The 72,089-nt window shown below is 38.2% G+C and overlaps 3 protein-coding genes across 4 annotated transcripts; 1 reads left to right on the top strand and 2 right to left on the bottom strand.

The window, feature by feature from the left end:
- Positions 1 to 6,990: 6,990 nt before the first annotated feature.
- On the bottom strand, positions 6,991 to 12,223 carry LOC107817713 (nucleobase-ascorbate transporter 4-like). Of its 2 annotated transcripts, none has more exons than XR_012706854.1 (14): positions 11,778 to 12,223; positions 10,614 to 10,711; positions 10,298 to 10,474; positions 10,089 to 10,189; positions 9,918 to 9,993; positions 9,539 to 9,598; positions 9,148 to 9,332; positions 8,964 to 9,060; positions 8,704 to 8,800; positions 8,552 to 8,610; positions 8,177 to 8,268; positions 7,854 to 7,931; positions 7,576 to 7,736; positions 6,991 to 7,455 (listed from the first exon to the last, which is right to left on the bottom strand). XR_012706854.1 is itself a non-coding variant. In XM_016643583.2 (14 exons), exons 1-14 carry the CDS (start codon positions 11,872 to 11,874, stop codon positions 7,237 to 7,239), a joined length of 1,587 nt encoding a protein of 528 aa, XP_016499069.1. In that variant the 5' UTR covers positions 11,875 to 12,219; the 3' UTR covers positions 6,991 to 7,236. The 2 variants fall into 2 exon arrangements, 1 of the variants encoding a protein (XP_016499069.1); XM_016643583.2 differs by having other exon boundaries at positions 8,714 to 8,800; positions 11,778 to 12,219.
- An 11,459-nt stretch (positions 12,224 to 23,682) lies between these two features.
- Positions 23,683 to 25,356, top strand: LOC142178214 (uncharacterized). The gene is made up of 2 exons (XM_075247539.1): positions 23,683 to 23,850; positions 23,905 to 25,356. The coding sequence occupies exons 1-2, from the start codon at positions 23,683 to 23,685 to the stop codon at positions 25,354 to 25,356; spliced, it is 1,620 nt and encodes a 539-aa protein (XP_075103640.1).
- Positions 25,357 to 38,574: 13,218 nt separating this feature from the next.
- LOC107817714 (gallate 1-beta-glucosyltransferase 84A24-like) lies at positions 38,575 to 40,306 on the bottom strand. The gene has a single exon (XM_016643584.2). The coding sequence runs from the start codon at positions 40,190 to 40,192 to the stop codon at positions 38,714 to 38,716; it is 1,479 nt and encodes a 492-aa protein (XP_016499070.1). The 5' UTR covers positions 40,193 to 40,306; the 3' UTR covers positions 38,575 to 38,713.
- Positions 40,307 to 72,089: the final 31,783 nt, after the last annotated feature.

Consider the following 72,089-nt stretch of genomic DNA (forward strand, 5'->3'; position numbering starts at 1 on the left):
ATTGAACCGTACCGAATAAATTTACATGTGAAACATATATTTATGTATTAAGTTTAAAAATAATAATGTATTAAAATTTGTACATTATTTATATTAATACATTATTATTTATAAATATAAATATTAGACTCATTCTTTAACGGCATGGTCATTAGTGGACTCAAATTTTAAACCTATTCGACCCATTCTTTATAAATATTAGACCCATTATCATTTTTAAACTTAATATATAAATATCGAACCGTACCGAATAAATTTACATGTGAAACATGTATTTATACTAGGTCTAATAATATGTCTGATATATTTACATGTGAAACATATATTCACATGTAAATTTATTCGGTACGGTTCGAATATATTTATATGTGAAACATATATTCACATGTAAATTTATTCGGTACGGTTCAATTTATTCGGTACGGTTCAATATTTTTTCGATTTATTTTTATAAAATAAAAAACCTACCATTATTATCGGTACAGTTATAGATTTATATAAAAACATACGGTTTTATTTAAAAAAAAAACCTAAAAATCGGTTCGGCACGGTACGATTATGTCGGTTTAGTCGGTTTTTAAATATCCATTTACACCCCTAATCATTACTAACTGAGGGAAATAGCAATATTAGACCCATTCTTTAACGGCAGGGTCATTAGTGGGCTCAAATTTAAATGAGGGTTATAATTGATCCATTTCGAATAACACAAGGGTATTATTAGACCCATTCTATAACGATAGGATCATTTTTGGACTCAAATTTAAACGAGGTTATAATTGATCCATTTTAAATATTAAAGGTCATTTTTGGGCCTTTTCTCTTATTTTTATTTATTCAGTTGTGTGGTGTCTTGTGCTAGCTTGAGGCTTTGGTTTCTGTTTCTTATTTCCTTTTCTGATCGGCCATGACTTTGTTCTGGAAAAGTTGGTTTACGTTTGGTAATGGATACGTTAAATATCGAATTACCGTACTGAAATTGAAATTTTGGTATTTGATATTCGATATTTTGATAACGTGGTAAGTATTTATTCTATGCTTGTTAAAGATTTGGTGTTAGATATGGTATTTGATATAATACCGAAATACAGTATCGTGCTGAAATATATACTAAATTACACAATACACATATTATTAATTAATAACATACTACTAAGTTACACATATTATTGGAAGAAATAGTTCAGGAAATTATTGTGTTTTAAAGATGTCACTAAAATTCTAAAAATATTGTGAATGCTCTTATGTGATTAATAATTAAAAAGAAAAATTTACGAAATACATTTTTTTTTGGCTACTGTACATATTTCTGGGCAATAGAGAATTTTTCTGTTTGATTTCCACTAGTAGAAGAAACAGTTGCAAGCAAGCATGTGAAGGGGCAGAAGCAAGAATAGGTGCAGGGCTACATTCATTAATTGTTGTTAATGGGCTACGTCAAATCCAGCTCATACCTGGGCTCCATCTTTTCTTTTCATAGATGGGCCAAATATAAAATTGACTGATCGGATGAAACTAATTGCATTCGCTAGCCGAAAAATATATAAAATATGTATGGATTATTATTTCTGAAAGCAACTAAAAATATATATGATTTCTCTTCATAGATAGTATTTTTTTTTAAGCAACTATATCACTCGGCAGCACTTGCCTAGTGGCTAGTATATAAATAAAATCCCAAAATGGGTCCAAAGCTTACAAGATGTCCAAACCAAAATAAAAGTTGCATGAAGCTACTAGCTATTAAAAAGATAGAAAAACTAAAATCTAATGAACTAGCTATTACAACATGATAAGTTGAATGTTTCCTTCTCCTATTAGTGTATGTGAATCCAATTGTCATTGGCAAATACCAAGCAGCACCTATCAAGCTCTCACCAGGTGCTAGGGTATATTGTCCATAGGCTAAAATGAATTCCAAACATCTCCACCACAGAGTTGAAGCCAGCATAGTCTTCTAAGTGTAGCTACTATATGATCTCCATACGCATTGGACTGATTTTGTTCAAGTATTAATCATGTGCTCACTCATCAAAATTAATGTGTAGAAGAGGAGCCTGGCTTTAGGCAGGCTTTGCAAGGCAAAGGCCAGGCTTGAGCTGGCTTTAGGCAGGCTTTGCAGGGCAAAAGCCAAGCTAGAGCTAGCTTTACAAGGCAAAAGCCAGGCATGAGCTGGCTTTAGCCAGGCTTTACAAGGCAAAAGCCAGCATGAGCTGGCTTTAGGCTGGCTTTGCAAGGCAAAGGCCAGCCTTTGAAATTGTACCTTTTTGTGATCTTGTAAGCTCAGATCCTTCCCTACTATAACCTTTAATGTAGACATCATTCTAAACATTGCTAAACCATCCTCAGATTGAGAATTAAAGCGTGTTAATACCACTGAGAAATGATTCAACAATCTCCAAAAATACCATATGATGGGTTCAACATTTTTCTTAGCATTTCGACATATCAGTTTGTGCAGAGTCCAATCCTGTGAAGCCATCAGTCTGGGGTTCTTCTCTTTGCTATCCTAACCCTAAGGTTAGGTGATTGAGATTTGTCTAGATTGATCAACCTCCTCCCTGCACTAGGCAGTTCAGAGAATGAATGAAACTCAGATGTACCTGCAAAAGAGAACACAATGTTAGCTATAAAATCCGCCACTGAGTTGCCTTCTCTGAACACATGTTGAAAAATCACATTGAAGTTGTCCTTCATCTCTATAATTTCCTTCACATCCTGTGCAATTACCCAAGGAGGATCCCATTCCCCTTCTATCGCCTTTTTCATCACTAATGAATCAGTCTCCAGTATGAGAGGGTGAAGATCATGCTCCACACAATATTCCAACCCTTGAAGAATAGCCTTAGCTTCAGCCACCACATTAGTTGTCACTCCCAGGTATACTGCCCTAGCATATACCACATCACCTTCATCATCCCTCATACAAAAGCCTAGGGAGCTAGGTCCAGGATTGCCCTTTGAAGCTCCATCAGTATTACATTTGTACCAACCATAAAAAGAAAGCTGCCATGTTACTCTTGTAGTGATCAATATAGGTTTATATCCTTCAAAGTATTGAATCATGTCTGGCCATAACAATGGAATATTAGGGATCCAAGCATACCTCACCCTTGCCAGTTAATGCAATGTCCTATTTATCTCATGAATCACCCTATTTGTGGACACTGAACCACCATGTTTACCTGTATTTCTTCTCTTCCAAAGCTCCCAAGTGATGATAGCTGGTAGTGCTTGAAATATTAGCTTTAATTTTGGACAACACTGAGCATACCACCAATGCCTTATAATCTGCTTCAATTGAATCAATTGCACAAAAATTCCAGCAGCCCCCATGAACAAGTTCCATACCTTAGAGGCAGTAGGACTTGTGACAAATATATGCTCAATGGATTCCTCTTGGGGATGCTGACAACACCAACACCTAGACATCACCATTTGCCCTTGCCTCCTCCACATGTCATCGGTGGCTATTTTCTGCCTCCACAATCTCCACAAGAAGAAGGATATCTTGAATGGCAAACCTTTAATCCACATTAACTTGAATTCCTGATTAGGATCAGCCTTATGCCTTAATATTTGTCAAGCACTGCTAACACTGAACTTGCCTGAAGGAGTTGGCATCCAGTATGGCCTATCCCAATATCTCCCACTGCCTTCATAGTGCACATTTAGCCTTATATGTTCTGCAATTTCCTCATTTAAAGTTTGATCTAGCAGCTGATCATCCCATGTTTCCCCTTGCCGCAGTTCTGTCACCTCTTGAAGGCCTTCATTGATTGGAAAGTCTTCAGGCAATACGTGATAAAGTGCTCCCAATCCAGTCCAATTTTCATGCCAAATATTAGTTGTTCCACTCTTCAATTCCCATACTATCACATGTTCTACTTCTTCCCTAGCATTCAGCATTTGTCTCCAAACATGAGACCCTCCCCTAAAATGCACCACTGTTGGTAGCTCCTTCTTGCAATACTTATTCCACATGAAATTAGACCACAAAGATTTTGTGGTCCTAAACCTCCACCATAGTTTAGCAAACAGTGCCCTTGAGACATCATTTAAGGACCTAAAACCTAGGCCCTCTTCCTCTTTAGGAAGGCAAAGATTTTGCCATGAAGCCCAGTGTCTGTTTCTCCCTTCTTCCTTTGTGCTCCAAAAGAACCTAGCAAAAGTCTTATGTAGATGCCCCAGGATACTGTTTGGTGGATCAAGGACTGATAACATGTGAACTGGCATACTTTGCAACACACTAGAGATGAGTGTTGCCTTTCCTCCAAATGACAACAGCTTTCCTTTCCATGAATGCAATTTAGCCTTCACCTTCTTGATAAGATCCCTATAATAGTCCTTCCTCATTCTAGTGTAAAAAATAGGACACCCTAGATATGTGAAGGAAAATTTACCTCTTGCAAATCCTGTAATAGCTCCAACTGCCTGAAACAATCCACTAGCAACATTTGAATGCATGTAGTATGAGCTCTTATCTTTGTTGATCATCTGACCTGATATCTTCTCATAGTTCCCCAACACTGCCATAATCTTGCTCAAAGAGGGAGGATGAGCAGATGCAAAGATTATCGTATCATCAGCATATGCCAAGTGGTTTAAAGGATCAGACCACTTAGGCATTCCGAATCCCACAAATGAAAATAAACGGGAACCCACATGCGGTCAAAAATACTTATTTAAAAATACTCATTTTAAAAAGTATCTAATTTATACATATTTAGAGAAAAATATTTATAAAATATTCAAAAAGTATGCACGTTGTATATCTCGGGGATATACAAGACACATGTTATATACTGTAATAGTATATAACGAGAGGCGGTGTTAACAAGAGGATGGAGGTTTAGAGATAGGCCCTTGAGTCTAAGGGTTTCAAGCTGAGCAGGACCAAGACGGAATACCTAGAGTGCAAGTTCAGTGCTGAGCCGAGGGAAGCGGGCATGGACGTGAGGCTTGAATCACATGTCATCCCTAATAGAGGCAGTTTCAAGTACCTTGGGTCGGTTATCCAGGGGGATGGGGAGATCGACGAGAATGTCACACACCGTATTGGGTTGGGGTGGATGAAGTGGAGGTTAGCATCTGGAGTCCTGTGTGACAAGAAAGTGCCATCTTTACTCAAAGGTAAGTTTTATAGAGCGACGGTTAGACCGGTCATGGTATATGGGGATGAGTGTTGGCTAGTCAAGGACTCACATATCCAAAAAATAAAAGTAGCAGAAATGAGGATGTTAAGGTGGATATGCGGGCATACGAGGATGGATAAGATTAGGAATGATGATATTCGGGGGAAGGTGGGCGTGGCTCCCATTGATGACAAGTTGTGGGAATCGAGGCTTAAATGGTTCGTGCATGTACATAAGAGAAGCCCAGATGCACCGGTGAGGAGGTAGGAGCAGCTGGCTTTGGAAGGCACGATAAGAGGTAGGGGCGGCCTAAGAAGTATTGGGGAGAGGTGATCAGGTAGGACATGACGCGGCTTCAGATTTTCAAGGACATGGCCCTTGATAGGAAGTTGTGGAGGTCGAGTATTAGGGTTGTAGGGTAGGGTCATAACTATGTGAGGCTAGTCTGATAGGATTTTTGTCTTAGACTGCTAGTGGTTAATGTTGTGTTCTCATTACTCTTTCGTTTTATAGTGTCGGGTTTATTTACTAGTTATTGCTATTGTTTTCATTTATTTTCTGGCTTTTATAATGCTGTTATTATTCCTTTGGTGTCTGGTGATGGTACTGATATATTGTCTCTGTTCGTCTTCTTGAGCCGAGGGTCGATAGGGAATCCTATAACAAATTCTGGCTCTTATCTTTCAATGGTAGAAGCAATTATTATAAGTAGAAAATATCATTCTTGTCTTATTTTTGCTCCTTTTTTTAAAAAAAAATGTCTTTAAAGAAGCTACCATGTTGATTAGAGGTTTTGTTTGTTAAAGCTATGCCAATCTTTATTTTTATTCTTTGTTGGAGGAGGGGGTCCTATCAAAGATTAAATATTGCCCTTATCTTTCAATCATAGTTGCAATTATAGAGAGAAAATTTCATTCTTGTCTTGTTTTCACTCTTTCTTTTCTTCTAATGGCTTTAAGGAGACTCATGTTGATTAGATGTTTGATTTGTTAAAGACTACTACAATCTTTATTTTTATTCTTTGTTGGAGGAGGGGGTCCTAGCAAAGATTCTCGACCTTATCTTTCAACCATATAGCAATTATAAACAGAAAATTTCATTTTTGTCTTGTTTTCCTCCTTTTTCTTTATGTCCTTTTAAGGGCTTAGTTTTATGTTATGTTTATATATAACCCAGCAACTTGTTCTCTACATTTGCCTCTAGCGGCCAAGTGAATGAATCTCTATTTGCATTTTGCAAATGTTATTAACTTGTTATGTAACAACTCCTTATTTTTTCCAACTGATAGATTAGATTCCTACAGCCTTTTTGATACGGTCCTGTCCTCTTGATCTAACACAATCTTCTTTACATTTAGTTCTTGCCCACAACAAAATCTAGTCATTTGACAATGTTGATATATATTTTCAGATATGGTAGGTACATTCAAATGAAAACTGGAACCAGAAATAAGAAAATGAACAATGTCCCATGCTCACAAATCATAATCATGGTGTGGTTAAAGCTATAGGAAATTATGTTGCATGGACCTTTTAGATCTACCATTTATATTTTGATCTCATTAAGAAAAGTTTGGTAAAATATTTCCGCGCCAGAATTTTAAAGCATGCTGTCAGAATTTCAGTTCTGATAGCGTGTTTTAAAATTCTGGCAGTGAGCTTCAAAATCCTGGAGCATGCTTTAAAATAATGGCAGCAAGGCTATTTTTCAGAACTTTTCTTAACGGGTCAAAATATAAATAGTAGCACTAACTGATCCTATTTGTGAAGATCTCTCTTAAAACTATTGAAAGCACGAAATTCGCCACTCGAACGGTGGGTTGAACGTGCAAATTCTGTATAATCATACCTAAATATACCATAACGATCTTTATTTTGAGCAATTATTGGCTATCAAATAACAGCAGTACAAACTTTACATCAATGTAAAATAATAACATTTCAAGTCCAGTACTTAACCAGAAAGTTGATCCTAACAAACATACATGTATCATTTTCTTTCTTTTTCTTCCTTTTCCCAACTGTCTTTACAAAATGCTTAGCCTTTTACTTCCACTTGGAGTTGTTGCACATATTTAAATTTGTTGTAAACAATAATGGTACTATACTGAGGGAAAATACTTGGAAAGGCCATAAGGGAGAGAATAGAACTCTTCACTCCTAGGATCTCTGTCAAAGTAGTTGAACTTTGCCCACCAATGGCTGCCATTGTCTCTCTTCATCGTGGCATGTTTGCGAGCAAGAGTTATGTCCAAGAACAATGCCACAATCCCCGCCACTGTGGCAGGGGACGTGAAGATCACTTGCATTATTTTGTTAAACTGCAAGTGGTTTTTTAAGTCCAAAAACAGTCGTCATTCAATTCAGTAACATCTAAACATTGTTGTATTGAATGAGAAATGTCGATAAAGGGGAGTCTTGAATTTGACATATGTACTTACCCAGGCAGAGCCAGAGTGAACTGGACCATCACCAGTTGTGATCACATAACCATTGAAATATTGTGGAACAGAAAGTCCCAAGTAGATTGAGAAACCTAATATAAATTTAGTTCTGAAGCTGTTGAGGTTGCAAAATTGAAGTAAACCAAGACCAGCAGAAGCTGCAATAATCAATCAAATGTCAGAATAACAAAATATATACTCTTAGTATATAGGTAAAATCAGCGCTCGTTCTTCTTGCAAAATTGCATGTTTGCAGTGAGAGAGAAAGCACATACACATGAGGGCAAACAAGACACAGTACAAAGCTCCAATGATTGGAAGTGGTATGGAAGCAACAACAGCTCCAAATTTTCCTGTTCATGGACAAGTGGATGCAACATTAGTTACAATGAGTTGAGAAGAGAAAGCATCATCTTACATCAGAAAGAAAGGAGACATGGCACTAGAAATGGCTTATAACCATTATCTAAATCAAATAAAACAGAGAATTGAGTTTCCCAAATCTGTACAAATCATTTTGGATACCTTGACTTAAATAATGTATCACTTTATATCTTACAAACACTATCAACTTGGACAATATACTTGAATATCTTACCTAACACAGAAAAGAAAAGCATAAATATTGCAGATATTTGAATCACTCTTCTGCTTCCAACTCGCGTCAATGCCAAAAGACCTACATTTTCTCTACATAGATCACAAGATTAAAGCATTAAATAGGGGCATAAAATTCCCAGCGATAATGTCTATATATGCTTCTTTTTTTTTCCTTTCTTGAGACGGTTAGCATAATGGTGTATAGAGACTACAACATGATATGGATAATAAATTTGACAAACTTGCAATATTCTTTCCTGACATAGCTTTTGCGCTTGATTAGGATAATAGTATGGGATTCAGAACAAAAGGAAATGTTCAGCTTCTAGCATTTCCTAAGAAAAAATGGAATGCAGCAGAGTTGGTGTATTACACTGATACAGTAGAACCACTTGCAGTTCCCCATAGACCATTTAGCAAAATGGCTAATCCCTGCATTGTATGCCACAGAAAAACAAACTTGACTTCTGCAGACAAATTTTACAATGGAAAAAAAGCTAAAATATGGAGTAATAATCCCGGTACATCTACCAACCAGCCAACCAGCTCCACGGCTAAGTACTGAATTCGGTGTATGTGTTACACTACCATATCTTGCAGCTGCAATAAATGCTCCAGTAGACTGCCAAAAATAACAAAAATAACCAAAAAAAAAAAAAGGACAACTTAGTAAAAAAATTTCAGTTAGCTTCAGGTATCTTATAAATAGATAAAACTATGCTTGATCTATGTTTCTACTAGCAAGAGAGAAACATGAACCAAGTTAGGACTATATATATATAGACCTCGACAAGAGAAACCAAAGCTGCAGCCATCATAACAAAGGTTTCTCCGGCATCAACTTTAGGAGCGCCCCATTGCCATGGGTAAGGAAACCTTATCCTGCATTTCCCAAAAGTCAGTGTGAGAGCAGAAAATAAAACAATTTAGTAGAAGCTAATCCCCAAAAACCGACGTTATACATCATACCATGAAGCTCCACTAATGAGGCCAGAGCGATCAACACGACAACTGAACTGAGTTTGTGGGGATCTATTGTTGTATGCACCTGTCACTGTGAGAAGAGCTGCATATGCCCACACTATTCCAACTGATAATAGGACAGCAAATCGCTCAAATATGGGAAACTTTAATTTCCACATATGAGGAATGTACTGCAAACATATTTATTGTTTAGTTTGGGAAAATCAAAAAAAAAAAAAAGACAATATGATGCAATAGAACAAGATGTTGCCATCATCTTATTTACCATTCAAAGAGTAAAAACATTTATATCATGCATTATTTTAGACAGTAATAAGTGCAGTGAATGCATGATCTTAAGAACTGAACCGGACAAATTAGTGAAGAAAAGGCTTACTTGTGACAACAAAATCAAAATGATCAACTGTGGAAGGCCAATTTCAACACATTCTGCCAGCTGCCAATATCAATCAACAGAAGTGAAAAACAACACCACCAACAACAACAACAACAACAAACCCAATATAGTCCCACAAGTGGGGTCTGAGGAGGATATATAGTACGGAGACCTTACCCCTACAGTGAATGTAGAGAGGTTGTTTCCAGTAGACCCTCAGCACGAGAAAAAATGAGAAAAGTGCAGTAACGACAAGCAATAACGAGAACAAAATAAAAGAAAACAAGGCGAAAGGAACAACAGAAGTGAAAAAGATGTTAATTATGAAGATATTTTCGTATCTAAAAGATAGAAGTGACCAATTAATCAGAGCTCTTACAAGCGGAAAACCTTGCACATATAGGCCAAGGCCAACAAGCAACACCAGTGGAGCTGCAGACAGTGGGGATAGGAACCTACATATATACAGTCGAACAAATGGAATCAAACATTCTATTTACAATAACAAATGCTTAAAAAGTATGGCGACGAAAGGATGTAAAATGACCACCTTACAACAATTCTCCAGATTCCTAGAAAGCCAATTAGTATGGGAAGTATAGATGCAATCATCAGAGCTCCTTGCATTCCTCTCATCGATTGTTTAAACCTCTGAAGAAAATGATTCAAACAGAAGTGTTAGAACCACTGTTGTTCTGTTGGAATCAAACTCAAGCATAAAAACAGAAATTGGATGCAATAAGGAATATGCTTGCCTACCTCATGAGGGTCAAGATATGTATTATATCGACTGGATAATGCAACAAAAACGGTTGGAACTATGAATGTGAATGATCCACCTATTACCACAGGAAGCCGGGTTCCAAACCAAGACTGCAAAAGAGTGTTCAGCCCAGAGACGAAAAGCAAAGTTTGAATTACATGAGCTTTCTCCTCCTGGAAGACATAAGTTTGAAACCATATATACTGTTAGTATAATACTACTACTCATTGTGCTCGAACTGTAAATCCAAAATTGCTTTCAAAAGTCAAACAGAATAGGAAGGGATTATTCAAAATTTAGTAGATAACTCACATTGCCACCACCCATTTGAGGAACAATGACGGTTGGGATGATTACAGTAGTCCCGAGCATAACTAAGTAGTGCTGAAAACCCAGAATAATGGCCTCGGCTGCATTATTTAGACAAGTAGGGAATCAAATAACTTTGTATTGTTTGTCCACTTAGGTTTGCGAGATATGTTTGGACATTTAATTAAACAAAGAAAGAAACCATGCTTAACGAGGTAACATGAGTATGCAGGAGATCCAACTCTGAGTCTCTGATCCCTTTGATGATCAAATCAGGAATCATGGATTCTCAGACATCCGGGGCGAGTATGGTTCCTCAGGATAGTGACATGCGCTATGATATCTTGAAGGACACGCATAGCTCACCTTTTTTCCTGCACCTAGGGAGCACTAGGATGTACAAGATGATCCGCGCACCCTATTGGTGGAAAAGTATGAAGAGGGATGTCGCAGAGTATGTGGCTAAATGCTTACTGTGCCATCTGGTTAAGGTTGTGCACCAGAGACCAGCAGGACCCTTACAACCAGTTCAGATACCACAGTGGAAGTGAGACGAGATAGCCATGGACTTTGTCAAACAATCAATTAGTCGATCAACAAAACACCTTAATCCTAAATCACTTGGAGTCATCCTCTATATCCATTCAGCTCAATTCGGATCGATTACATTTCAATACTAAATAGTATTATGACTTTTAAAGCCTGCCACCACTTTACAGAAATTTGATTGGGGAACACGAACTCATGGAACGCCTAGACACCTGAAGGACCGAAAAGTTTCTCCTGCCCCTCCACCTCCACCTAGTTTTCCGTATGTTTTCAAGGCGATCAAACAAAGTCACATTTTCACAAGATCACTAAAATGATTGAAAGGAAGCAAAACTAATTGAATTCAGGACTCTAGCTGGGAAGCTTTACTAGCCCAATTGAGGGAAAGCTGCAGACTGATCACTTACCACAAACAAGCCACACATGCAAATTATGAAGTCGGCTATTTAAAAGACAGAATAAGAAAAACTAATCAACAAAAATGTGATCAGTAAGCTAAAAGGTTATCTAGTATGTAATCAATCAATCAATCAACTATTCTTCAATCTTAAACTAGTTGAGATCAGTAACTATATATAAATGTGATCAAGAATGTAATGTGTAATGCAAATTACATACCCCAAGAAGGATTACTGTTAACACAGTAATCGACTCCTGGTAATTGGTCTTTCACTGGATGTGGCACCAATTCATCTGCTTTTGGCGGTGGTGTCATCACTCTGTCTGTCTCTCTCTCTCTCTCTATGTAACCTGAGTTAAACAACAAAGAGAAAGTACAAACTCCCCACTTCTTCTTTCTACATATATTGTTAAAATACCTGAAATGCAAGAATAAATTATCATGGAGTACGTATACAGTAGGGGCTGAACTATGCTTTTGTTAGCGACTTCACGCATACTCATTGTCTTTAGCTCAATTTGTATTTTTATATAGAGAGAGATGGAGCAAATGGAGATTTTTTTAAGTATGTATATATATTTATACTAAACTGTTCCAATGGTATTTATATTAAACTGTTCCAATGTTCAAACTGACGAAATGTTGTTAGACTAGCCGAAGATAGAAGAGTGAATGTTGTCGAGCCTAAAGCCCATGAACACAGTACTCTTTCTGTCCCATTTGTGACTGCATTTTCCTTTTATATCTGTTTCAAAAAGAATAATACTTTTATATATTTGGAAATAATTATTTATTCAACTTTTCAACTACAACAGTCAGAAATTTTGATTGCTTTCTGGTCGTTTCGTTCATTAAAGTTTCCGACTACAGTAGTCGGAATTTGTTTTCTAACGTACTTTTCTCCAACTACACCAAGATAGTTGGAAAGTAGTCGGAAATTTGGATTTTCCGACTACTTTACGACTATTTTGGTAGTCGGAAAATAGCGATTTTCTAGTAGTATTCTCATTTTACCCTAAATGAGATTATTTATAACTACACAATATTTATAACTTATTTTAGATCATACGTCACATAAAATGGGACGGGGACGAGGGAGTAGCAATTTAAATTCCTGAATTCGTACTGTGGAGTTTTTTATCCTTAAAAATGGATAACAATTAAATTTATACGCGGTTTTAAGAACATGCGGATTAGTTTAATACAAGCGATCAATAACGTTAGATAAGCGAATTAAAGATAAAATAAATAATCAAACCAGTCGTGATGTTAAGTCCGAGCTCGGATTTGAGCTTAGTGATTTTCTGCCCTCAATTCGGAGCCAAATATTTATGAAAAACTATGAGCGAAAATAAGAACTTTGAATAACTTAGAGCAGAGAAAACAAATCTATATTGCCTTGATATACGTGTTACAGTGTCCCTCTTGAATAAAAATTACTCTCTTTATATAGTATGAGAGTTTCATCCCTAGTACAATTCTAAGAAAGATAAAAATCTTTTTTTTCGTTAATCACTGATATGCTGTCGATATGGGCCGAGATCTACGTCGTGATATCCGGTTGGGCACGAATATCACGGCCCTTTGTTAGTCGTGTGCAGACGTTTGGTAATGCTTTCCTAGGTCTTGGTGCTCAAACCGGATCCGGGGCGGGGTCTCAATGGCTCCGGTGATAGGCGCTTTGTTCGGGCCTTAGTACGAGAGGTTCCTAGCTTCGATTCCGATTTCTTGTTGTTATGTCCTTGCTTCGTTTGACCCCACCGGAAAATCGGGGTACTCATTAGCCCCAATTTTACCTGTATATGGGAGTAACAAATAAGGAAGAAGAAAGTGGACAAGTTGAGTTATTAAAAAAATAGAATACGGTTAGGTACTGACGTGGTGATAAAAGCTAGCCAACGAACTTTTGGAAATTGATATGGACTGCCATAGATCCTTACTCTTAGAAAAGTGACCTACCGTATACAATTTGGGGGTTGAGTACTCTAACAAGCAAACTGTACTACAAGAAATGGTCATCTCAGTCTCTTTAATTTTTCTTTCTTTAGAAACCATTCCCATTTCTAGGTTGCCTTGTTTATAGGGAAGTGGATTCAAATTCTATAATTAGAAATTAAGGGCCGTTTGGCCATTAAAAAGATTGCTTTGAATTTTTTAATTTTCACTTAAAGATGAATTTCGAAATTAATCGAAAATTTGAAAAACTCCAAAAAGCTATTTTTTAAAATTTTCACTTCAGATCACTTATAAAATTTCAAAAACAACCCAAAATTACATTCATATCCAAACACAACTCTAATTTTCAAATACTATTTTCACTTGAAAAACAATTTCACTTTTTTCTGAAATTTTACAATTCTTATATCCAAACGCCCATTAAATTACCTATTTCCGAAACAAGTTTGTACAATATTTTTTACTTTTTCAAAACTTGTTTGATTATATGTTGGACTGAATTTTTGAATTTCTTTTTGAAGATGTATTTTCAAGTTTGAAAAGTGGATTTTATCACTTTTTCATGTAAAATTTCTTTTTTTCCCTCGTAATACTGCAATATTTTCTTAAGTGAAATGTATGTCCAAATACAATTTTAAATTTCAAATACCTTATTTTTTTAAAATCATATTTTTATGTCCAAACGCCTACTTAAAGTATGTTAAAAACACGTTTCACCAAAAATTTCACCCAATTTATGTGAGAGTCTTTGACTGGGCACTTAATTTAAGAGAAAAAATATTTAAAACTTCTTATCTAAAAACAAGCTATAGAAAATTATATGTGCCTTAAATTATTCTGTTAAAGATAAAATAAAAAATTTAATGCTAAATTTATTAAATATAAAACAATATTATTCTTTTTGAAACGTGCTAAAAAGAAAAGAGTATCATATAAATTGAGAAGTATAAGAATATTTATTGGAGAAGGCCATGCTCAAAGAAGACTAAAGATAGCTCTCAAAGGAGTTCTTGAACAATTTAGAAGAGAATTTACCAATATGCACATAAATTTTAAGTGTACGTTTGTAGAACGCAACAAATTAATAATTTGCTTCCTTACTTGGTGATGTACATTAGCAGCAAAGAAGGGGTTCAATCAAATTAATTGCATTTGGCGCAGCTTCTATAGTTGGAAATTGGGGTTAATTAGAAGAACAAAAAGTTACAGAATGAAAGAAAGAAGGTAAAAGTGAAGGTGTCTAATAAAAACAAATTTTCTCAATGTTCCAAACCAAATAATTAATTTAAGAGCCATAAATTAAAATGAGCCGAGATATCACTTAACCATGATTTAAATGATTATTATAGTATATGTAAGTGAAATGTCTTGTGTATTCACTATTGATGTAAAACCGGGTGCAAATAAGTACTTTCTTGCCAAATACCATTGCCCTTTTCAAATATCTCAAAAATTGGATGCAAATAGGTAAATATTTCTTACTTCTTAATCCAGCCGTAATAAATACAATAAAAAAACAAGGTCATCTCTTGCTTTCTAATGTTATATTTTACAATTAAATTAAAGTTGGAAATTAGTTAAAGCATTTAATAGTAACTCACTTGATAGAAGTTATGCACTACGAAGTAAGGCATATGTAATTCTGAATTATGAGAAAGTAGAAAAAATATGATATTAGGCGAGGCTCTAATGCAAGCAAGTGGTTACATTGAGGTACAAAATAAGGGATCTTTACACTGCCTTAATTTGGAAGAATAAATTTTATATATATATATACATACACATATATATATGCCGGTTATTTTAGTTTAAGTAATGGGTGTGCGACTTTTAAATTAATTCTTCCAAAATAGTATTTATGTAGCTATCATCAACGTCATATATGGGCTGCTACAAATTTCTCATTTCATGTATAGAAGGATATTTTTGTACTGCCTTCGTTGTTATTTTTAGAACTGCATAATTTTAATTTTATTGGTAATAGAACTGCATAAGTTAATTTAACTTCTTTAGAAAAATGATCAAAATACTTGTAGAATTTCAGAATTAAGAAGATAGTTGTTGTTAGACTATCGCCCAAATGAATGCAGGTGATATATAGGAGATGGTGCACCTACCAAGTAGCATACAAAAGTAATAAATGGAGAAAAGGATAAAATTAAAATAAGAGGTAGTTCACCTATAGCCTATTTTAGCATTGTTATGAAGATAGAAAATGGGAAAAATTCAAAGTTACAAAAAGGAAAAAAATAAAATGGACCAAGAACTTTAAAATTCAGTAGGTCTCTTTAAATGGATAGGTTTTCAAATCTTTGGGAGTAGTTCAGACTTACAAGCTGATTTGGATTGATTGATTAACGAGTATAACGACTAAATGTTAAAAGTTAACACCTTTTGAGACTATCAATTATCAAAACAACTAAGCTTAAACTAATTTTGTGTAATTTGAAATGTTGACTTCTATTTAGGCATTCGTGTTTAGAAAATGGAGTTTAGATGGGTAAAAGGCACTACAATTCCTTATAAATAGGTAGCTACTAAGAAACTTACCATTAAAATTATTTTTATGTGTGTGTTTTCTCCTTCAACAATTCTCTGAAATTAATTTGTTCTAAAACCCATCTCATTAGGTTAACATTAAATCCAACAGAAATATAAGTTGCATCCTACCTCTGTCACAATTTATGTGATTCATTTCTCTTTTTAGTCTGTCTCCAAAATAATAATACCTTTCTGTATATAGAAAAAGTTTAACTTTGAACTTCTCATTCTATCCTTAATACGTTAGTTGGAAGATTGACAGAAATGAAACACTTTTGTGCCACTATTGATTTTTTGACCCTAGTAATAGAAATTTTAAGAAGCCTTGTATCAGAATTTTAAAAAACTTTGGGCATGATTTTCTCCGATCGCCACAATTTTAAAATATGCCGGGTAAAACTTCAGCAATTATAGTGATCGTCAATTTTTTCCTATAAATCTAAATGGATTACCAGAACTTTTTGCAGAAAAATTTGGTGAACGTTAGAATTTCTGATACTTCAAAATTCTGGCGAGCATTCTTTAAAATTTTGACCCGTGGCTATTTTTCCTAAAAATTTCTTAATAGGTCATATATAAACAATTGTTTTAAAAAAGTACATCCAACGTTATTTCTAGAAGATGGTATATAGCCGCATTAATATTGAGCTAAATTCACTTTTAGCCGGTCGGAGAAAACAAATAGCATCCAGTAGCCATAAATATTAGTCAGACAATTCATAACCCCAAACAATTTATACCGGCTAGCCCAAACTTACCGTATGGAAAATAAGGTAAAATTAATGGCTCTTCTTTATAGAGCCATTAATTGAGATAACAAAAGTCTCTTAGGCAAAATAACTATGTTTAGTTGGTCTCCAAAAGGATTTAAACTTGTGAAGAAGATTTCCAATTCCATTGCAAATTCGTTGTCAAACGTAATGGGATATAAATCCTTATAAGAAACAATTTTGAGTAGTTAAATGGTATCCAAATTCTTTAAAGTCAAATTTTTGGTTGATTTAAAGTTTTAAATAAAAATCTTAAATATTAGGTAGGTTTAATTTGACAATCTTATACCAAATTCTAATATTCTCATACTTTGATCAATAACGCAAAATAATTTTTTCAGGTAACTAATATGCATGCTACAATGTATAACATGAATATTGATCCTAAAATATATTCTTCAGAACACATACATAATGCATGCTAAAATATATGCATGCTACATAGCAAATGCAAGTGAAGAGCTAGGAAAAACGTAGTGTCTTTTTGACAAATTAAGAAGCAGATGGTACGATAATTGTCTCTTGGAAAAAAAGAGAAATTATATGGATTGGTTTAGTGCACGAAGAATCTTTCTAACGAGGATTGTAAGAAGTGTTTAGAGATTATGTATTAGTAGTACTGAATTTTTTTAGGTGGAAGAGTTTTTAGTGGTAGTTGTATCTTTAGATATGAAATCTACCATTCTATCGGTGTAAGCATTTAAACTTTATTGGATTTAAATCCATAAAATAATTTGGATCATATTAAATTCAAGACCTTAGTCCAAACAAATATTGTAGCTAGTAAATTGGGCTAATTATTTAAATTCAATATATGTATTGGGCAAGTCCATTTAATTGGACTATAAATTAAATGATAAGCCTACTTCAGTAGCCCAAGGTCAAAATGGCTATTAGCCCATCTTAAAGATCAGGCTCAGGCTCATGCCACATGTCAAGTGACGTGGCAATCCACGCCAAATAAATGAGCCAATTAAATCATGCCAAGTGTCTAGATGGTATTGGTCAGTTCAAACGGACCAATCAAATCGCAGAGCCACACAACTCCCTACAACTATAAATAGAGGTATTCATAAAGCTCGAAGACACCAGAAGTGATAACAAGAAGCAAACAGAGAACTCGTGGATCAAACAACGCATATTTCTCTACAAGCTACAAGTTTAAGCACATAAGCTACAAGTTCAAGTTCAATATCAAGAACGAAGGCAAATCAAATACCAAGGCATTCATGATCAAATTACTTGTTCGTGATCAAATCCAAATTCAAGTTCAAGAAAGAGATTCAAGACCAAGCTTTATAAGCTCTTGAATCGAATCAAAGTCAAGCTCATTAAGATACTTTACATTCTTGAAGAATCAGAGGAATACCATAGAGATTGTAACACTCATTATTTATTGAAATCAAATACTAAATTTGTTATGCAATTTTTTAGTCTTGATTATTTATTTTTCTCGACGCAAAAATTTGTTGTTATAAATTTCTGGCACGCCCAGTGGGACCATCTCTACCTCTCATCTCTTCAATTACCAAATTTCAAGAACACAGAAATGGCTCCTAAGAAGATCAACTTCAAACTCACTACTGCTACGGATTCCAAGCTTTCCTCTGATGTTGAAAACTTATTGGATGCTACTATGGAAAGCGTAGGACCCGTCACGAGGAACAAAGAAAACTTGCTGGGACGACAAGAATTTCAAATGCCGTCCGCATCAGTTCCTATCTTTGATTTTCGATCTTCAAAGAGGGCAAGATCCTTTTCAACTGAATTGGAAGAAGGAGCGAACATTGCTGAAATTGTTGAAAAGACACTGGCTCTACTTAGCCCGTCTAGATCTAAGAATCTCATCATACAGGATGATGATGATGATTTATTGATCACTGGATTTGCTCCAATCACTACATGTGAGTTGTTCCACTCAAAGTATGGTGTAAGAGAAAATCCATGCTTTGCTCCACCATCCACGGCGGTTATCCAAGTGATGGTGACTAACACTTCAACTGTTGAAGAATAACTCGCAAATTTAACAAAGGCAATTGAGGGGTGAACGAAGCATATGCAAGATCAAGATAATCAAATTGTCAAGCTGACAGATAGAGTTGAAAGCATGATGGAGGGAGATTCAAGTCATGCCCCTGGAAAGCTCCCTATGATGCAAGATAAAGGAGACTCATCTGCAAGGCAGACAACGACTCCTAAAGAACTTCAGATTTCATCTGACAGGGTTATTCCCATTGACCAATTGAAAGACTTCATCATGGAAACCATCAAAGATAAGTACGATGTTGCTGCCAAGTCTTCTCTCGCATATGCGAAGCCATACACTACGAGAATTGATAGTTTGAAGATGCTTGCAGGTTATAAACCCCCAAAATTTCAACAATTTGATGGTAAAGGAAATCCAAAGCAACACATTTCACACTTCGTTGAAACTTGTAATAATGTTGGAACCTATGGAGATTATCTTGTCAAGCAGTTTGTCTGTTCCTTAAAAATAAATGCTTTTGATTGGTACACTGATCTCAAGGATGGTTTTATCGATAGATGGGAGCAACTTGAACATGAATTTCTCAATCGCTTCTATAGCACAAGGCGCACTGTAAGTATGGTTGAACTCACAAACATGCGTCAATGGAAGGATGAACCAATTGTTGATTTCATCAATCGATGGAAGAATGCAAGCCTCAACTGCAAAGACAGATTTAGTGAAGCTTCTGGAATAGAAATGTGTATCCAAGGAATGTATTGGGGACTTCGCTACATCCTACAGAGTATCAAGCCTAAGTCTTTTGAAGAATTAGCTACACATGCTCATGATATGGAGTTAAGCATGCCTTCAAGTGAAAATCAAGGGTCACCTATTTATGAACCTCGCAAAGTGAAGGATAAACAAGAAATAAAGAAAGGAGACAAGTTTGTGTCGAAGTCTGAGAGCAAGGAATCAATTAATGTTAATGCCTCGCCATTAAAGGTCACTACAAAAGTGAGTAAGAAGCAAAGTGTGAAGACAACGTCCTTACAGGATAAAGCTGGCCGAAAGTTAACTCTAAAGGAAATGCAAGCGAAAGCATATCCATTCTTGGACTCTGATGTTCCGGGAATTTTTTAAGAACTCCTTGAGTTGAAACTCATTGAGTTACCAGAAATGAAGTAGAAGCTGGAAGGACTAATGATCCAAATTATTGCAAGTACCATCGGTTGATTGGCCACCCTATTGAAAAGTGTTTTATCTTCAAGGAGAGAGTAATAGACTTGGCTGTTGAAGGAACAATCTTGTTCGAGGATGAGAAGGAAAGTTCGAATCAAGTCTCTATTTTTTTTGGTTCACTTGAGTCCATTGTCCTTTGCAATTTTGTCGAAGTACATGAATGTTATGGCATCCAAATTGCATCATCACCAAATATGATTAAATTTGGTGACTTTGAACCTATCGATGTGAGCAAACCATTGCTTCTCCCTATAGTGGATAAACTAACAGTAGAGGAAAGATCTCAAGAGAAAAGTGAATCATGTGATGGTCAAACTGATGATAAAGGTTGGATTCTTGTGATTCGGTGGAGACGCTGCAAGACAAGTTCACAAAGGGAGTCAAGTAAGCAATTGACTAGGGAGAAAATGGTGAAAAGACCCAATAAGAAAATGATAAAGAATAATTAGAAGAAAACAAAAATGGAGGAGAATCACTATAAAAGGCTACGTAGTCCAGTGACATTGGATAAATTCCTGCCAATCTGGTTACGCTCACAAGCTTCCTGTGAATATATCAAGGCCCCATGTTGTAAGGTAGATGAGAAGAGATAAAAAAGGAAGATCCATCATTGTTGTCACCTCCCCTGTCTGAAAAACTCACTGAGAATTCTGAAGAAGTGGACATTTGTGATGCAAAAATCACATTTACTAATGATGATATTTTGCTTGGTTAAACACAACATAATCGTCCCCTATTTATTGTTGGCTTTGTGCGGGAATAGAGAATAAGTAGAATTTTGATCGATGATGGATCTGGCGTCAATATTCTCCCAATTCATACTGTCAAAGAGCTTGGCATACCGATGGATGAACTATGTGAAAGTCATTTGATGATTCAAGGGTTCAATCAAGGGAGGCAAAGAGCTATAAGGACTATCAAATTGGAAATAAATATGGGGGATATGCGTTCGAGTGCATGGATGCACATGATTGATGCAAATACCTCATATAATATCTTGTTAGGAAGGCCATGAATACACGAGAACAAAGTGGTTTCATCCACCTACCATTAGTTCTTGAAGTACTGTGAAAATGGGGTCGAAAAGAAGATAGTTTCTTATGATAAACCTTTTACCGAGGTTGAATCATACTTTGCCGATGCAAAATTCTACTTAAAGAATTTTACCTCAAAGGAGGTTAAGGTTGATGATGTGACGTCGACCAAAAGTATTGCAAATAAGGTTGATGTTACAACTGGTAAGGAAAAGATTACTATTGAAAATGATGAAGTGCTTTATGATAGGAACAAGATAAATGAGGCATCCTCGAGTAAGAGAGTGACTCCTAATCTTCGCTATGTCCCAAAGGCACCGAAGACTGAAGATCCATCTTCTGAACTACAAGGTAATGTGTTAGGAGGTTAAACAACTCCTATCAAGTAAATTTATGAAATTAAGTCATCCACAAAATTGCTTATAGGGTTTGACAAATCATCAAACCACAATTTGCTTCTAAATCTAGCACTTCCTGCCAAGTGCATAAATGAGGGTTTTGACCCAAATCCCTACAAGTTGTTAGCAAAAGCTGGATATGATCCCAATGAACCATCCAAGTTGGGAAAGCTCTCACCTGAAGCTTCAAACCCTACTGAAAAGATGATGATGATGGAGAAAGGGTACCCACTGAAGCAATCACGTGAAGGTTTGAGTTACAAACAACCCCCGCCAATTCGTATCTCCATTAAAAGGGCAAGTTGTAACTACATTATTGCTAAAGAAGTGTCTACGATGCTTAATGAGAAGCCTTCTGTGTTTGATCGACTTACGAAACCAATGAGAAGCCTTCTGTGTTTGATCAACTTACGAAACCAAGGACCCCAGTCTTTGATAGTGGGACCACTGAAGAAGGAAAACAAGCATCATGGAAGTAATAGAAGGATTGGAGCACCTATCTTCGCTAAAAGGAGATTTTGACCACAAACTATCCAAGTCTTATTCCTTCTAGAATGTGGCGGGAGACAAAACTTGTAGTTTTGTGCGGAGAGGTCCTCAAAGCAAAGGCTCATACTATAGACCACACTAAAGAACGGGAGGAAGATGAAGAAAGTGTGGGGTCATCATATCATATCACAATTCATTACGAACAAAATCCTTCATCTCGTATGGATTATCAGAATACGGAGCTATTGGAATTATCAGAATTCGAATCCGAGGTCGTTTACACATAAGTCCACATCCGGTCACCATTTTAACTTAAACTTTAAACCTTGGAACTAAGTGTTCCAATTCATTCTAAAACCTCACCGGACCCGAACCAATTACTTCGGCAAGTCACACAACAACTGTAAAGTACAATTTGAGTAGTAAATAGGGAAATAGGATTGTAATACTCAAAACGGCCGGCCGGGTCATTACAAAGACGCTAACGATGCACCACCTAAGCTTGAAGAAGGGGTAAAGACAACGGTTGATGCACTAAAAGAAGTCAATCTCGGAGTTGTTGAAGATCCAAGGCCTACATACGTAAGTGCCTCTCTAACTAATGATGAAGAGAGCAAATATATTGAGCTACTTAAGGAGTTCAAAGACATATTTGCTTGGAGTTACAAAGAGATGCAAGGTTTAGACCCCAAGGTGGTTGTTCATCATCTTGCTATTAAACGAGGTGCTCGTCCCGTGAAGTAAGCACAATGTCACTTCAGAGACCTGAACTGATTTCCTTGATTAAAACTGAAGTTAACAAGCTTATTGAGGCTGGTTTCGTTCGTGAAGTTAAGTATCCTACATGGATTTCAAGCATCATATCCTGTAAGAAAGTAGAATGGTCAAATTTGAGTTTGTGTTGACTTTAGGGACCTTAATAATGCTTGTCCAAAGGATGAATTTCCTCTTCCCGTCCCGGAACTCATGATTGATGCCACGTCTGGATATGAGGCAATGTCTTTCATGGATGGTTCATCTGGATATAATCAAATTCGCATGGCACCGAAGGATGAAGAACTTACCGCATTTCGAACCCCTAAAGGTATATACTGCTACAAGGTAATGCCTTTTGGTTTAAAAAATACTGGTGCTACATATCAACGTGCCATACAAAATATTTTTGACAACATGCTTCACAAAATGTGGAGTGTTATGTTGACGACTTGGTGGTAAAGTCAAGGAAGAGAGATGATCACTTACAATATTTGAGGATGGTATTTGAACGGCTTCAGATATACCAACTCAGAATGAATCCGTTGACGTGCGCCTTTGGAGTTACTTATGGTAAGTTCCTCGGTTTTATTGTTCGACACCGAAGTATCGAAATTGATCAAGCTAAGGTGGATGCTATCTTGAAAATGCCTGAGCCTAAGGATATTCATGAATTAAAAAGCTTACAAGGTAAGTTGGCATATCTTAGAAGATTTATTTCGAATCTGGCTGGAAGATGCCAACCATTTAGTCGCCTCATGAAGAAAGGGGTTCCTTTTGAATGGGACCAAGCTTGCAGAAATACTTTTGAAAGCATTAAGTCTTATCTGATGAAACCTCCAGTACTGGCAGCCCCCATACCTGGAAAGCCATTGATATTATACATTTCAGCATAGGAAAGGTCAGTAGGAGCGCTTCTGGCTCAAGGAAACAATGAAGGCAAAGAAAATGCACTTTATTACTTGAGTAGGATGATGACGCCAAATGAGCTCAAGTATTCACCTATTGAGAAGTTATGTTTGGCACGTGTCTTCTCTATTCAGAAGTTGAAGCATTACTTCCAAGCTCACGTTGTGCGACCCGTCTTAAGAGTGAATCCCATCAAGTTTGTCATGTCTAAACCTGTCCTAAGTGATCTATTGGCAAGGTGGTACCTCCAATTTCAACAACGTGAAATTGTGTATGTTCCTTAAAAGGCAGTAAAAGGACAAGCATTAGCAGACTTCCTAGCTGACCATCCGATTCTAGATGATTGGGAGTTGTATGATGAATTGCTTGATGAAGATGAAATAGTCATAGAAATTCAACCTCCTTGGAATATGTATTTTGATGGTGCTGCACATCGTGAAGGAGATGGCGTTGGAATAGTGTTTATCACTTCTCAAGGAGAAGTTTTGCCATATTCTTTCACTCTGACACAACGGTGTTCCAATAATATTGTTGAATATCAAGCGCTCATACTTGGGCATGAAATGGCTATGGATATCAAACAATTGCAACTACAAGTTTTTGGAGACTCCAAGTTAGTGATCAATCAGATTTTGGGTATCTATGAGGTCAAGAAGCCAGACATGGTCCCATATCACAAATATGCTCAAAGATTGATAAGTTGGCTTGGAGAGGTAACTATCCAACACGTGCCGAGAAAGAAAAATAAGAGAGCTAATGCATTAGCAACCTTACCTTTTACATTATCTTTGCCTGACCAAACGCAAGTTGCCGTTTGCCAAAGATGGGTAGTTTCTCTACCAAATGACTACGAAGAAGAAGAAAGCAAAGTTGAGCATCTTGCTGCCGTTCTTGAGGTTGAAATTGAGGATTGGCGAAAACCATTAATCGATTATCTTTGTTATGGGATATTGCTAGAAAATCCCCCAAGGAAGACAAAAATTCGAAGGAGAGCCCCTCGCTTTCTTTATTACAAAAATACACTCTACGGACGATCATTTGATGGAGTGCTCTTACATTATTTGGGGGCTGATGAATCCTTTCAAGCCCTGCAAGAAGAACATTCTGGAGTATGTGTAGCACATCAATCTGGGCCAAAACTTCATTTTCACATAAAAAGAATAGGGTATTATTGGCCAACCATGGTTAAAGATTGCTTATATTACACTCGAAGGTGTAAAGCTTGCCAATTCCATGCTAACTTCATACATCGACCACCTGAAGTATTACACCCAACTGTTGCTTCTTGGCCATTTGATTCTTGGGGTTTGGATATTGTTAGTCCATTGCCAAAGTCATATGGTGGACATCTATACATTTTGGCCACAACTAATTACTTCTCTAAGTGGGCTGAAGTTGTTTCTCTTAAGGAAGTAAAGAAGGAAAATGTGGCTAACTTCATCCGAGTCAATATTATCTATCATTTCGGCATTCCTCAATATATATTGATGGACAATGGTAAGCCATTTGATAACAAGATGATGAATAAAATATGTGATCTTTTTGGCTTCAAGCAACACAATTCCTCCATATATTATGCTGCTGCCAATGGACTTGCTGAAGCGTTTAAAAAGACGCTCTGCAACTTGTTGAAAAAGGTTATCTCTAAGTCTAAGAGAGATTGGCATGAGAGAACGGAAGAATCTCTTTGGGCATACATGACCACATATCACACACCAATGCAAGCGACTCCTTATTAACTTGTTTATGGAGTTGAAGCAGTCCTTCCACTTGAGCATCCAATCCCATCGTTGTGGCTTGCCATTCAAGAAGAACTCATTGATGAAGAAAATTCTTGCTTACTCCTTAAAGAATTGGAAGAAGAGGCTAGAAGCTCAACAAAGCCTTGAATGTTATCAAGCTCGCTTGTCTGAACTTTTAGCAAAAGGGTGCGCCTTAGATCTTTCCAAGTGGGTGACCAAGTTCTTGTGGTAAAAAGGCTTATTATCACCTCTCGTCGATCTGGAGGTAAATTCTCTGCTAAGTGGGATGGGCCATATGTTGTACACGAGGTATACTCAGGTGGCGCTTACAAGATAGTTGACTCGGAAGGTTTACGGATTGGCCCCATCAATGAAAAATTCATGAAGAGATACTATCCCTGAAGAAAAAACAAATACGCTCCTTAACGCACGAGTATAAACTGCATGTTACTCCTGGCCCGCAAGAATATAAACTGTGCACGGCCCAAAAAAATAGTCCGCTAGGTTAAAAACCTCGAAAGAGATGGCCTGGAAAAAAGTTAGGACATTAAAAAAAACTCACCATTTCGAACTACGGAATGACTTGATTCTGTTCACCGAGGTACGTAGGCAGCTTAGAGTTTCATTTTAAGTTCAGTCATATGAGTTCAAAAATACATATTACCCAAGGTATTATTCGAATGAAGTATGATGGAATATAATTTACTTGATTGACACTCGAAGATTAGGTGTACATGTATTCTTTCGTTGAACTCTCTGTCTTATCAGACATTAAAAGCTCAATGGAGGCAAGCCCTGTATGTCAAATTGAGGTCTCCAGTGGATTGATTGTAGTCTATTAGTAAGAAGCTAAATCTTCAAGTTGAAGTCTTCAATACTAAGTCAAGTTGATTTCGTCAAGTCCACTAGATCATCGACTTGAAATATTCAAACCTGCTAGGCCTTGAAGTTGATGTCTTCAAGTTCATCAAGTCATCGAATTCGCCAAATCTTCAAGAAGTTTTCAATTCTAGGAAGTCTTCAAATTAAATCATAAAGTTAAAGTCTTCAGATCGCCAAGTCAAGTTAAGGCCTTCGAATTCACCAAAAGTTGAAGTTTTCAATTCTGAAAAAATTTCAAGTTGAATCATCAAGTTAAACTTTTTAAATTCACTAAGTGTTCAAGTCGAAGTCTTCAAATCCGTCAAGTCTTCAAGCAGAAGCCTTCAAGTCTGTCATGTCTTCAAGTTGAAATCTGCAAGTTAAATTCTTTTAAGCACCAAGTCTTCAATTTAAAGCTACTCAGAAGCCGCCATAATAGTTTTGAAGTCTTCAAATTGATATAGCCTTCAATTCTTTAGTTGGAAGTTTAAGCATATCTCCAAGTGTATCGTAGAAACCTTTGATATAGTCTACACCATCTTTAAAAATATTTATATCTTGAATTCTTTGAAGGAAGGTTTTAATATATCTTCAAATCTTCAAGTAAAAGTATTTAAAATGTTGGCTTGCATGACTTGATTTATGTCGGAGAAAATTGATTCTTTGATTGTGAGGTTTTCTTTGCTAAAACGGTGTAGTTTGAATTGATTTCTTGTTCTACCTGCAAAAGAAAAGGGAGAAAGAATATCTATATAAAGGAGATCATAAAATACCTGTGAAGATTGTAATTTAAGAGATATTCTTGGTGGTTAGATTTTGACAAAAATCATGCTTCATACAATCTCTAGTTCGTGTATCTCAAAATGAGGACGGGTTTTCATTCCTTTGCGTCAAAAGGTCAAATCTTTTGACAGTAAAGTAAAGTCTGCAAGTTAGACTATATAATGGTCTTCGCTAGTCTTTGTATTTGACAAAATATAGTCTTCAGCTTAGACGATGTAATGTTCTTAGCCTCGGACAAAGTAAAGTCTTCAGCTTAGATGGTTGTCTTCGCCGGGACAAAAAAAATATAGTCTTCAGCTTAGATGCTGTAATGGTCTTAGCCTCAGACAAAGTAAATTCTTCAGCTTAGATGGTTGTCTTCGCCCGGGACAAAAAATATAGTTTTCAGCTTAGACGGTGTAATGGTCTTAGCCTTGGACAAAGTAAAGTCTTCAGCGTAGATGGTTGTCTTCGTCTTGGACAAAATATGGTCTTCAACTTAGACCGTATAATGGTATTCGACTAGGACAAAGTAAAATTTTTGACTTAAACGGTGTAATGATCTTAGCCTCGGATAAAGTAAAGTCTTCAACTTAGATGGTGTAATTATCTTCGAATCAGACAATATAAAGTCTCCTCCTTAGACAGTGTAATGGTCTTCAAGTTAAGTCTTTGTGTTGAGACTGTGTAAAATCTTTGGCTTGTACGAAGTAATGCCTTCAACTCATACGGAGTAATGTCCTCCCCGCAATGAGTAAATTCTCGGACGGAGTAAATCTTAGCACCACTTTACCATTGACTTCTTCTCCGAAAGATTTCCCCCATCATATTTGTTGTTTTCTTGAATTCTGGTCCGAAAAGGTGGGAGGAGCAAATAAGAAAGATAGTGAAAGGAGGTAAGTTACCTGTCCAATTGCAAAGGAACGAAGACCAACACTCTAAAGTTACTACTTTCTGTTCTGGTTGCCTGCCAAATACAAAAAGCAGAGAAATTTGATGTAACTATTTGGTTTTACTTAGTGGGTGGTTACTGTAATGATTGCAGATTACAATACTCCTTATGTGTACATCAAAACAAGCTAAATTTCATAGCAATGGTTGCTGACGCATCCCTGTACTCTGTAGGATGTAATATCCAATGAGCAGTTCCATGTTTTTAGATAATGCAGATGGGAGAACTCAAAATAATTCATGACATGTCAAGCTGCCTCATGAAAATATTATGAAAAGATCGAAGCCTAAGTATGATCAGTAAGAAAAAAAAATGGAAAAGAAAGAGCTTCTGGTCAGTATCCTATGCTTAGTATTTGTAGGTTGGAAGTGCAGAAAGCTAAAAATATTCCATAACAGCTATTGCACGAATTCATCTCATTCTCTCAGATTTGATATGTGACGATCTCCATATGTTCCTATGAGATTCAAAAGGTTGCGTTGAAGTGGATGTCATCAACCAAAACATGTGAATCAAGATATAAGGCTAAGATTTCTGGAGAAAAGGAGATTAAATATGCTGGCCATGATACTAGCTAATTGCAAGCAAGAACATTCTAGTGTCTCCGTATTCTTATGAGACTTTTAAATTTGTTTTACTGAGACCATCTAGCAAATATTTTCGTTTTCATACAAATAAAGTGTAAACTTTATTTTTATATCAGAAAGGATTTTTTTTAAGAAGATTATTCTCGGCATGGAGATTCTTCGCAGAAGAAAAATAATTCCAATAAAAGAGATAACCAGGCAAAAAAATAGAATTGACAGGCTTTGGATTATCTTCATAACTAGAGTATACATCACGCTGAAGCAAATGAACTCTATGTTCTTTCAACTTTTGATGTCATGGTTATAATTAAACTGAACATAGCTGCGAAGGGAGGTTTCATTTCAAAGGCTATATACCATGTTTAAAATATCAATGCCACCAGAACTTGAAGGGAATCATTTTAAATCAAAAGCAATTTATGAAGAATCAACCATGCATCGAGAGAATAAGAAGGAAATTTTTAAAAAAATCACGTGGAAAGTGATTGCGTGGTTACATATATGTAAAGCAGGAGAACCAACAGATTCTTTCTGGGAAAGTGAATGCTATATAAAGCAAAAGAAAGAAGAATCGGTCGAGTTTACGTGAGAGAAGCTGACTGCCGAGTCAAACTTTTGTTGTAAAAGATATTGTTGGAAACTGGTATTTAAAGTAGGCGTGTGCAGCTATATATGAATTTCCGTCAATGGAATGAACTCTAGACCAAAACAAGATCTTTCCTTAAAATAAGGATTTGAGTTCACGTAGGAATGTACTTGGGTGTTGTGCTTGATTCCTTAAAAAGAGGAGACCAGATCCTTTTATCCAATTAGAAGATAAGCACATCAAGGTATTGGAAAAAGGATTGAATTCCTTTTCAAAACTCAAAGATAAATACAACATGCAAAAGCGGCAAATAAATGAATCTTTGTACTACGTGGCCTAATATCCACTCAAATGTTCACGGCCTTTTAAAGTTATTGCCAAATTTTCACGTGAAGTGACGTACCAAAAATAAATGAAAGCGTGGTACTAATGCGTAATTCAAGCCTAGTCTTGAAAATTAATATCCGAGTAACTATTTAAATTTTATGTGATTTAAATTCATAAAATAATTTGGATCATATTAAATTCAAGACCTTAGTCCAAACAAATATTGTAGCTAGTAAATTGAGCTAATTATTTAAATCCAATATATGTGTTGTGCTATTCCATTTAATTGGACTATAAATTAAATGATAAGCCCACTTCAGTAGCCCAAGGTCCAAATGGCTATTAGCTCATCTTAAAACCCAGGCTCATGCCACGTGTCAAGTGATGTGGCAATCCAAATCAAATGAACAAGCCAATAAAATCATGCGACGTGTCAAGCGACGTGGCAATCCAAGCCAAATAAATGAGCCAATTAAATCATGCCAAGTGTCTAGATGGTATTGGTCAGTTCAAACGGACCAATTAAATTGCAGAGCCACACAACTCCCTACAATTATAAATAGAGGTTTTCATAAAGTTAGAAGACACCAGAAGTGATAACAAGAAACAAGCAGAAAGCTCATGGATCAAACACCACAGATTTCTCTACAAGCTACAAGTTCAAGCACATAAGCTACAAGTTCAAGTTCAAGATCAAGAACGAAGGCAAATCAAATACCAAGTCGTTCAAGATCAAATTACTTGTTCGTGATCAAATCCAAATTCAAATTCAAGAAGGAGATTCAAGACCAAGCATTACAAGATCTTGAATCGAATCAAAGTCAAGCTCATTAAAATACTTTACATTCTTGAAGAATCAGAGGAATACCATATAGATCGTAACACTCATTATTTATTGAAATCAAATACTACATTTGTTACGTAATTTTTCAGTCTTGATTATTTATTTTTCTCGACACGAAAATTTGTCGTTACAACTAGTACTATGTATATAATTTTTCTATCGAGGGCTTGAACTAAAGTCCAATATTATAATAATGCATATATAATTTTTATACATAGTAGAATAATATATACACTTTTATACATCATACAACAGTCTATACATGTTGGTAAGGCAAAAGTGCTCAAAATATAAAATATATACAAAATAGACTGTCACTATACAAAATAGACTGCCACTATCACTACTAAAAATTCGGCAAAAACCGACCAAGGTCGACCGACCAACTTTGGTCGGTCAAAAAACTGACCAAAGTTGGTAGGTTTTTCAAAAAAAAAAAAAAATTTTACGAAACCAATTAACTTTGGTCGGTTTTCTTTGGCGCAAAAATGCGGGAAACTATTTTGTGTCCCGCGAAATTTATGTTCCAAGAAACCGACCAACTTTGGTTGGTTTTTCAATTAAAATAAATAAAAATTAATATTAAAAAAATCGACCAAAATTGATCGGTTAATTCGGCCGGTCATTTAAAAAAACCGACCAACTTTGGTCAGTAATTTTACTTTTTAATAAAACCGACCAACTTTGGTCGGTTATTTTCGTGTGAAAATACAATTAAAGAGTATAAATCAAATAAAAGACAGTCTTAAAACAAAATGTATCAATGGTCTAGTGGTAGAATAGTATCCTGCCACAGTACAGACCCCGATTCGATTCCCAGATGTTGAATCTTTTGATTACATAATTAAAATACCGACCAACTTTGGTCGAAAAAACCGACCAACTTTGGTCGGTATTTTTTGCAATATTTGTTTTTGAATTTAATTGACCGACCAAAGTTGGTCGGTAATTTCCGACTAACTTTGGTCGGTATGCCTTTCCGACCACAAAAATACTGTCCACACGTAAATGGTCGCGTTTTGGTCGGTTTTTGATCATTACCGACCAACGTTGGCCGGTTTTTACCGGATTTCTATTAGTGTATATATAAAACAATATTCAAAATAGAATGTGACTGTACAATTTATATACAATAAACTGTCACTATACAAAATATATACAATAGACTGTCATTATACAAAATATATATAAAATAGACTATCATTATAAAAGAAATACTAAATAGATTGACACTATACAAATTATATACAAAATATGTTGTCATTATACAAAATATATACTAAATAGACTGTTACTAAAAAATTTATATACAATAGACTGTCACTATACAAAATATATACAAAATAGAATGTCACTATATAAAAACAATATACTAAATAGACTGTCATTATACAAAATAGACTGTCACTATGCAAAAAATATACAAAATAGACTGTCACATACAAAATATAAACAAAATAGATTGTCTCAATATATAAAATATACAAAATAGACTGTCACTATACAAAAAATATATAAAATAGACTGTCACCGTACAATTTATATACAATAGACTGTCACTATATAAAATATAGATTGTCACCATACAAAATATATACAAAATAGACTGCCATTATATAAATAATACACTAAATAGATTGTCAATATACAAAATATATATAAATTAGGCTGTCACTATACAAAAAAAATACAAAATAGATTGTCCCTATTAAATTTATATACAATTGACTGTCACTATACAAAATATATACAAAATGGACTGTCACTATATAAAATAATATACTAAATAGACTATCATTATACAAAATATATACCCAATATACTATCACTATATAAAAAATATATAAAATAGAATGTCACTATACAAAGAATATACAAAATAGTATGTCACTATACAAAATAGAATGTCACTGTACAATTTATATACAATAGACTATCACTATACAAAATATATACAATAGACTGTCACTATACAAAATATATACAAAATAGACTGTCATTATACAAAATAGACTGTCACTATACGAAAAATATATAAAATAGTCTGTCACTATACAAAATATATACAAAAGAGACTCTCACTATATAAAAAATATACAAAATAGACTGTCATTATACAAAAAATATACAAAATAGACTGTCACTATATAAAACATATACAAAATAGACTGTCACTATACAAAACATATACAAAATAAAATGTCACTGTACAATTTATATACAATAGGCTGGCATTATACAAAATATATACAAATTGATTTTCACTATATAAAAATATACTAAATAGACTATCATTGTATAAAATATATACAAAATATACTGTCACTATTTAAAATATATATCAAATAGACTGTCACTATACAAAATATATACAATAGACTGTCACTATACAAAATATACTGTCACTATATAAAAATAATATACAAAATAGATTGTCACTATACAAAAAATATACAAAATAGACTGCCACTATACAAAAAATATACAAAATAGTTTGTCACCGTACAATTTATATACAATAGACTGTCACTATAAAAAATATATAAAATAGACTTTCACTATTCAAAATATATACAAAATAGACTGTTATTATACAAAAAATATACTAAATAGACTGTCACTATACAAAATAGACTTTCACTATACAAAAAATATACTTAATAGACTATCGCTATACTAAATATATACAAAATAGATTGTCACTATATAAAAAATATACTAAATAGACTGTCACTATACAAAATAGATACAAAATAGACTATCACTATATAAAAAATATACAAAATAGACTGTCACTATACAAAATATATACAAAATATATAGTAAATAGATATTTCGGGCTATTAGATGTAATATGTTTGGGTCGGAGGGACATTTGGTGTCAATGGGGGAAAACATGAGTTATTAAAATTTTGAGGGGCTATAGAGGATCATTTTCTCATTAATTACGGGATCTTTACATAAATAGCCGGCAACATTCATTATTTAATTTTTTTAGCCATATACATAGATTATACACTGATTATACATAATTATACATGTATAATATAAAAATTATGCACATATTATACCTTCATTGGCTATTTTTAGTTTAGTTGATTGGGTGGACGGCTATTTGGTTTAATTCTTCATTAATATTTATGGCTTAGATTTGAATTTAGGCTCTCATGATTGGGCCTGCCTTACTGGTTGAGTTTTGGGCTATCGGCCTCAGTTGATTCGGCATGCATACACTGCCACTAGATTAAAAGGATTTGTTTGAAACTAGTACGATTATTTTGCTTATAAGATGGAACCTAAGGGTGTCAAATTAAATGAGCGGATTGAGGTACATTTATGCAGATTAAAACGAGTTAAAATTATAACTTGTTGGGTCATCATCCGTACAAAGTTTGATTGGGTGAAAGATGTGCCTGGAAATTTAGGCTAAACAATTCATAGTCATAACCCCAATTGTACTAGTACTAGTATTGGTCTCCTTTTGGTTAGAATAATTGGACAAGTTTAAACTTGTATCGTGCATTATTTAGGGCTAATACACTTGTGGGCGTGCTAACAGCTTTAAGTCAAAGGACCTTGATTTTAAAGGACGAAGATAACAATTTTAAATAATACGCTTACGGACATAATCCTTAACAATTTTATTTGTCCACTGTGGACTTTGCACACCCCTTAAGAAATAATAAATGATGTGCATAATTTACCATGATACCCATATTAATTGATGCATATTTTTAATGGATTTGAAAAAATAATTTTTGAAATGAGTAATTAATATTATGAGTATAACAAGAAAAAAGAAATTGTTTTTTCTTGATATGCTAAAAATGACAAGTAAATGTAATTTTTTTTTTTAGAATACTGGACAAGTAAAAGTGGACGGAGGGAGTACAATTCTTTTAAACCAAAGAAACAATTGATTTGCTTTAATTTCTATAAATGATATCGTTTTCAAAATGTCAAATTAAATATTTAAGCAAACCGTTCAAATAAATACTCTCTCCGTTCACTTTAATTATCCACTATATTAAAATTATATTTTCATTTTTACTTGTCCATATTTCATGTTTTACCCTTATCATTAACTACTCATTCTCTATATCATTTCCCAAGATTTTTTGAAATGTTATCATTATTATGATAAAATATATACTTCATTTATTATTTTTTAAGGAAAATTTTACTGATGCATCATTTATATAATAGATATATATATTTTGCCGTGTCCATCTAGAATTGCACTAAACAACTTCAATTATTATACGTTACTGTAATTTTCAATACCAACCAAAAAACACCAAAAATTCCACCACGTAATTTCCGCCAACATTTCCTTCTCGAAAAAGACCCCTTTTTAGAAGCAGCCAAGAAGAAAATACAAATTAGTAGTAAGAGTTTAATTCTAATCGTACTAATTCTCTAAAATTTTATTACACCTGCCCCGTCCAAGAGACTGAGCCAAGTACAAGTAGCCCTGCCAAATAGTAATTATGATATATAGTGAGAGAATTAATTTGTACCTTTTTTCTCTTTTTGGTTGAAAGAATATTTATATAGCTAGCAAAAATTACACAGTTAAGTCATTGTTGGGGTACTGTAGGACCCCTACTGCAACAATGTTTTGGAGAATTGTTTCCATATCACAACTTACAAAAAACCTAACCAAATCAGTTCCTAGGATGTCTGCCCATAATACATCATTGGCAAACATCAGATGAACTACTAATATGCTATATCTATTCAAAAAGACTGCTTTTGTTGCTTCCTTGGCCAAAGCATCTGCCACCCTATTCTGCTCCCGGTATGTGTGTTTCACCACGACCCTGTCCATCCTGCGTATTAAGGACATGCATTCACCAATTATAAGATCGTAAGTGAGGTTACATGTTATTAGCATTTGTATGATTTCAGCTGAGTCAGTATTAATTTCAAGAGGAACCAAATTATTTTGTTCCGCAAGTTGAATTCCTTTTAGTAAGGCTTTCAGCTCTGCCATAGTTTTGGTTGTATGGGGGATATTCTCCATAAACCCAATTATTCAATCTCCATTGTGGTTTCTGAAAAACTCCACCTATACCTCCTATTCCTGGATTTTCTTTAGCTGTTGTATCCATATTAAGTATGTAGAATCCTCTCCTTGGTGGCTCCCATTTGATTATGATTTGGTGGAAGCATTTTTAGTCAACATAAGATATTCTGTGGCTTTGGAGATGGTGTTGAAAGAGTTGACAAACTCTTTTTTGTCATTAAAGAGGTTGTTGTTTCTGGTTAACCAGATATGCTAGAAACAGAAGGGGACAATGTTTTCCTAGAGAATGAGACTATTGAAAGGTTTTTCTTCTAATTGAGCTCCAAGTTGATGGCCATTGTTGGGCTGAAAAGATTAGGTTCTGTTGTCTAAAATCCCTAGATGCTTTGGAGAGTAGGCCGTTCCAAAAACGTACTGCATTGGTGCACTCAAAGAAGATGTGATCGATTGTTTCTTAACCATTATTGCAGTAAGAGCACCAGGGGTCGCAATTGACACTTATTTTGTGGAGATAGCTCCTTGTGGAAAGCCCTCTGTGGGTAAGAAGCCAGATGAAGTTCTTTATTTTGTTGGGTGCTTGGAGCTTCCATACCCATTTGAAGGATCCTTCCTCATCAGTCTCAAAACTGCTATTAGCCTTGCTAAGAAAAGAGTACGCAGAACTATTTGAGTAGTAGCCATTGATAGTTAATCCCCAGATGAGGGTGTCCTTTTTTGTTGGATTTGGTGGAATGAAAATAGAGTTTAACAAGTTGAGGATGCTAGGGGGGAGATCTATGGATAAAGTGGATAGGTACCAACCCCCTGAATTGTAGACTGAGTTCACCTTGAAATTTAGGTCATTCAGGGAAAGCGGGCCCTCAATCAATTCCCTAATTGACGACTGATTAGGTATCCAAGTATCATTCATAAAGCTGACCCTATTTCCTTTGTGAACTACATATCTGCTTGCTTTACTGCAAGTGTTCCATCCCTTCAGAATGCACTGTCATTTAGAGGATTTGGGGTATCTAGGATATCTAGTGGTTCTCATTATTCTATGTGTTTGGCTCAGGTTGCAGTGCTTGTGAATGAGGATTTTTGCCTATAAGCTATTAGTATTTTGGTAAGTCCTCCAGGCAAGATTTGTGAGGGCTGCTTTGTTCTTTAGGTTAGCTTTTTGAAGCCCTAATCCTCCATCAGCCTTCTTTTTAGTGACCTTATCCCATTTAATTAGGTGCATTTTTTCTTATCTGGAGTGGTTCCCCATATGAAGTTCCTTTGAATTTTATCAACTTGTTTGGTAAATTGGGTGGGCAGTTGGATATATTGCATGACATGGCTTGGGATGTTATTTAAGGAGGACTTGACCAGGACAGTTCTGCCAGCCATACTCAAGTAACTGATTTTCCATCCAGCCAGTTTGGATTGCATGTTATTAATTATGAATTGAAAATCTGCACCGGTGAACTTTTTATGAAAGATGGAAAAACCAAGGTATTTGCCAAAGGATGTGTTGGTTTGAATGGACAGCGAGTTGGTGAGGCTCTCTAGAGAATCCTGGGATGTATTAGAGGAGAAGAGCACTTTAGACTTAGCAAGGTTGACTTTTTGGCCTGACTTCTCATTGAAGGTTTGCAAAGTAGAGTGGATAATATTGTAGTTTCTGATGTTTGCTTTGGCAAACAAAGTAAGGTCATCTGCAAAGAATATGTGAGATATCCTTGGGCCAGCTCTACTAATACTTATGGGTTGCCAATTATGGTCCAAGACAGCCTTATCAATAGACTTGGATAATATTTCCATACACATTATGAAAAGGTAGGGAGACATTGGATCTCCTTGCCTTATGCCTCTTGATGGCTTGAAAGATTCAGTTTTCCCACCATTAACAAGAATAGAGATGGTGGAAGAGCTAATGCATGACATAATGAGTTTGGTTAAGCCAGGAGGGAAATTGAAGGCATGAAGAGTGTCCCTGATAAAAGACCATTCTAGCATGTCAAAAGTTTTTTCAAGATCAATTTTGAGGATCATGTTGCCATGTTTCCCTTTCATTTTCCTAAAGTGAGTGATGTATTCTTGCACGATGATGGAATTATCACAGGCTCTTCTGTTGGAGAGGAAACTGGCTTGGCTAGGCCCAATGATATGGGGCAACAAAGGTTTTATTCTGTTGACAATGATCTTGGTGATGGACTTGTATACTGTGTTACACAATCCAATTGGCCTGAAGTTTTTCAGCATTGATGCTTGGGGGCATTTTGGGATGAGGCATAGCAGGGTTTGGTTCATGATTTTATCCATGGAGTTGGAAGAGAAGTATTTCTTGCAGAAGTCTGTGACATAACTACCCACAAGGCTCCAGTATTTCTGGTAAAAGAAAGGGTGGAGTCCATCAGGGCCAGGAGATTTGAAGGGTTTATGGGAGAAGATTGCACTTTTTATTTCTCCCAACTCAAGTGGTCTGTCCAGAATATCCCTTTGGGAATCAGAAAGTGTGTGTGACATAGAAAGATGACTGGTGGTGGCCATTGGGGCTTGGGAGTGGGAGGAGGTATAGAAGTTTGTGAAGAAGCCAAGAATGGCTAATTGGATATGTTGTTGGTCATAGAGCCAGTTTCCATTCTCTTCTTTTAGAGAGAGGATTATGTTCTTTCTTCTTCTGTTGAGAGTGGAAGTGTGGAAGAATCTAGTGCTAGTATCATCCTCATTGAGCCAGTTAATCCTAGATTTGAGCTTCCAGAAATCCTCTTCATTTTTTAGGATTGAGTTAAGCTCACCGGCTAGATTGGTTTCTAGGTTTAATTTAACAAAAAGCTACTGAATTGGTAATTAGAAGATTTTTGGATTCCTGCAATTCTAGCTAGAATTCATCTTTTTTGATGGAAGATGTTACCAAAGGTACCTCTGTTCCACTTAGTAACAATTCTTTTGAAAGAGTCGGTGGATTGGAAGAGGGTGGAATGTTCAATGAAAGCCTCATTGATGATGTCAGGGAAAGATGGGTGGCTAGCCCACATGATTTCAAATCTAAAGGGTCTAGTCAGATTGTTGGATGGTGTCCCTATTCCTGCACGATCGTGTACATCATAAATATAATTATATCAAATTAATACCTCATACTTTAAGGTTCACTCACTTAAAATATAAAAGATAATTATATACGATCTTTATAATAATGTAATTAAATGTATCCGTATAGTTTTGAGGTGTAATGTTGTGGTAGTTCCTTTTCCTTTCAGTCGAGTGAATCTCTATACTACGTCATACACAAATTCCTTGGTCTCTAGTTATTAATTTATGGAATATAAGACACGAATATGTTATTACAAATTCCTTGGTCTCTAATTATTTATGGAATATGAGACAACGACACGTGGTTATCATTATATTATAAAATAAAAATAAAAAAGAAGCTACTACATTACACCTCGTTTATCGATTGACTATCGTTACCATTATGTTGCTCATGCCCACTTCTAACATAGTCAACAAAATCTTGCAAGTTCCTCTCGGAGGAGCCACCCTCTGCCACTGCTTCCTCTGCCGCCTTCTTCCATTTCAACGCGTTTTCTTTCATCTCGGCCGCCTTTGGCCCACTAATAACCTCCCTCATGCACCTCTCCACTTCTTCCCTCGGAATAATCCTATTTTCAGCCTCGCCTCTATATAGTCGAAGCCCAACTTTATACACATCGACTAAATACTTAGCATCCGTGACTTGGTCACCCCATTGAGGAAAAGCCAAAACAGGCATACCACTAGAGAGCGCTTCCATTGTCGAATTCCATCCACAATGCGTGACGAAACAGGCTACCGATGGGTGCACCAACACTTGTTCTTGTGGACACCACTGCACTATTTTTCCCCTATCTCCAACTTTCTCTAGAAATCCATCAGGTAACACTAATGGCTCAAAATTTTGGACTTTGGTAGGTGGCTTAATTACCCACAAAAAATTAACGGTTGAATTCAACAATCCATATGCTATTTCCTCCCCTTGTTCCTTTTTTAATGTAACAATGCTACCAAACGAGATATACACTACGGACGATGGCGATTTTGTATCTAACCAATCTATACAATTTTCGTCAACCTTCATAAAATCACCTTGGACATCATCACTTATAGAAGTTACTAATTTAGGGTATTTGAATAGTGGGCCCACTGTTTTGATAGGAAATTTTTTGGAGAGGTAATTGACAACGTCATGTTCAAGTTCTTGGAAAGTTTCCATAAGTATAAAGGACAATTTGGATAAATTCTTGTATTGACCTAAAATGGCTCTTCTTAAAAAAGCATATGGTGTACTAGGATGCAAGAAACTAGGAATTTCATCGTACTTTAATAAAGGCATATAAGGTAACTGAACATCAATTTCAGGTTGTGATTTACTAGGAAATGGAACTAAACTATTGTAATAATGGTAATAAGCTGAAAAGCTAGCAGCAGATTGTATCCAAAGCATAGCACTAGGAATTCCAAGACTTTCAGCAACATCACAAACCCAAGGAATAAAAGGATTATTAATCAAACAAGAAATAGGGCAACCTTGTTCTTCATATTTCTTGATCATTTTTGGGAGAATTTTCTTGCCAATTAGCTCAAGATGTTGTAAGTAGGAGTCCAAGCCGTTTCCATTGGGCTTAGAATGATCCCAATCATCTTCAAAAAATTCAAATCTCATCTTGCCATTACCATAAGGAATTGGTTCACTAGTTGAGATTTTGGGGTTGGATTTTTTCATTTCTGAACCACAACTTTCAGGTGCTGAGAAAGTAACAAGAAGGCCTTTTGAAGCTAGGCGTTTGCCGAGTCTAAGTAGAGGATTAACATGTCCTTGGCCAGGAAATGAGACCAGAAATACATGAACAAATGCACCTTCACTGACTGTAGATCCCATTCTTAGCTTCTTTTTTTTTTTTCCAGAGGAAGAAAGCAGTATAGGGAAGAGAAAATATAGGTAAAAATAGTGTGTTATAATAGAGTGAAGAAATTGGGATCTACTTAAATATGCCTTTTGGCTATTGAACTCGTAACCTTTGATACGGAAGATAGATTTATATGTTAAAATATGCTAAAATTTAAATAAATGAACCCATAATTTTAATATTACAATGACTTTAACGCTTAAATTTTTTAAAGTTAAACTCATTAAATTTAAATTCTGAATTCGACACTTGAATCAACCTTTGCGTGCAACTTTAGTACCACAATTTTGAATTGAATTAATTTCCTCAAGTGTGGAGTGGACCAATGAGTTGAATGGTCACTATGTTCCCTCTTTTCTCTACGTGCGACAAAAAAAAAAATTCGGTTGCCTACCGAGAATATACGAATTGAAATGCACTTAAATATTATTTTTTTCGTCGTCTGATCTATTTGTTTGTATTCTTTAGGCGTATTTTATAATCAGAAAATTTCCAATCATTCTCTTATACTATACTCTTTCGATATGTTCTAAAGGAATTTGGACGATCATTAGAACTAAATCAGACTGAGTTACCGAGGTTCTCAAACTACTTAAGACCTACGTTACCCGGATTCTTCAAAAATGTTGTTGGGTGCGTGTTGGATCCTCCAAATTTAGTATATTTTTGGAGGATCCGACACAGATACGGCAACACTTTTGGAGAGTGCGAACAACATAGCTTAAGACAAACTCATTTACTTAGTGAAAAGTCCGGAGCAATTAAGAGGAAATATATAGGATTTGATATTGAAGAAATTATTAATACTCTTCGTTTCATTTTATGTGACATTTTTCTTTTTAATTTGTCAAGAAAGATAAATACTTTTAAATGTAAAAATAATTTAACTTAAACTTTTTTATCTTACCTTGAATGACATGACTTTATAGTCACAAGAAATATTTTGACCACAAATTTTAAAATGATTTCTTTCATTCTTAAATTATGTGCCTTCTAAAATGGGAAAGAGAGAATAACACCTTTTGTTAAACAGAATCAAAAAATTTATCCAAATTTGCTATAAAATTCAAATATAGTTAGAAATGAATTTTTTTAAAAGTAAAGCTACAAATGGTAAAATACTATATATATGTTTGATATGTCGCGCAATTTTTCCTATGTTTATTGTCACAATTCACAAGTCACATGTTGGGCTAAAACGGCCCAACGACACTCTTAATATGGTGTGATATTATCCGCTTTGGGCCAAGCCCGCAAGGTTTTTCCCAAAAGGCCTCACACCATTTAGACATCCCTATACCTTATATGTAGACTCCCCATCTTTTCAGTCACCAATGTGGGATTTTGTTCTCACACCCAATAATCTCCCCCTCGAACTAAGTTCCACATGGTTACTACCACGATTCATGGGTCTCCCTCTCGAACTAAGTTTCATGTGACCCATTGTCACTATCCACGGGTCAATCTCCGAAATTCATTGTATGCCACCCACATTGTTTGAGTATTATGGCAACCGAAGCCTGCAATTAGCTTCTTCTTGTGTGTGCACCGCTCCACACCATCATTTTGCCATCTCCATACTCGTCCCGCCGAACTTGGGCCTTGTTATCAGTTGTTGGGCTAAAATAGCCCAACGACACTCTTAACATGGTGTGATAATGTCCGCTTTGGGCCAAACCCGTACGGTTTTTCCCAAAAGGCTTCACACCATTAAGAGATCCCTACATCTTATATGTAGACTCCCAATCTTTTCAGCTAATAATGTGAGATTTTGTTTGCACACCCAGCATCACCTTGAAAGATTAACAGGTTGGTAAATGGGCCCAGATTTGAGATTACTTGAAACTTTTCTACCATTCGCAGATACTTCGAAAATAAATTTATACTATTTAATATGAAAGATTTCAAAGTAAGCATAAAAAATAAGTACTATGCTCCTTCTAAATAGAAGGAAACAAACCAAATGACAGATGAAGGGTCCTGAGGACTCATGCTACTAAAAACTAGCTTGTCCCTGCTTATTATTTTACGCTGTGTAACGAATTACTGGTATTATATAGTAATGAGTATACAATATAAATAATTATATATTTATTATAACATGGAAGCTTTTTAATCATTTGTTATCAAATACATATTTCCAACGTCTGTGCTACTTAAAAAACATGATTAAGATGGACGAGTGAATGCAATAACATGAAGACTGTCGATATGACACAAAATGAAGACTTTTAATAGACTCACGGTTCTGATATAGTATTCCTACGCATCTACCATTTTTATTTTTCTTGCACTTTTTGATTTTATAAAAAAGGAAAAGGGCAATAAGGATTAAGGGGTGTTTGTTTATATTACCACAAATGCAGACTTGAAAAGATGTGATCACAAACAAGACAAGTTTCATAACTTAAAAGGGTGTCACGAGTTGCCCCTTCACCAATGTGTAAGAATCATTTTGTATTTTTCAGGATAAACAAGACAAGTTTCATAACCCAACTTTCTAGAAGTAGTTGATCATATGAGTTTAATTGCTTATACAGCTCCTCGGAGTATAATATATTAATTAATGCTTCAACCAATATGTGTACGGTCGAAATCGAGCTCGCCTACGACATGACAGGTTAGGAATATGACAACCAAAAACTGAAAATCGACCCCGAGTCACACCGAACTAATACCCAGGGCCATAACGCCCGCCTTCAAGAATATTGAGTCTGTAATCCCGGAGTCGATCTTAGCCCCGATCGAGCTCGAAGAAACGTTGTTAGCATAACCAACAAAAGACCGAAATATCCGTGAACGGTCGGATATTACGGCGAGAATCTCGGCACGTATCAACAAGGCACCGGCAATCATCAAATCAAGAGATTTTTTACCTTTTATAGAATTGTACTTAAAGTAGGAGTCCTCTACTATATACATATAAAGGGGGTCTCATAATTCATTAAACACAATGTAATACCTATTCCAAAGCTATATATCATTATTATTTTAAGCTCTTGTTCTTCTGTATCCTGGCACCGATCGGAGCGTACCTGATTCGAGGGTGATTAACCTCCCAAGGCTAAGATCATTCAATTCATGTGGTTTGAATTTACTTTATCATTATTTATTTCAATTGCAATCTAATTTATCATTTTGTATCAAGTTAGTCCAAGTATACTTAAAATCACTTATAAATTCAATTGTTATCCGATTTTGAGGGTAAACAGTTTGGCGCCCACTGTGGGGCTAAGGATAATAGTGGTTATTTGATACAAATCTCCATAACATGCACTACTTTACACTTGTTCTTTGAAGTGTCTTTAATTTCAAGTTAAAACTCAAAATGCCGAACTCTCAATCAGCACCCTTACATGTTGACAATGAGTCCGACCATCACGGTGAAAATAACAACATAGCGCCCGGTGACGAGGTACCGCCCGTTGATCCTATCAGAATTTCGGTCGTGGGCTCGATTGACGCTAATTCACATATGGCTATCGATGCAAACTTGCATACTGACCCCGAGAACAACGTCTGTGGTGGAGCCCGATCGGTAACTCAAAACACACAAAATATTGGAGGAGACGGGATCAGTTTACGGGTGATCTTCGAAATGCTACAGGCTCAACAGGCGGCGATAGCTCAGTTACAGAACCAAAGCCGTGCACCAAGCAGGGTTGAACCCGATCCACCCCGGGTAGTCACCTGCAGGGATGAACCGGTCGCAGAAAGGTCAAATGAACATGAATCAGGGGCTTATCCCGAGATCATAAAGATGCTCGAAGAACTGACAAAACGGATAGAATCAGGGGAGAAGAAAATCGAAGCTAATGAAAAAAGGTGGAAACCTACAATTCCAGGGTAGACCAAATCCCAGGAGCACCGCCAATATTGAAATGCCTGGATTCCAAGATGTTCATGCAAAAACCTTTTCCTCCGAGCGCGTGTTGCGACCAAACACACTCACGCAAGTATACGCGGTCGTCAAGTAATAAAGTGACTAAAAGTCGGATGTCGAACCCACGAGGACTTATGATTAACTATTAACTAAATTAGACTATCCCAATTATCTAAACAAGAATTAAATCTAAAAGTATTTTATTCTAAACTAATTAAATAAGAAAAATATAAATAATAAACTTTGAACAGAGAAAGAGCAGATTTTAATGATATCAATGTAATGAAAACAATCTAGGGTTATGGGCTATCTAACAATCCTATTGTATTCTTCAATTGAATTGACCGACTAATTTATCTAGCTTATTGGTTGACAGGGTTAATGCTCATAAGAATCTGTCGAGTTCTTACTCGCCTATTCAAGCTAACCTAACGCCTATATGTCTATGGAGTTAGAATCAACAAGAACGCATTTATAATTCCTGTAAATCAACCAAGCAAGGCAATTAGGTATATGTCTATCCTAACTACGAAACCGTTCCCCGATGCCCGAGTTCAAGAACTTGCCCTACTCAATCCTATATGCAATATAGAATTCCCACTTTCGAGTTCAATTCTAGATTCGTAGATAGTATTCAATTGGTGATCAAGCAATTAAATAATTAAGCGCAAGATTGAATAAATAAACTAATATGATAAATCAAGAAGTCAAAATCAATATCCGAATAACAATAGTCATGAAAGAACCACAACCCTAGAACGTGAAGTTTAGCTCCACATAGACATGGTAGCCAAACAACAAATCATACAAAGAAACATAAAAATTACTAAGTTTGGTGGGAGAAAGATGGAACTTGATGAATTCCGGCCTCCACAGCTTTGTCGTGGCTTTTTTCCCCCTTCCCAATATGTTCGATGACCTAAAAGAGGCGTTTTTAAGCTTATATATTGCGTCCAAAAGTCGTGGGCTAGAGTTCTCCTAACCCTAGTCCAAATCGGCTTCAGGGGTTGATGCTAAGGTGGATGCGACGCATCCACCTCGTCCTCCATTTCTTAACTTTGCATGTGAGGGTGGACGCGATGCATCCACCTTCTCTTCTACTTCCCAGTTTTGCATGCGAGGGTGGACGCGACGCATCCACCCTTCTCTTCTACTTCCCAGTCTCGGATGCTATGGCGGACGCTATGGGCCGACTTCACTGCTAAGGGTGCACGAAATCTGATTTTTTTCTAGATTGGATGCGACGCATCCAACCCCTCTTCCTCTAGCTAGAGCACCTTTTCTTCATATTTTTGCACTCCAAACACCCTAATTCACCACACACAACTCAATTAGTCATAAAACCAATAATTAAACCATATTGGGCATTTTAAAGATCAAATAGCATCAAAAAGCGGTTAAAATATGGGTAAAGTAACATCAACACATATCGAAATATGCCAAACATCACTACCCCACACTTAAACCTTTGTTCGTCCTCGAACAAACCATCATATAGTAGACGAAACAAAATTAAGCTCTTATCATTCAAAGCACACTGCACCTATGACCATGGTTATTTGCAACAATTAGGCTCTAGAATATGCATCACATACACTTCCCTTTACTTATGCCATTCTTTAAAAATATTCGAACAAAGACAACATGCTCACAATAATCCTAACCTCAAAAACCGACTCAATGTCACTATGCACTCATGGCTTGAACACCCAACATCATAGAGAAGTCTAATAACGTTACCTATCCCTCGTGAAACCATGTGCCCTCACAACAAGAATAAGAGAGCGAGTTCAATCCACACATTCGAATCTCATGATCAAATATATTTTAATGACTCACATATATCAAAGAAAATCGCTCACTCTCACAAAGAAGTCACATGCATGCAATTGGTACCATAGACTTGCCCTTAATGTAAATCTCTACTAATGTAAGCTCGCTCGATCTAAAATCAATTAGGACTTTTTTATGGTTGTAATGTGGGCTAAGGGACGGGTAGGATATATTTAAGGAATAGTGACTCACCCTCCTAAGCACTTTAATACATCACGAAATTACTTTAAGTGTATTTTCTTCAACACCACTTCAATTTCACAAACAATATCACCCCTAAAAACAGTCCCTTTTTCTTTAAGCACTACTTTAGTTCATACCCACTAGCAAGAACAAGACAACAATTTATTCATTTCTATTTTTCCTTCTTTTTTTTTCTTTTCAAATTCCGCTAGTGGTGTAGTATTTTACAAAACAAGTGCACATTTCTTCCTTTCATTGGTTCCACTCAAAAGTCACCCCACACTTAGTCCCTTCTTACTTCTTTTAGCGCTCATCTAACAATTAAAGTGCTTTAAGTGGTGAAAGGATCAAAATAATGTCAATTAAGAATAAAAAGGGTATAGGCTTGTAATATGGGTACCAAATAAAAGTCAATAGGCTCAAAATGGTTAACTAGAGATAAATTTTATTTGTGATAAGCAATAAGCTCAAAAAGATCAAAGAAAGCCTAAAATCATTTTTCAAACCGAGCATCACCTAAAATTTCGCTTCAACTCACATACCGGGCAAGTTCTAGACACAAGTACAATACATGGACAACACAAAACCTCACCACACATGGCACATGACTCACTAAAGACGATCACATTCCGACTCTCAAGCAATGCAAGTATTCACGGAGCCACGAGATATTAAGTATTAAACACAAGGTGAACATAAGTCATGTAAACGAGACATAGGCGCCACAAAACATGCTATCCAATTTAACAAGGCATCATCAATAAATTCAAATCATACAGAAGATACTACACATGTCAAAGCATAAATATGTTACTATCAAACAAGTCAAGGGCGCCTAGGTTCATCATTCTTGCTCCTTTTATTCCCTAAATTCCTAATCTACTCGGAAAGAAAAAAGCTACCCGGTTCAAACTACATCCCATGAAAAAGAACCGAGGCACAAAGAAAAATCACAGGGGATTATTACTACCTAAGGAAAGCTAAAAGACATATTTTTGGATTTTTGTTTAGACTTTAATCCCTCAAGAAAACTATCTAGGAGATCAATCGTCGGGAAAAGTCCAATTTTTCTACTTTTTTCGTTTTTTTTTCCACAAAAGCTACTACACTTAAGAATGAGTACTACAACTAAGCTAAAATAGCACAGAAACTCATCCAAACGATCTCCTCACCCCACACTTAAAATTTTGCAATGTCCTCAATGCACACTATAAATAATAAGAGGGTAAACGAGACTCCCTGGTAGGCCAAAGGCCGAAGCAATAGCGGCTCATGAGGTACTCAGACTTTTCCCAGGCATCGTCCTTTGTGTGGGAACCCCACACTTAGTCCTCACCATCTAGCTCGCTTTTGCACTCTTCTAATGGCTTTGCTTCCTATGCTCATAATCCTACAAAACAAAAATAAATACTACAAAATAATAAAAATAAAATAAAATAAAATGTAAACAAAAATAAAAGAAAGCAGTAAAGCTGGGTTGCCTCCCAACAAGCGCCTGATTTAACGTAGCGGCACGACGTGAACCACTTTTTGCCTCCACCTCGCACTTATGAATTGAGCCCCTAACATGGCATCCAGTTTGCGGCTATGCTCCAGTGGTGGGGCTACAAAGATAACCAGGCCAAGTAATAAATTTTTCACTCTACACTTCTCGGCCTTTAGATGAGGAATGTAATTTTTGCTTTTTGGCACAACAAATTCAAAAATATAGGCACTCTCATCCTCACCCTTTGACCCCCTCATTGGCTCAGATGGCTCGATTGCTATCTTACTATCTAAACACAATGTGAAAAAATGATTGGAATGAGGTCTAATACGCCTTAACTCATGAATTGTACTACTATTTACATCCCCATATATACACACACTCAAGTCTCCCAAAGTAATGTTATCTATTCCCTCATATGACTCTAGAGCATTCTTCTCAACATTGGATTCCTCAAGAAAAACATGGTCTAATGATTGGTATTCTCGTTTTAGCTTCTCAATTTGGTCTAGAAGATTTTTTTCAGCTTCACACAACTCATCATTAAATTGTTGGCCATTACACGCATCAACCTTTTCATTCAAATTTGCATCCAAGTTATGCACAGCCAAGCCAAAATTATCAATTTTATGTGCAAGATCATCTCTCTCCTTAGACCAATCATTCACCAACGTTGTCAGAAGACAACGTCATTCCGCATATTCCCTTAATTGAGAATATTCATCCCAATACCAACCCTTACTCCCATATTCAAATTCAGCTTTCCAAGAGTTCAGGTCATGACAAGCCCAAAATGACGGGCCATATAAGTCTTCCGTCAACCAAGAGTCTTCATCAATAGCCTTACCTCTATATATTTCATCCCCAGATGTCATGGTGAAAGAACTAGAAACACACTAAGAGAAAAATCAAATAGTTATAAAAATAAAATATTTACAAAAAGAGAAGAAAAAAAAACTTGTAAAGATAAAAGTAAAAGCCTAATGTAGAAAAATAGTTAATTTCTAAGTCCCCGGTAACGGCGCCAAAAACTTGTTGCGACCAAACACACTCACGCAAGTATACGCGGTCGTCAAGTAATAAAGTGACTAAAAGTCGGATGTCGAACCCACGAGGACTTATGATTAACTATTAACTAAATTAGACTATCCCAATTATCTAAACAAGAATTAAATCTAAAAATATTTTATTCTAAACTAATTAAATAAGAAAAATATAAATAATAAACTTTGAACAGAGAAAGAGCAGATTTTAATGATATCAATGTAATGAAAATGATCTAGGGTTATGGGCTATCTAACAATCCTATTGTATTCTTCAATTGAATTGACCGACTAATTTATCTAGCTTATTGGTTGACAGGGTTAATGCTCATAAGAATCTGTCGAGTTCTTACTCGCCTATTCAAGCTAACCTAATGCCTATATGTCTATGGAGTTAGAATCAACAAGAACACATTTATAATTCCTGTAAATCAACCAAGCAAGGCAATTAGGTATATGTCTATCCTAACTACGAATCCGTTCCCCGATGCCCGAGTTCAAGAACTTGCCCTACTCAAACCTATATGCAATATAGAATTCCCACTTTCGAGTTCAATTCTAGATTCGTAGATAGTATTCAATTGGTGATCAAGCAATTAAATAATTAAGCGCAAGATTGAATAAATAAACTAATATGATAAATCAAGAAGTCAAAATCAATATCCGAATAACAATAGTCATGAAAGAACCACAACCCTAGAACGTGAAGTTTAGCTCCACATAGACATGGTAGCCAAACAACAAATCATACAAAGAAACATAAAAATTACTAAGTTTGGTGGGAGAAAGATGGAACTTGATGAATTCCGGCCTCCACAGCTTTGTCGTGGCTTTTTCCCCCTTCCCAATATGTTCGATGACCTAAAAGAGGCGTTTTTAAGCTTATATATTGCGTCCAAAAGTCATGGGCTAGAGTTCTCCTAACCCTAGTCCAAATCGGCTTCAGGGGTTGATGCTAAGGTGGATGCGACGCATCCACCTCGTCCTCCATTTCTTAACTTTGCATGTGAGGGTGGACGCGACGCATCCACCTTCTCTTCTACTTCCCAGTTTTGCATGCGAGGGTGGACGCGACGCATCCACCCTTCTCTTCTACTTCCCAGTCTCGGATGCTATGGCGGACGCTATGGGCCGACTTCACTGCTAAGGGTGCACGAAATCTGATTTTTTTCTAGATTGGATGCGACGCATCCAACCCCTCTTCCTCTAGCTAGAGCACCTTTTCTTCATATTTTTGCACTCCAAACACCCTAATTCACCACACACAACTCAATTAGTCATAAAACCAATAATTAAACCATGTTGGGCATTTTAAAGATCAAATAGCATCAAAAAGCGGTTAAAATATGGGTAAAGTAACATCAACACATATCGAAATATGCCAAACATCAGCGCGGCTCCGAAGCCGATCCCTAAGAAATTCCGCATGCCCGAGATTGCTAAGTATAACGGAACGACCGACCCAAATAAGCATGCAACTTCTTACACATGTGCCATCAAAGGGAATGACTTGGAGGATGATGAGATCGAGTCTGTCCTATTGAAGTTCGGAGAGACCCTGTCAAAAGGGGCTATGATATGGCATCACAACTTACCTCCTAATTCTATTGATTCATTTCCTATGCTTGCAGATTCTTTCATAAAAGCACACGCCGGAGCCATCAAGGTCGAAACCAGGAAACCAGACCTTTTCAAAGTAAAACAGAAGGATAACGAGATGCTCATAGAGTTTATGTCTTGGTTTCAAATGGAACGAATAAACCTGCCACCTGTCGCTGATGATTGGGCCGTTCATGCTTTCACCCAAGGTATCAATGTTTGAAGATCAGTGGCTTCACATCAGTTGAAACAAAACCTGATAGAATATCCGGCTGTTACTTGGGCCGACGTGCATAATCGGTATCAATCGAAGATCAGAGTGGAAGAGGATCAACTCGAGGCCCCTTCGGAGTTTGTTTATACCGTCAGAAATATCGAAAAAGTCAAGAGAGACATCGATCGTGAACCGAGACCAAACAGGGATCCGTACCAGCCGTATAATGGAGACCGAAAAAGCAGTGGGTCCGGGCGGAACTCTATAAGAAACAAAAGGATAAGTGATCGAGGTTAGAACAACCGGGGACTCATGAGCAAAAACAGCTTCGACAGGCCCATCGGGCCTAAAGAAGCACCGAGGTTATCGGAATACAACTTTAATGTCGATGCTGCCGCCATTGTATCAGCTATCGGATGCATCAAAGATACCAAATGGCCTCGACCTCTACAATCCGATCCAACCCAAAGGGATCCTAACCAGATGTGTAAATATCACGGCACTCACGGCCACAAAATGGAGGATTGCCGACAGTTGAGAGAGGAAGTAGCCGACTATTCAACAATGGGCATCTTCGAGAATTCCTGAGCGACCGAGGCAAGAATCATTTCAGGAATAGGGATTCTAACAAACAAACCGAACAAGAAGAACCTCAATATGTCATTAATATGATCATTAGTGGGGTCGATGTCCCTTAGGAGCCGATGTTGAAATGCACCAAAGTGTCCATCACAAGGGAGAAATGAACTCGAGATTACATGCCGGATGGAACCTTGTCTTTCAATGACAAGGACGCGGAAGGGATCGTGCAGCCCCACAATGATGCACTGGTAATATCTGTACTCGTAAATAAAATTCAGGTTAAACGTGTATTAATTGATCTAGGTCGCTCGGCTAACATCATCCGATTGAGGGTCGTGGAGCAGCTCGGTCTACAAGATCAAATCGTGCCTGCAGTCCGAGTTCTAAACAGATTCAACATGGCATGTGAAACCGCTAAAGTTGAGATAACGTTACCGGTGAACACCGCAGGGACCATCTAGGAAGCTAAGTTTTATGTGATCGAAGGAGACATGAGGTACAACGCTTTGCTTAGTAGGCCATGGATCCACAACATGAGGGTAGTACCCTCAACTCTGCACCAAGTGTTAAAATTCCTAACACCAGGCGAAATTAAAACAATCTTCGAAGAACAACCAACCGCAAAGGAGATATTTGCGGTCGAAGAGGCGATTCCGATATCTGCACTTGCAACGACAAAGGAGTCGAGTTCGGTCACAAAGCCAGAAACTAAATAGCAAATACCGACACCAGCTCCGACCTAACCGGAGAAACAGGGGACTGATGAAGACGATTATTATGATTACGGGGTACCCAGGTCCTTTATAGCCCCCGATGATTCCGACGCCATAAATCAACGATGGAGGAGCTGGAACAGGTCATATTGGTCGAGCACCTACCCGATCGAAAGGTATACCTGGGCACGGGGTTAAATCCGGAGCTCAGGAAAAAACTCATTCAGTTTCTTATAGCTAACATAGATTGTTTCGCTTGGTCCCACCTTGACATAACAGGGATCCCGCCAGATATAACCACTCGTAGATAAGCCTGGACCTGAAATCCCATCCGGTAAAGCAGAAGAGGAGACCCAGTCTGAGATCAAACATGCTTTCATCAAGGACGAGGTATCTAAACTCCTTAAAATAGGTTCCATTCGGGAGGTTAAATACCCGTATTGGTTAGCGAACGTAGTGGTAGTCCCTAAAAAAGAGGAATAAATTAAGAATGTGTGTAGATTATAAGGATGTGAATAAGGCATGTCCCAAGGACTCTTTCCCTTTGCCTAACATCGATCGCATGATCGACGCCACGGCCGACCACGAGATCCTCAGTTTTCTCGATGCCTACTCCGGGTACAACCAAATACGGATGAACCCGGGTGACCAAAAAAAAACCTCCTTCATCACTAAATACGACACCCACTGCTATAACGTGATGCCATTCGGGTTAAAAAATGTCGGTGCCACTTACCAACGCCTAGTAAATCAGATGTTCGTAAAATAAATAGAAAAATCAATGGAGGTTTGTATTGATGATATGTTGGTTAAGTCCCTGCGAGCAGAAGACCATTTGAAACATTTGCAGGAAACCTTCAGCATATCGAAGATATACAATATGAAGCTGAACCCGGAGAAATGTGCGTTTGGAGTTGGGTCAGGTAAATTCCTCGAATTCATGGTATCCAACCAGGGAATCGAGATCAACCCCGACAAGATCAAAGCAATCGAAGATATCACGGTTGTGGACAACGTGAAGGCCGTGCAAAGATTAACCGGGCGCATAGCCGCCCTTGGGCGATTCATCTCGAGGTCCTCCGACAAGAGCCACCGGTTCTTCACACTATTGAAGACGAAGAATAACTTCTCATGGACCCCAGAGTGCCAACGAGCCTTGGAGGAACTCTAGCGGCATCTATCGAGCCCACCGCTTCTTCACACTGATAAGTGGGGATTTTGACTATTTATTAGCGCCTTTTAGCTTTCGTTTTAGTCCAAAAATTGTGTTCCCAAAAACTAATAAAATGTGCTTAATTGCAGGAATATTGGAAGATGAACTCCCGATATGAAATCCAACTCAAGAAGGAGTAATCTAAACTTAAAGACACAAAAGGCACATAAACTTAGAAGTGTAGACCGCAGAATTTCATCTGCGGCCGCATGTTATAAAGGAAATTCCATGAGAGATTGGTGCAAAGTGCGGTTCGCACATGAAATGTGCGGCCGCAAAAGCTGAGCCAGAAGAAAAGTTTAGAGAAGATGCATTCCAAGTCTCCCAGAAGTGCGGACCACACAACAATTGTGTGGCCGCAGAAAAAGAGCTATGCAGCCGTAGATACAACTGTGCGGACCGTAGAAGAGCAAGGTGCGGCTGCAGTTACAATTGTGCGGACCGAAGAAGGATTGCATTGCGGCCGCGGTTCAGAATTATGCGGCCGCAGTGTCCAATCCTGTCAAGCAGAAGAAAAGTGCGAACCGTACATGGAATTGTGCGGCCGTAGAACCTCCGAAAGGGCATTTTTTTCCCGAAATATCCAGCCATGTATAAATAGACAAGTTTCATATTTTTAGGTCAACTTTTGACATCAGCTACTACAGTAGTCGTTTCCTTTTACTCTTTTTAGTAGTTTATCATATTTTGAGCTATTTGAACATAGATTTTATCATTTTAATTAGCAATATGAGTTTAATTATCATTTCTTTTTCTTTTTCTTCCATTTCAAGCATGGGTAGCTAGATTTTCACTAGGGTTGTCACTAGGGTTGTGACCCAACCCTAGTGTGTAAACTTAATGGGTGTTTAATTTAATGCTTGTTTATGATTGGGTGCTTATTATTTATCCTTGTTCTTGCTTTTAATTTTGGAATTAATGGTTGCAAACATTAGTTCATGCCTATTTAACTTGGTCTCTACTTGAGAAAGAGAGACTTAGTATAGGACAACTTGGCTAACAAAAAATTGGGTTAATCGAGAGACTGACAATCCCAATTAAAGGGTGTAACCTAGAGATAGTAACAACCCTACTTGAGCTTTTTGTCAACCGTTTTGTTCAATACCTATTTGGACTTGAGAAAGCCAAATTGGGCAAAATCATTCTCTGACCGAGAGGTATTGAGTGGGTAATTGACTGTTGATAGCTATAATACACCCCGATCAATAAATCAAGCATTAAGATTTATATCCCATTAGGAAAACACCTAGGTGATGGTTATAGTCCTAGGCTTTTTATAACATTTCAAAAACAACAAAAATAATTTCCCAGTTTTATTTCTTAAATTGCAATCGTAGTTTAATTTAGACTTTAAAACAATCCAATTTTGTGGAAGTGCAAATTTAGATATACAAACTCACGCGCTACGATATATACTACTAACTCCCATACATATAGCTCCCTGCGAAATTCGACCCTGACTCTTGTTGTGTATTATTATTGCATCGACCGTTTTCATAACCTCGAATTGAGGTGTGAACTTGGACGAGATCAATTTTTGGCACTGTTGCCGGGGAGCTAAAAAACAGTGTTAGCTATATATTTAGGTGTGTTTTTGAAATATCTTCTTTTACTTCCTTGTTACTAACGTGTTGAGAAATTGTAGGTGCAATTATGGCAAACAATAAGCTCGAAAACTTACCTTTGGGGATGTGGACGTTGAGGATGATTAAATGGATGTGGTCTCTCTTGAACCTCAAGCCAATAGACGAGGCCGACCGCTACACACCGGGTGTTGCCGAATGAAGGGTATGCAAGTGCTATAGTCCCTCCCCATATTAGGGCGAGAAACTTCCAAACAACTAACGCGATGCTCACTTTGCTCGAGCAACGAGGGTTCTTCACCGGTGCACCAGGTCAAAATGCATATAAACACTTGAAGGGGTTCGTCGATACGTGTTGGGGGAGCAAACAAACTAATGTCTCCGAGGATGCTTTGAGGCTAAGGCTTTTTTCCTTCTCTCTACGGGGAAAGCTTTGGATTGGTTGGAACGTTTGCCAAATCATTCCATTCATACATGTGATGAACTATCGGAGAAATTTATTTCTAAGTACTTCTCTCTCGGGCACATGGCTATTTTTCGGGATGAAATTCTAGCATTCAACTAAGAGCCCAATGAACCACTACACGAGATATGGGAAAGGTATAGAACAATGGTGAAAGAGTGCCCTAACAACGATATGACGGAGAACATGATTCAACAAACTTTATATCGGGGGATAAATACCACCAACTAATGTGTAGTGAATCAACTTGCCGGTGGGAACTTCATGACTACGCCTTATACGGAGCCGTGTGATATCTTGGATGAGATGGCAGATACTTCTTCGGCGTGGAAATCTCGAGCTAATGTTCCATAAGGTGACCCCAATGTGATTCACCTTCACAAAGAGTTGCATGATCATGGATAAGTCATAGCCTAGTTTACTACCACCATGAACCAATTGGCAAAGGCTCAACTTTAACAAGTGCAAAACCCGAGGCAAGTCAATGTAATGAAGGGAGTAAATATGATGGTGAACAATCGAAGAACATGAAGTCCATAAGTGCAACAAAGAGTGGACAATTTTGTGCAAGATGATAGTGAATTTTATCAAGATGTTTCTTATAATGACCAAGAGGAAGAGGTATAATATGTGAACAACTTTCAGGGGCAAAAAATAACTTCCAAGGCCCTAGTCAACAACAATGGAGACCTTCAAATAATCAAGGCAATTGGAATTCTAACAACCAAGGTAATTAGAATAGTGGAAACAATCAAGGCAATTAGAGTGGAAGAAATAATCAAAGTAATTGGCATAACAACAATAACCAAGGCAATTTGGGAGGCAACAATCAAGATGGGTAGAATAACAATCAAGAAAATCAGGGGTCGGGTATTCAAAGGTCCCCGATGTATCAACAACCGAGCAAACCACCTCCTTATCCTTCCCATGGTCCTAGTTCATCCAAAAATAAAATGGGCCATATTGAGATCATGTTCAAACAAATGATGGAGAAGAATGCCGATTCTGATGCCCAACTTGCTTCACACAACATATCGATCCGCAATCTAGAAGTGCAAGTGGGTCAAATATCTCAAGCTTTAAATGCTCATCCTAATGGGGCACTACCAAGTGACACGGTGGTGAACCCGAAGGGTGGGAACAATACAGGGCATGCCATGGCCATTACTACAAGAAGTAGAAGAGGTGAGAATGCACCCACCTCAAGTAAAAGGCAACTTGTGGATGATGAGCAAGTGGTAGAAGAAGAGGAGATCCCAACCAATATAGTGCAAGCTAATGATGAAGTGCGGATTTATATTGATGACACAGTGGAAGAGACTCAAGAGGAAGTGAACCCGTCTCGGGAGCATGTGATTGACATACCGGAACCGGTAGTGCAAAAGTCTAAGGCACCATTGCCTAAGCCACGTCCTCCATATCCTCAAAGGCTCTCCAAGTAAAATGGCGAGAATAAATTCAAAAATTTCATTGATATGATGAAGAGTATCTCGATAAATGTGCCATTAGTTTAAGTCTTGGAGAAAATGCCCGGATACACAATGTTTATAAAGGATTTGGTGACAACGAAGCGGTCGATGAATTTTGAAACTATCAAAGTCACTCACCAAGTGAGTATAATTGTGCATTCGATGGCTCCTAAGTTGGAAGATCCCGGTCCTTTCACAATCCCTTGCACCATTGGAAGTGCCGAGTTTGCCAAAGCTCTTTGTGATCTTGGGGCGAGTATCAATTTGATGCTCTATTTGGTTTTCAAGACCTTGAGAATTGGGCAACCAAGACCCACATCTATGCGATTATAAATGGCCAATCATACAATGAATAGACCGTTGGGGGTGATTAAAGATGTATTGGTTCGTGTCGATAAGTTCATTATCCCGGCGCATTTTGTTATTTTTGATTATGAAGTGGACTATGAGGTACCGATTATTCTTGAAAGACCTTTCCTTGCTATGGGGAATGCTCTTGTTGATGTGGAAGCCGGAGAACTCACTTTCTGGGTGGGTGATAAAAAGGTGGTGTTCCATGTGTGCAAATCTATGAGGCAACCAAATAGCAATGAAGTGTGTTCATTCGTGGACTTGGTGACCGATTTGATTATTGATGATACAAGTTCCACGATTAATGTAAGTTATATGTTGGAGGCCGTCTTGCTTAATTTTGATGATGACAAGATGGATGGCTTCATGGAATGTGTTAATTCTTTGCAAGGAATGGGGTCGTACAACTATGTACCCCGAAAACTTTCCTTGGATCTTGAGAATAGGAAAACTACTCCTACAAAGCCTTCAATTGAAGAGCCTCCTATCTTGGAGTTGAATCTATTACCTCCACATCTCAGGTATTAATTCCTTGGCCCTTGCTCTACTTTATCGATTATTCTTTCCTCTTGCTTGACTAACGTGCAGGTTGACTCTACATTGGCGGTGCTCCACAAGAGGAAGAAAGCTATTGGGTGGACTTTGGCGGATATTCGGGGAATAAGCCCCACATTTTGCATGCACAAGATTAAGTTGGAGAAAGATGCCAAACCCTCCATTGAACACCAAAGGAGACTCAATGAAGCCATGCAAGACGTGGTCAAAAAGGAGATTATCAAATAGTCGGATGCCGGGGTGGTCTACCCTATTTTCGACAGTTCGTGGACTTCTCCGGTGCAATGTGTCACAAAAAAGGGGGGCATAACAGTGGTCACCAATGATAAGAACGAGTTGATTCCCACAAGATCGATGACCGAGTGGAGAGTGTGTATGGACTATCGGAAGCTAAACAAAATCACGAGGAAAGACCATTTTCCACTTCCCTTCCTTGACCAAATACTTGATAGGTTGGCCGGACGTGCTTTCTATTACTTTCTAGATGGATATTCGGGCTACAACCAAATCCTTATAGCCCCGGGAGATCAATAGAAAACAACTTTCACTTGTCTCTATGGCACTTTCGCTTTCAAGCAGATGCCATTTGGCTTATGCAATGCACCAGCGACTTTTCAACGGTGTATGATAGCGATCTTTACGTATATGGTAGAAGACTACATTGAAGTCTTCATGGATGATTTCTCGGTAGTCGGGGATTCCATTGACGATTGCTTGGCAAATTTGGATAAAGTATTGGCAAGGTGTGAAGAAACGAACTTAGTGCTAAATGCCATTTCATGGCCAAGGAAGGCATTGTCCTTGGCCACAAAATTTCAAAGAATGGCATAGAGGTCAACAAGGCGAAGATAGAGATGATTTCTAAACTTCCACCTCCAACTTCAGTGAAAGGCGTGAGAAGTTTCTTGGATCACGCGAGGTTCTACCGATGCTTCATAAAGGATTTTTCTAAAGTGGTGAACCCATTGTGAAAGCTCTTAGAGAAAGATGCTAAATTTCACTTCAATGATGATTACATGAGAGCCTTTGAATTGCTAAAGTTCAAGTTGACAACTACTCCCATTATCACCGCTCCTAATTGGAGTATTCCTTTTGAGCTCATGTGTGATGCTAGTAATGTAGCGGTTGGAGAAGTTTTGGGGCAACATATCAACAAGATTTTTCATCTGGTTTACTATGCTAGTAAGACCATGAATGACGCCCAAGTTAATTACACCGTTACTGAAAAAGATCTCTTTGCCATTGTGTTTGCAATTGAGAAGTTCTGCCCATACTTGATGGGTGCAAAGGTTATTGTTCATACGGATCATGCAGCACTTTGCTATCTTATGAGCAAGAAAGATTCAAAAGATAGGTTGATGAGATGGGTGCTATTGTTGTAAGAGTTTGATATTGACATCCAAGATCAAAAAGGGAGTAAAAATCAAGTGGCGGACCACTTGTCTCGTTTGGCGGAGGAAGGGAGGCCGCATGATGGCCATGAAATCAATGAGTTTTTCCCCGACGAGCAACTCTTGGCTATTTTAATAAAGGAGGTTCCATGGTTCGCGGATCTAGCAAACTTCCTTGTGTGTGGAATCATCCCGGATGAGCTCTCTTCAAATCAAAGGAAGAATCTCAAACGAGATTGTCAAGATTATTATTGGGACGAGCCATACCTTTTCCGGATTTGCACGGATGGGGTAATTAGAAGATGTGTACCGGATGAAGAGCAAAACATTATTCTTGAGGCTTGCCATTCTTCGCCTTATGGTGGTCACCATGACGGAGCAAGAACGACGGCTAAAGTGCTAAGTTGCGGTTTCTATTGGCCCACTCTCTACAAAGATGCAAGTGATATGGTGAAAAGATGTGATGAATGCCAACGGGTTGGTGGAATCTTGAAGAAGAATGAAATGCCTCTCAGTACCATTTTGGAGATTGATATTTCTAATGTGTGGGGTATTGACTTCATGGGTCCTTTTGTGAGTTCTTGTGGAAACACCTATATCTTGGTCGCGGTTGATTATGTGTCTAAATGGGTGGAGGTCATTTCTCTACCCAACAATGAAGCGAGAAGTGTGGTGGCATTATTGAAGAAGAATATTTTCACAAGATTTGGTACCCCGTAGGCTATCATAACCGATGGGGGGTTGCATTTTTGCAACAAGTCTTTTGACACTTTGCTCAGCAAGTATGGTGTCACTCATAAAGTTACGACTCCCTATCATCCACAAGCTAGCGGTCAAGTGGGAGTCTCCAACCGGGAGATAAAGAGCATCTTGTCCAAAATGGTGAATGTTAACCGGACGGATTGGTCAAAGAAGCTTGATGATGCACTATGGGCTTATCGGACTGCTTTCAAAAATCCTATCGGGATGTCTCCATACCGGTTGGTGTTTGGAAAAGCTTGTCATCTTCCGGTAGAACTTGAGCACAAAGCCATGTGGGATTTAAAGAAGTTGAATCTTGATTGGGATGCAACCGCTAACTTGCGGGTTGTACATTTGAATGAATTGGATGAGTTCCGGTACCATGCCTATGCAAGTTCGTCCTTGTACAAAGAGAATATGAAGTACATTCATGACAAATACATCCAAAACAAGGAGTTCAAGGTGGGCGATCTTGTGTTATTGTTCAACTCACGATTGAAGATGTTTCCCGAAAAGCTGAAATCTAAATGGAGTGGTCCCTTTGAAATTATGTGTGTGACACCTTTTGGTGCATTGGACTTGAATAACGAAAATGATGAGGTATTCTGAGTCAATGGTCACCGGGTGAAGAATTATTTGGGTCAAGCTGATGATGGCCACGTGGTGGCAGTTATTCATTTGAAGTGATGGTCATATGCGTCGTGCCGCGACGTTAAATTAGACGTTTCTTAGGAGGCAACTAATGTTTTCTTTTTTTTTTCTTTTCTTCTTTTGTAGATAGGTGTTATTTGTGCTAACTGGAGTTGAAGTGTGTTGCAAGAATGAGCGTGCTTTATAGGAACTGTGCTCAAAAAATTGGTTGAGTGTGAAAAAAGTGCGGACCGCACAATTACAAGTGCGGCCGCAGGCTGCCAACTTCGACGGCACAATTTCAGTGCAGACCGCATAACTTGGAAATGTAAAATGCAAACTCTCTGAAGTTTGATCTGTCAGAGAAATGGCCAATCTGCGGCCGCACATCAAATTCTATGGTCCGCAGCCAAAATCTACGGTCGCACCCCAAATTGTGCAGACTGCAAATCATCAAGGGCATTTGAGCCCCAGGTAACAGAGTGCGGACCGCAGAAGGAATTCTGCGGCCGCACTCCTCATTTGTTCCTCAAGCCAGCCTGTCAGTATAAATAGTAGCCTTAAGGCTACTGTATATGTTTTTCCCTCTCTGAGCACTCTAAACTCTAACACTTTGAAATCATCTGTTCAATCATCTGCCGCACTCTATCCACATATGTTATCACTTAGTTGCACTTCTTCATATCTGAAAATGGTAAGATCTCGAGGCCTTGGAGATACGTCAAAGGAGAGGGGTGAACTTTCCAAAGGCCGATGCAAAAGTACTTTACCCCTTTCCCTCCAAATATAATCGCAAAGAAGGCTACAGTCGGTCTGAGGAAGAAATCCAGAGCCTTCCGAATCTAGTTCATATGCCCCATCCCGGGAAGCATCGAAGGGCAACTCAGTGCAAGAGCAGCCTGGTGTCCAATCACAACCACAGGGAAGGTATCAACTCTGGGACGAGCCTTCCACCTCACATAGCACCTCCGAGGGTTCGGAGGGTGCCAGTCAGGCTTTAGAGCCCTCTTCTACACCTGTCCCTGAGGCAGCAGCGGCTACTATTGACGATATTTTGGATAATGGCTGAGGGGGTGATACGACAATTGTCAGCCTTGAGGGGTCGAAAAAGAAAGAGGTCTGGGAGGACTGTTTTGTAAGTCTAGCTGCCTTCACCAGCTTCCGTGGGTGGTGGCCTGTGAGATCACTCACTCTTGAGAGACAATTCCAATTAAAAGATCTTGACAAGTATAATCCAGCAGTATTGAGATAGTTCTGAGAGCGGAAGGGGTCGATGTGGTTCATCCAGACTATTGTGGACGCTAAGGAGTATCTGGTCAGGGAGTTCTACGCCAATGTGGCGCACATAAAGAAAGGGACCAAAGTGACAAAAGTGAGGAATCCGAAGGTAAGATTTGACCAACACACACTGAACACCTATTTGGGTTTTGAGGATGTTGAGCCGACACAGTACTTGGAGAAGCTGGCGATGGGCGATGCAGCTCGCCCATGGCTAGCTGAGATTCTTGCAACCCCGGGGCCACCTTTACCATGGATCACAGCAGGGGTTCCTATTCAGTGGAACACCCTAAACTTTGAGGCGAAGGGATAGCAGACCTTCGTATGCAACAGACTAGACCCGTGCCAAAATGAAACCAACATACCTATTCCACGGGTAGTTCTAGTTGCCTCTATTATGGCTGGGTACCCGATCAATGTGGGTGTTGTGATATAGGCCGACATGTCAGTGGTCGCTAAGCAAGTTGATACCTCATACCCGTATCCCAACACCATCACTGAGTACCTTACGGATGCACGGGTAGAGCCTAGAGATTTTGACATGAAGGTTAGGTCTAAGAAGCCCTTCTCATTGTATTCTCTGATGGATGCACACCACCCGAAGAGAAAGGGTCAGGCGACTACTACCGTAGGCCAGTCTAACAAGCCATCGGTGGTAGCTGTAGGGACAGCCAGTATGCCATCCACTTTAGCAGAGCCTTTAGCCAGTGCAGCTGCCATGCCTCCACCTTCAGCCTCAGTGCCTTCCACCTCGGCTTTAAAGCCGATGCCTATGCCCTCTGCACCACTCTCTGTACTGCGAGTCTCCCAGACATTGGCGAGCCTCAACAACTGGATGCAGATAGCTACTGCAAAGATGTCTGACATATCTGGTCATGTTGTAGCATAATCATTTATTCCGGCACTCCAGATTCCCCCCCATAATTGAAGAAACCTTAAAGAAGCTTCTGGAAAATCATAACAATATTATGGCTATTCTGGTATAGCATGGGGTAGTGATTGAAGAGTTGGGCAAAGAGGTAAAGAAAATGAGAAAGCGACAGACATCTAAGAAGTCAGTAGACGAGCTTTGGAGCCAGTTTACATAGCTTGCAGCAACCGGAGACATTCCATTTGATATGTTGCTAGACCCTCACCACCCAGGACCAGCTCTTACAGCACCTACAGTACCAGCTGGCCAGTATGAGGAGCCAGGCACTGCTGCTGACACTGCTGAGGCAGTCCGTCAGATGTTCACCAACCTAGCCACTCTCGAACTTGAGGATGATGAGATCCAATTGGATGAGGCTAAGGTCGATGCCACTGTTGGGGACACAGAGATGGCCACAAAGCCATAGGGAGTTTTCTTCACTCTCACCCTTCTCTTACTCTTATGTTGTTAAGCATTGGGTACAATGCTTATTTTTATTCGGGGGGTGGAGTTTCTTTGACACATTTTGATGATTCTGTATTTTGATAACTATGAGACATTTGGCCTGCAATTAACTTATTATTATTTTCGTCCTCTTTCTCATTATGTATATATTCCCTCTTATCTCTCATTATGTATATTCGTTTAGCTTTCAATAATTCTTTTGTTTTATAGCTTCTTTATCTTTATGTTTGTTTTCTTTTTGATTTAACAACTTTTTTTTATGTCTTAGTGGATAATAAGCCTTTGGTTTTTTTAAATGACACAGTTCTTTCCAAAGGTGGTTTTTGTGTGAACCGGGTGGCTCTTCCCAACGATGGATGGCGTGACAACCTTCTTAAGGGATTGAGTCCTTTTTTGGTGTTTAGGTAATAATAGTAATAGTAATGAATAAAAAATACCTAATTGAGTCATACTCGAAGAGTCAAACATGCTTCACTTGGTACCAACACACTTAACTGCATGCCTATGGTTAAAAACAAGGATTTTGGAAAGAAATAGCTCTAGTTAGTGACCTTGTGACTCTTGTGTTGACTTAAGCTAGCATCGAGTGGTTTAACCGAACCATAATGATTTTTAATCTTGAATATGATCGTTGTGGGCCCTCGACTCTATCCTTTTTAACAATCCAGCTGCGTGAGAGGTGAGATGTTGTTGTTGCAAGTCCAAGTACCCGTGTGAATGGTCTAGAACTTGCCCCTAATGTGTTTCTAGGCAAAACTTTAAGTTTTGCTTGGCTTGAGAAGTGATTGTAGGCTCTCTTTGACCCGCTTGAAGTTTTCCATGGCCCACCAATGTTGTTATCCCTACTCAACCCATTTGAGCCTAAAACCTTTCTCATTTGATAATCATGTTACAAGCCTTTATCTGTTTTGTTGTGACCCTCTCTTGGCACTTGAATTTTCCTTAACACTCTTGTGAAACAATTGGCTAAAAATGTAAGTTTGGGGAGAGACGAGGAACTTGAAAGAGGTATCAAGGCACAAAAAGAGAAAAGAAATGATGAGAAAAAAAGGCAAGAAAAAGGATGAACAAGAAGAAAAATGCAAAAAGAAAGTGAATAAGGTGAAGAGTTAAAGGGATTCAAAGAAAAGTAATGAGAAAAAGCATGGAGAAATCAAAGAAGGAGAAAATGAATATCATGATCAAGAAAGAGTGACGTTAAGTCTCTCTAGTTCCCCCTAAGGAAAAGAAAATGCCTCAAAGAATTGGCAAAGCATGAGCTAAGAAAAGAAAATGGAGTGCTTAAGGAAAGATGAACCCGTTCTATCATAGCATATCCAACCTTAGTCCAAAAGCCTTTGTTGCATTCCGAAAAAGCCCTACGTGATTTCAAGCGAGTGAGTTTACATTAGTGGTGATCTACATGAGGAGAAAACCTATGGTACTTAAAGCCGTACTTGAGACATTCTTTTGAGAGAGATGAGTGAACCTTTCGCAAATCTTTGGATTGAGTGCTAAATTCTTAAGTGAGATAGGCAAACGGAGAGTAGAGGAAGAGGAATTTGGGATCCACAATGACCTACATAAAAGTGCGAGCTTCCTTGATGAATAAAGTCAACTCTTGATGCTCAAGTGTCACATTAGAGCTATTTGTGCTTAAAAGTTTAACTTGTTGCATTTTTGATAATTCATAAGTGGTGTAGGTAATTGATGGTCCCAATTGATGTGTGAGTGACTCACTTTGAATTGCTGGAATGGCTCTTAACTTGTGGAGGTGGGAACCACTTTATTTGCTTGAGGACAAGAAAAAGCTTATGTTTGGGGAAGTTGATAAGTGAGGATTTTGACTACTTATTAGCGCCTTTTAGCTTTCGTTTTGGTCCAAAAGCGTTTAATTGTGTTCCCAAAAACTAATGAAATATGCTTAATTGCAGGAATATTGGAAGATGAACTCCCGATATGAAATCCAACTCAAGAAGGAGTAATCTGAACTTAAAGACATAAAAGGCACAGAAACTCAGAAGTGCGGACCGTAGAATTCCATCTGCGGTCGCAGGTTATAAAGGAAATTCCATCTGCGATTGGTGCAAAGTGCGGCCCGCACATGAATTATACGGTCGCAAAAGCTGAGCCAGAAGCAAAGTTCAGAGAAGATGCATTCTAAGTCTCCCAGAAGTGCGGACCGCACAACAATTGTGCTGCCGCAGATACAATTGTACGGACCGCAAAAGAGCAAGGTACGGCCGCAGTTACAATTCTGCGGACCACAGAAGGAGTGCATTGCGACCGCGATTCATAATTATGCAGTTGCAGTGTCCAATCCTGTCAAGCTGAAGAGAAGTGCAAACCGCACATGGAATTGAGCGGCCGCAAAACCTCCGAAAGGGCATTTTTGTCCGAAATTTCCTGCCCTGTATAAATAGACAAGTTTTACATTTTTAGGTCAACTTTTGACATCAGCTGCTACAGTAGCCGTTTGCTTTTACTCTTTCTAGTAGTTTATCATATTTTGAGCTATTTGAACATATATTTTATTATTTTAATTCGCAATATGAGTTTAATTATCATTTCTTCTTCTTTTTCTTCCATTTCAAGAATGAGTAGCTAGATTTTTACTAGAGTTGTGACCCAACCCTAGTGTGTAAACTTAATGGGTGTTTAATTTAATGCTTGTTTATGGTTGGGTGTTTATGCTTTAGCCTTGTTCTTGCTTTTAATTGTGAAATTAATGATTGCAAACATTAGTTCATGCCTATTTGACTTGGTCTTTACCTGAGAAAGAGAGACTTAGTATAGGAAAACTTGGCTAACAAGAAATTGGATCAATCAAGAGATTGACAATCCCAATTAAAGGGTTGAACCTAGAGATAGTAACAAACCGACTTGAAGTAGTACTTGGCAGTATCGGAGATAGCGGTAAGTGGAGTCTTGGTCCGGGAAGAGCAAGGTACGCAATTTCCAATTTACTTTGTTAGCAGGACCCTAGGTGAGGCCAAAACTAGGTATCCTCACCTAGAAAAGCTAGCGCTCGCTTTGCTAAGCGCCTCTAGAAAGCTAAAATCATACTTCCAGTGTCACCCCATATGTGTCGTGACTACTTACCCATAGAGGAATGTTATGCATAAGCCCGAGCTCTCGGTCCGGTTGGACAAATGGGCCGTGGAAATCAGTGGGTACGATATTGAATATCGACCCTGGACCTCTATTAAGTCTCAAATTCTGGCAGATCCTGAGATCGAAAAAGAGTTATTATTCAACTAAGGAACCTCCTTGGGGACCTGGAACCTCTTTTCGGACAGTGCCTCTAATGTAAAAGGGTCCAGACTTAGCATCGTATTGAAGCCACCAACAGGCAATATAGTTAGACAATCTATTAGGACTGTGAAATTGACTAACAATGAGGCCGAGTATGAGGCCATGATTGCAGGTCTCGAACTAGCCAAAAGCTTGGGGTCAGAGGTAATTGAAGCTAAGTGAGACTCCCTCCTTGTGGTAAACCAAGTTAATGGGACGTTCGAGGTCAGAGAAGAACGAATGCAAAGGTACCTGGATAAATTGCAGGTAACACTACATCGATTCAAAGAATGGACTTTACAACACGTACCTAGGGATTAAAACAGTGAGGTCGATGCCCTCGCTAACCTAGGGTTATCGGTCGAGGACGACGCGTTCAACCCGGGCAGTAGTACGATCGGTAGTGGAAGAAGGTCATGTCGAGATTAACTCAATGAGCTTAACTTGGGACTGGAGAAATAAATATATAGAATACCTGAAGACCGAAAAACTGTCATCGGATCCAAAGGAATCGAAGGCCCTACGTACAAAGGAAGCCAGGTTTAGCCTGTCCGAAGATGGAACCCTGTTTAGAAGAACATTCGATGGTCCACATGCGATATGTCTAGGACCAGGGGACACCGAGTACGTTTTGAGGGAAATCCACAAAGGCACATATGGAAATCATTCAGGCGTCGAATCATTGGTTCGAAAAGTGATCAGAGCCGGCTACTACTGGATTGATATGGAAAATAATGCGAATGAGTTCGTACGAAAATGTGATGAATGTCAAAGACACGCTCCAATGATTCATTAGCCCGGGGAGCTGCAGCATTCGGTTTTGTCGCCATGGTCGTTCATGAAGTGGGAAATGGATATCATTGGCCCCCTTCTGTGGGCACCCGGTAAGGCTCAATTTATATTGTTTATGACTGACTATTTTTCTAAATGGGTAGAAGTCCTTGCATATGAAAAGGTCAGGGAGGAGGAAGTCATCGATTTAATTTGGGACCATATCATATGCCGGTTCGGAATGCCGGCCGAGATCGTATGTGACGACGGGAAACAATTCATCAGCAACAAAGTTAGCAAGTTTCTCAAAGATCATAAGATCAAAAGGATCCTATCAACACCCTACCACTCTAGTGGGAACAGACAAGCAGAATCGACCAACAAAACCATACTTCAAAACCTCAAGAAGAGACTGACCGTCGCCAAAGGAAAATTGAAGGAAATCCTGCCCGAAATCTTATGGGCATACTGTATGACCTCTAAGTCCAGTACCGGGGCCACTCCATTCTTATTGGTTTACGGTGCCGAAGCTCTAATATCAGTCAAAGTCGTAGAACCAAGTCTCAGGTTTCGATACACAACCAAGGAATCAAATAACGAGGATATGAACACTAGCCTAGATCTATTAGATGAAAGGCGCGAAGCAGCCCTTGTCCGGTTGGCTGCCCAAAAATAGCGGATCAAGAGATATTACAATCGAAGGGCCAACCTACGACACTTCAATATCGGGGACTTATTGTTAAGGAAGGTCACACTAAACACCCGGAACCCAAACGAAGGAAAGCTGGGGCCGAACTGGGAAGGACCTTATCAAATTATTGAGATCACCAGTAAAGGATCATACAAGCTCGGAACAATGAACGGTAAGCAACTACCAAACAACTGGAAGCAATACTACTGTTACGGTACGATCCCATTAATTTCCTTTTATTTATTTACATTACAAACTAACACTTGCAGGCAATTATCAAAGAACGATACAATCTTTAGGCCTGAAAGCACGCGCTGTACTCTTTTTCCCTTGAACCGGTTTTGTGCCAAATAGATTTTCCGGCAAGGTTTTTAACGAGGCAACAGTAAATTATGCTAACTTAGAATTGAAGGCCGATTACAAACCGGTATCAAAAATCATGACAAGAATATTCGAGGCCTCTCTACGCTCAACCTCGAACACTGGGGGGCATCAACCTCGGATAACGACTTTAACAAGGAAGGAAACTCTATGATTGAATGGTCTCGGCTAGACTGATAGGATTTACTGTAAGGGCCAAACAGTCAAATAATCCATGCCTGCATAGACTGCTCGAGCCCTAGCACAAAACTTGTACATATGTGTAACTATTACGCACAAGAATAAAAAGAAGTTCTACCTTGTGGATAAATATCTTGTCCATTAAGAATTTCTCTTTTTTCTTTTTTTCTCTTAAGGAATTTCCTACATCCGATCCCTTAAAGGTATCGAGCCTAAGGTCCACCTTTATCCGAGTTCAAATGATCACTCCCAATCGGGGACTGCCGTCCAAAAACAAACTCGGATGGCTCGGGCTGAGAAAGCCTGAGGGCACAAGACCTATTAGGCAATGCCCGAACCTTAAAGGCTACGGCTATTCCCATTCAGAAACTGTTATCTTAGGCAAGCCCGGATAACTCGACGTAACAAGCCCACTGGGAAACACCCGAACTAAGGCTACGTCCATATTAAAATGGCTCAAAGACGACCGAGACCCGTAACAAAAAATAAGGCCTTCAAAATTTCATAACCGGTTCTAAAGGCTACCTTCGGCAAACTATAATCTAAAAAATCATAAGTACTTTGGGGAAAATATTTTTTGGTCATACTGAACCCCCACGATGCCTTAAACAAAATAATGTCTAAGGCAAGGCCTGTTCGAACCTCCGAACATGACTTAACTGTTTTATGCTAAGGCATTTCGATTTTTGCAAAACATATTGAATAAAGCAAAAGAAAGCGAAATTCTCAAACTGTCGAAGGGAAAAACAAAGCCTTGTATATTATATACAATCTTTACAAAGGCCATTTGGCCCTAACAAAAATACAAAAGTACACAAGTACAAAAAAACAAAAAAGCAATTTTTTTTACAAAAGGCGTCTAAATAGCCTGGTCTTCTCCACCCCCGGGTCCATCGGAGCCCTCAGAGTCTTTTTCTTCTTCTTCTTCTTCTTCTTCGGGGTAGGCCAACTTCTTGGCCTCGGCCTCAAGCCTCTTAGCGGCTTCGATCTCAGCCGATAGATCAAAACCTCGAGCATGAATCTCCTCGAGGGACTCTCTTCACGACTGCCGCTTCTCATAATCAACAATTTCCTTCAAGCTGTCCTAGGCCACCTCGGCATCGGCCTTATATTGGATACCATCTCGTCGGCGTCGGATTTAACCACCGCGGCCGCTGACCTGGCTATTTCTTGTTCCTTGGCCCTAACTTTTTGATCAGAGGTAGACGAACTAAGCCGAGACTGGAGCTCTTCAACCTTTATGGCCTACACCTCGACCTTTTCCTTTGCTGCTCGAAGCTGGACCTCGGCCGAAGTCAGTTGCACCCGAGCAGCCTCTTTTTCTAAGGCCAGACGATCCATCATGCCCCTCCATTCGTCGATCCCGGCCTTGACAACATCCATCTAAGCTCGCAGTTGATCGATCTGATCGATTTTTTATTGGACCTGCAGATTCCGAATGTTAGTCACCGAGCTTAGCTCTTCGTCACTAACCACAAATATTTTTATCTGCTCGACCAAGTCGGCATGCTCCTTTCGAGCCACCTCCAGCTCAGCTCGGAGGCTCTTAACCTCCCCCTCGCATTGCTGACTGAGAAATTTGTACATATCTCTCTTCTCAGTAAGCTCTTTGGCTTCGACCTTGAGGAGACTCAACTCTTCTCGATATCAGAGGAAGGTCTCATGGTGAAGCACCGACGCCTATAGATACAAGGAAAAATATTAAGATCATTAAGTAACCAAAGCTGGAAAATGAAAAGGTTTGGTAACACTTTACCCGATTCAATGTCTGTTGTGCTTCGTTGAGCAAGCATGAAGATTCCACCTCGTTCATCCTTGACTGGTCTTCTTTAGTCACTAGGCACTGGAGGTAACTAGCTACCCCAACAGGCATGGAAAGGACCTGAGTGTCCTTCGGAATAGAGATAGTGATCGACCACTTCCGACCGAGATCGACACTCGGGGAAGGGAATCGGTTGACCAATCTTGGGCTCGAGCTAGATCCACCTGTCCCCAAGGGCGGACTTCTTCTTGGTACTTCCAAATCACCCAAACCGGTGACATCCTCCATGGTAATAGAGTCCACACCATGAAAAAAGCTTTGGAGAGGATCGTTCGCTCCTTGGACCCCCTCATTTGAACGCTCCTTCGCTGCTTGAGCTTCACCGAACATTGAGTCCGTGAACGAAGGCGATCCTGTTATATCGATGACACCGGGTGGAGCAAAACCGACATCTTGAGGGTTCTCAACCCTCACTGATGCGTCGATCTCTTAAGTTTGGGAAGGGTTGGCCTCTATCGTCCCCCCTTCGATTGATGCCCGTTCTTCAGGGACCGATGGCTCCCGGGCCACTAAAATTTCCTCCTCTTCAGACTCGTCCCTGAGTTGGTAGAGGTATTCTGAATCAAGTATTGGAGAGTTGGAGGTTTCTTTTGGCTTGTGGATAAGCCTCTTCTTTGGTTTCTTTTTCTCCGAGCTCGGAGCCCTTTTTCTCTTGTTATCTTCACCCTGTTTCAGAGCAGGGGACTCAATGGGAAAATCATCACTACCGGATGAGGCCTCATTTGGACATCCTTGGGTAAACCTGCAAAGGGAAATAAAACAAGTAAGGACTTAATCATGCAAAGGGGAAACCAAATATCACTTATGAAAGATATCTCACTGTGCGAACGGGCCTCCCATCGGCCCTTTGAAAGCTCGCGCCACTAGCGCTCGGAATAAGGCCTTTGCGATACGATGCCCTCGACCCACTCCTTGAGTCGAGGAACTGCGTTCGGGATCTGAGCAACAGCTGCACCATCACAGAACACTGATAAGAAGGAAGAAAAATGGTGATAAATAAAACCTTGGAAGCAAAATTATATACTTACGTTTCATGTTCCACTTATCAGGGAACAACATGTGCTCGGCCGGGATCAAGTCCGAGGTCCTCACTCGGACAAAATGACCTAGCCAACCTCGATACCTATCTTCATCGATACTCAAGAACGCGGTCTTACTGGCCCGGCGGGCGAGCTTGATCAGTCCTCCCCGGTAGAGTCGGGGACTGTATAAGCACATAAGGTGATCGATCGTGAAAGGGCACCCTTCGATCTTTCTTACAAAGAAACGGAGGAGGATTACGATCCTCCAAAAATAAGGGTGAATTTGACCGAGGGTTACCTCGTATCTTTTGCAGAAATCGACGATTACTGGGTCCAAAGGGCCCAACATGAAGGGATAAGTGTAAACACTTAAGAATTCCTCGACGTGGGTGGGGATAGCTTTGTTAGGTTCGGGAACCACCACATGTTTGTCAGCCCAGTTGCAATCCTTCTTGACTTCGGAGAGAATATCCTCGGTGATCGAGCAAATGTACCTCGAGACCTCCTCACACCGGCCTGGTACGGAGGAGGGCTTTTCGACTTTAAAATCAGTATTTACCAGGCATCCCCCCAGGATGAACATTTTTAGAGGAGGTTCCGGTGCTGGTTTCTCGACAGCAGTGCGTGAAGCGGTCTCTTCGATAGCCGGCCGCGAGGTAGAATGAGTTTATTTTTGGGGAACAGTTTTGAAAGTTTTTGCCATTTATTTATAGAGAGTAAATAAGGAAAAAGAGGAAGTTAAAAGAGTACACTCAGTGGTTTGAGAAAAAGTCGAATGAGAGTTCTTATAAAAAATCTCAAAGTAACCATAATATAAGTACTTGGAAGTATTGAAATTTATTAGGAACGAGGGCAGACGGTTTGAATGTAAAGTTTGGATGAACAAATAAGGGGGTATTTATAGTTTTCTAATGACGATTCACATCTAGGAGTAGCCGACCAGCAACTGAGAAGCGTTTAATGCCATTAAGACTTGACTGACGAGACATTTTGACGTTTTGTCGTTTCTGTCGGGTGATATCGAAGAAAGAATCGGAAGCTCATGTCGTTTCTCGTCGTCTACTCTCCGAAAAATGAGGGGACTATCTGTGCACGGTTGAAATCGAGCTCGCCTACGACATGACAAGTTAGAAATATGACAACC

This window comes from Nicotiana tabacum, chromosome 24 (genome assembly GCF_000715075.1).
Source record: "Nicotiana tabacum cultivar K326 chromosome 24, ASM71507v2, whole genome shotgun sequence".
Lineage (NCBI taxonomy): Eukaryota > Viridiplantae > Streptophyta > Magnoliopsida > Solanales > Solanaceae > Nicotiana > Nicotiana tabacum.

What these genes read in the sequence shown, in the direction of transcription:
- LOC107817713 (XM_016643583.2), bottom strand. Translation starts at nt 11,874, where the DNA reads ATGACACCACCGCCAAAAGCAGATGAATTGGTGCCACATCCAGTGAAA. An exon ending in GCTTTTCTTTTCTGTGTTAG is followed by an intron (nt 7,932 to 8,176) that starts GTAAGATATTCA and finishes GTCCATGAACAG; the next exon opens with GAAAATTTGGAGCTGTTGTT. An exon ending in TGTCTTGTTTGCCCTCATGT is followed by an intron (nt 7,737 to 7,853) that starts GTATGTGCTTTC and finishes TGATTATTGCAG; the next exon opens with CTTCTGCTGGTCTTGGTTTA.
- LOC142178214 (XM_075247539.1), top strand. Translation starts at nt 23,683, where the DNA reads ATGACGCCAAATGAGCTCAAGTATTCACCTATTGAGAAGTTATGTTTG. An exon ending in CTGTCCTAAGTGATCTATTG is followed by an intron (nt 23,851 to 23,904) that starts GCAAGGTGGTAC and finishes GTTCCTTAAAAG; the next exon opens with GCAGTAAAAGGACAAGCATT.
- LOC107817714 (XM_016643584.2), bottom strand. Translation starts at nt 40,192, where the DNA reads ATGGGATCTACAGTCAGTGAAGGTGCATTTGTTCATGTATTTCTGGTC.